The following is a 61141-nucleotide window of genomic DNA, read 5'->3' as shown; positions in this document are numbered from 1 at the left end:
TTCAAGGGACATCATCTGTGGACATCTCCCCGGCCGCTGCTGGTGCTACAACCCCCAAAGGATCGTCTGCGGTGGAGGAAGATAAAGGACAGACGTTTGATCATTGGATTTCTCTGCTTTTCACCATTTAACCTTTTATCTCCCTGCAAGGAGTTTATCTTCTTTAATTAAATTGTTAAACTTGTTAACCCTTGCTCTGCCTCCTTTGCATCACTGCATCCCGCAACCTGCTTACCTTTGGCGTAGTCGACAGGATGCAGTCTACAGGCGCAGAGTCAGCAGACCAAGTGGTCATGGGTGCCCCACAAGGGCCAGCTTGCCACTGGGGGCCATGCTCAGCAATCTCCCAAAGTTTACAGGGAGCAAACCACTGCTGTGGGACTGGACTGAGCAAGTCAAGGGAATGCTGAGAATTCCCCGCAACGACCCCCGCTATGCAAGCAGAGATTGCCGTGATGGCACTGGAAGGGGAAGCTAGATGTTCTGTGATGTTCCGGCCCCCACATGAGCAGAAGACCTTCACTAAGGTGCTGCAGATTCTAGGGGAGCTGCATGGAGACCCCACTGATGTTGGAGAATTGTGGATGCGATTGATTAGCCGCGTTGAAAGGGAAGGGGGGATCTGTGACCCAGTATATGAATGCGCTATAAGAGGTGCATGCAGCGATCACTGACCGGGATGATGTGGGCGTGTAATTCTGAGGGATCGACTTGTAGCAGGCCTCAGAGATGCGCCACTTAAGCAAGCTTTGCGGGAGCGCCTGCGTGTTTATCCACGTGCGACTTTCCTAGAGATTGGGGCGGAAGCACGCGCGAGAGCAGGAGCAGGGAACGGCAGCCTTAGCATGGACGGTGAGGAGCAGGGAGGTACCCACTTCGCCCGCAACTGAACCAGAATGGGCCAGTGAGATTCTGAAGGAAATGTGGAGAGAGGTCTGGCCTCAGAAGGCCCACCCCTGTGGCTCCGACTCCGTCCAGAGACGAGATTAACCCTGGGCCTCACTTGCCTGTGGCACATCGTCAGGAAATGGGGCCATCCTGAGTAGAGAGAAAACCGACATGCTAGAAGTGTGGAGGTGTTGGACTCTATGCCCGAGGGTGTGCAAGATGGGGAGGGTCGCTTACCCGGCAGCCGTTAAACTAGTGGGCTCCGTGGCTGGGGGGACGCCACCTGAGCAGCCAAGGAGGAGAGAAGGCAGTCCCACAAGTTTAATCTCCCCGAGTCCCCTCCTGTGGGCTGAAATGGATGGACGAGCCGTCCACTGTTTAGTTGACAGCGGCTCCCAGGTGACCACCAGAAACGTATTTCAGACATCATTTTTCTGAGGCGACAGGGCTGTGATCAAGTTAACGGCAGCCAACCAGTTGCCCATCCCGGTCGCAGGGGTGGTCTGGATGTAAATCACTGTATGCGGTAATCTGTAGCTATGAAAGTCTTCGAAAGAATTATGATGTCCCACCTGATAAAATTCACGCAGAAGCTATGGGACCCGCTTCAGTTTGCCTATAAGGAGAATCGTTCGGCAAACGACACTGTCAATCTGGCACTGAAGTACATTTTGGATCATACAGATGAACGGCACTCATATGTCCGGATTCTTTTCATGGACTTTAGCTCAGCGTTCAATACCATTGATCCGAATTTACTTCATAAGAAAATGGTAGCTCTTGGAGTCCCTCTCAACTTATGCTTGTGGATTTGTAACTTCCTGACAGCCAGGATACAGAGTGTAAAAGTTGGACCATTCACTTCGGACACCTTGGTCACAAACATCGGGGCACTTCAGGGGTGTGTTTTGTCCCCGTTACTGTTTTCTCTCTATACGAATGAATGCATCTCCTCAGCAGACTCCGTAAAAATCTTGAAATTTGCCGATGATATGACACTGATTGGTCTCATCTGGGGAAATGCTGAAGACTTGTATCGGAGTGAGGTGAAAAGAATATGTGACTGGTGTAAAGCCAATAATCTTGTACTCAACACTAAAAAAACTACTGAGATGGTTGTGGATTTTAGGAAAGATCAACATGAGATACTTCCAATCTACATCCATGATGAAGTGGTTCTTAGGGTCACAGAGACCAAATTCCTTGGTGTTATCATCTCTCATGATCTTAAATGGGGGAAAAACGTGGATGCTGTTATAAGAAAAGCACAACAGAGGATGTTCTTCCTGCGTCAGCTGAAAAGATATGGTTTGTCTAAGAATCTGCTGATCTTATTCTTTAATGCTGTCATCAGATCTGTGATTTGTTCCTCTCTGATAGTCTGGTATGGGGGAGCCACTGCGCATGACAAACTCCGCTTACAAAGGACTTTCAGAACAGCAGAGAGAATTATAGGTTCCCCCCTGCCTAAAATCCAGGATCTTTATGATAAGAGTATTCGATCCCACGCATTGAAAATTTCATCCGATCCCTCTCACCCGGGATACTCCTCATTCCAACTACTCCCTTCAGGACGTCGCTTCAGAGTCCCCAAATGCAGCACCAACCGCCATATGAACAGCTTCTATCCACTCTCTGTTCAACAATTAAATCGTCATGTGTAGACTATATACTGTATCTGTCATAGAATCATAGAATCGTAGAGTTGGAAGGGACCTCCTGGGCCATCTGGTCCAACCCCCTGTCTTGTTAGATGTTACTTGTTGTATCTGTTGTTATATATTATGTTGCCTCTTTGCCACAAAGAATTCCTTGTATATATGTAATATGTACTTGGCGATAATAAATTTGATTGATTGATTGAAAAGATGTGGGCAGGAAGGGAATCATGTTGACCGCCAGGGGCCCTGCAGTGACTTTGGGGATGAGTGTGTTGAAGGAACTTGGGACTCTGTTGATCAGCAAGCAGTCAGATGCCTTTCTGGACCAATGAAGCCCACAAACCCCTCAGAGGAAGGTCTTCCAACAATTGATCCAGGTTGCTCAGGCCCAAGAAACGTCGAGTGGAGGGAAAGATTTGGGAAAAGTGATAGTCCCTGCCGCTGCTAAACTTGTCCTCCCGCCAGGGCAGGCTGTTCTCACTCTGCCTGTACGAACCTGCACACTGCTCTCCAGAGAGAAGTGGCACAGGTGATGGGCATGCCGGAAGAGCAGATGAGACCGGAGGCCGTCCAGTTGGTGGTGAAACAAGGCGACCCGTGGACTGTGGCCGTCACCATGACCCCTGGCTGGAAGAATGAAGGAGGGGCGACAAATCTATGAATACGGGCCGATCTGACAGGGCTCACACCACAACAGGTGCAGCAGTTGGAAGCTGTGCTGGAGCGTTACCAGGATATCTTTGGCCGGCATAAGGACGACTTCAGATGAAGCACAGCCATAACCCATGAGATTGCCACTGGAAGTGCTGCACCGATTCGGGAGAGATCATAGAATCTTAGAGTTGGAAGGGACCTCCTGGGCCATCTGGTCCAACCCCCTGCTCAAAGCAGGATTCACTAAATCATCCCAGTCCGATGTCTGTCCAGACTCTGTTTGGAGGCTTCTACTGAAGAACTCACCACCTCTCGTGGCAGCCTGTTCCACTCATTGATCACTCTGTCAAAAAGTTTTTTTCTAATATCTAATGTGTGTCTCCTCCTATTCAGTTTCATCCCATTGCTTCTAGTCTTTCCTTGTGCAAATGAGAATAAAGTTGATCCTTCTACAATGTGACAGCCCTTGAGATATTTGTAGACAGCTATTAAGTCTCCTCTCAGTCTTCTCTTTTGCAAACTAAACATTCCCAAATCCTGCAACCTTTCCTCATAAGACAGGGTTTGCAGACCGGTCACCATTCTGGTCGCTCTTTTCTGAACTTGCTCCAGTTTGTTGATGTCTTTTTTAAAATGTGGTGCCCAAAACTGGACACAATATTCCAGATGAGGTCTGACCAAAGAGGAGTAGAGGGCAATAATGACTTCACGTGATCTAGACTGTATGCTTCTGTTAATACATCCTAGAATTGCATTTGCCTTTTTTGCTGCTGCATCACACTGTTGACTCATATTCAGTCTGATCTAGTATCAGATCTCACCGCAAATATACCAAGAAGTCAAAATGCTGGCCCATATATTACAGAGTGGAGTCATACGAGAGCTAGAGCCCGTGGGCAGCTCCCATCGTCTTAGTAAGGAAAAAGGACGGGACTCTACGATTTTGTGTTGACTATAGGCTGCTGAATTCCTGCAGTGAGGGATTCCTACCCAGAATTGAGGAGTCATTGCCCCTTTGTTATGATGAATCACCGAAGGAGGAAAAAACAAAATACTAGCTAAGTCCAGAAAAACCAGAGAGGTTGGCAGCTATCGGATTGCAGACCCCTGAACCTATCCACAACAACTAGCAGTAGCCGTGGGGGGTTCCCACGGTGCCCTAGACCCCTCGATCACAGCCGGAGAACTACATAGCCTAAAGACAGAAAGGGGAAAAACTAAACTGCCCCAGAGCAGACCCCAAAGCAATAGGCAGCCCCCAACATATAATGACGGTGAAGCAAGATGAAAACACTAACAGATAGAAAGATAGGTTGAGCAAACGATCGGGCGCAAGCTAACTAAAATAGGACAGGATAGGAAAGCTGCTGTCTGCCATCCGCAAAAACCCTAACTAAAATGTGCCAACCGACTGATAGGAAAAACAGGCCCTGAAGTCGCTAGGCTTCAAAAGACTAAATCAGCACTCCGGTATATTCTGAAGACAGAACAAAAGACCAACAGATCAGAGACAAAAATGGAATTCTGCTCACCCCCAGCCGGGGATGGCAGAACTCCCAAAAATCAAGGCAAAGCAAAAACAAAACTGAAGTGTACAAAGCAGAGCAGAAAAACTTAGCTTTGAGACGCAGGAATCAGACTGGTCTCCAAGAATCCAGCAGGATCACCAGCGAGGCAGAAGGGAATCGGCAGGCTTATATCCAGTCCTCAATTCCAGCCACCCAGTCATCATCTAGCTGGCCAGGTGTTTGGTAATCAGCCACACTACCTTCCTTCACCAGAGGAGGGAGTTCATCAGACCTCAACGGTGAAGGGAAAAATGAACTCACAACACCCTTAGTCTTTCTTCTAGACTAAGTAATCCTAATTTTGCTAATCTCTCTGGGTATTGTAGTTATTTTTCCCCTTTATTTTTGTTGCCCTCCTTTGTACTCCCTCTAGTTCCATTATATCCTTCTTGAGCACCGGTGCCCAAAATTGTACTCAGTACTCCATGTGTGGTCTAACCAGCGATTTGTACAGAGGCAGTATAATGCTCTCATCATGTGTATCCAGACCTCTTTTAATGCACCCCATGATCCTGTTTGCCTTGGCAGCCGCTGCCTGGCACTGGCTGCTCCTGGTAAGTTTATCATTAACTAGGATCCCCAAGTCCTTCTCCATGTCAGATTTACCCAGAGGTTTCCTGTTCAGTGTGTAATGGTAATATTGATTCCTTCTTCCCATGTGTATAACCTTACATTTATCATTGTTACACCGCATCTGCTACCTTTCGGCCCAAGTTCCAAACTTATCTAGCTCCATCTGTAGCAGAATTCTATCTTCTCTTGTATTGACTGCTTTACATAGTTTTGTATCATCTGCAAATACCGATATTTTACTGTGTAAACCTTCTATCAGATCGTTAATAAATATGTTGAAGAGGTCCCAACACCGACCCCTGCGGTCCCCACTGGTCACAGCGACCCAGTTAGAGAATATACCATTTATAACCCCCCTCTGCTTTCTATCACTCAGCCAGTTACTTACCCATTTACACACATTTCCCTCAGACCTGGCATTCTCATTTTGTGTACCAACCTCTTGTGTGGCTCGGTATCAAAAGCTTTGGAAAAATCAAAGATCTACCACATCCAATGACTCACCTTGGTACAGTCTATAGCTTACCTCTCCATAAAAACTGACTAGATTGGTTTAACAGGAGCGATTCCTCATAAACCCATGCTGATATGGAGTTACACAGTTATTCTCAGTGAGATTATCCAGAATAACGTCCCTCAGAAACCCCTCACATATCTCACCAACAATAGAGGTTAGACTTACTGGCCTATAATTTCCAGGGTCACTTTTAGAGCCCTTTTTTGAATATTGGTACCACATTTGCTATGCGCCAGTCCTGTGGAACAGACCCCGTCGCCATAGAGTCCCTAAATATAAGAAATAATGGTTTGCCTATTACATTCCTTAGTTCTCTTAGTACTCGTGGGTGTATGCCATCCGGACCCGGGGATTTCTCTATTGTAATCTTATGTAGCCGGTTTCGCCCCTCTTCTTGGGTTAGATTGGTGACCCTTAATATCGGGTTTTCTTTGTCTCTCGGCATTTCATTTTCCACCGTGAATACCATGGAGGTGTTTAACCCCTTTCTGACACCTGATGTACTATCCAGTCCAGGTGACCTGGGCCCAAATTCCCATGGACGGTATAGTATGTCATCGCGATTAGCTGTGCTCACGGGGGGGGGAGTGCAGGTGATCGCAGATGGGTGTCAGCTGATTATCACAGCTGACACCTGGCACTATGTGCCAGGAGCGGTCACGGACGGCTCCTGGCACATTAACCCCAGCATACTGCGATCAAACATGATCGCAGTTTTCTGGGGCATAGGGAAGCTTCGGGTAGGGAGGGGGCTTCCTGGGTGCTTCCCTGAGACCCTCAGAACGTGATGTGATTGCGCTGTTCCGAGGGCCTTCTCCAAGCAGGCCCCCAGATCCAAGATGGCCGCCGGGGCCTTCCGGATCCCACAGGGAGGAGACTTCTCAGTGCCTACTGCGAGCAGGCACTGAGAAGCCTCCTACTCTGCCTGCCAGATTGCTGATCTGACTCAGTGCAGTACAAAGAGTCAGACCAGCGATCTGACACTATATAGTGATGTCCCACACTGGGATAATGTAAAAAAAAAGTATATATATATAAAAAAAAAAAAAAATTCCCAAAATTGTGCTGATGTAAACATGTGGGAAATGTTACTTATTAAGTACTTTGTGCGCCATATCTCTGTGCTTTTAAAAGCAGGAAAATTAAAAGTTGGAAAATTGTGAAATTTATAAAATTATCACCAAATTTACTTTTTTTCACAAATAAACGTAAGTTATATGAAATGTTCCACGAGAAAACAATGTCAGAATCACCGGGATCCATGGAAGCTCCAGAGCTATAACCTCATAAAGGGACGGGGGTCAGAAGTGTAAGAATTGGCCCGGGCATGAACGTGCAGACCACCATTGGGGGTGAAGGGGTGTAATATATTCGCTTTTTCCTCGTCTTCTACAATCATTCTTTCCCCACAATTCTTTGAGGCTCCTACACTGTCACTTATGATTCTCTTACTGCTGATATAGTGGAGGATCAGTTTGGGATTAGTGTTACTCTCCGTAGTATCGCGCTTCTCTGTTTCCGTGAGTCATCACCATTTTTCTTCCCTTATTTTCACACACAAGATGGACACAGAACAGGTCAAGTTAATTTATTACGAACAACCCATAATAGGGCTGAAGAAAAGGGGAGAAAACTCTACAACCCCGAGATAAGGAGCCCGAAGGGGCAAATAAACCAAGATTACAGGATTAAAGAAGAAAACTGAAGCGAGCAGAGAAGGGCGGAAGAAAAACCATCAACAGGGCAGAGGGGTAACGATTACTGCCCGTACACACTCTCATCACTGTATGCAATGTACAGGAAGCAGTCCTCCTCATGGTGTTCCTACAAGGAAGGAGAAGAGACGTCACGTCACTACTACAAGCTCTGCCATTCCTGTACTGTACACACAGCTCTACACTACACCTCCATCCTGTATCTACTATTCCTGTACTGTACACACAGCTCTACACTACACCTCCATCCTGTATCTACTATTCCTGTACTGTACACAGCTCTACACTACACCTCCATCCTGTCCTGTATCTACTATTCCTGTACTGTACACACAGCTCTGCACTACACCTCCATCCTGTCCTGTATCTACTATTCCTGTACTGTACACAGCTCTACACTACACCTCCATCCTGTATCTACTATTCCTGTACTGTACACAGCTCTACACTACACCTCCATCCTGTATCTACTATTCCTGTACTGTACACACAGCTCTACACTACACCTCCATCCTGTATCTACTATTCCTGTACTGTACACAGCTCTACACTACACCTCCATCCTGTCCTGTATCTACTATTCCTGTACTGTACACAGCTCTACACTACACCTCCATCCTGTCCTGTATCTACTATTCCTGTACTGTACACACAGCTCTACACTACACCTCCATCTTGTATCTACTATTCCTGTACTGTACACAGCTCTACACTACACCTCCATCCTGTCCTGTATCTACTATTCCTGTACTGTACACAGCTCTACACTACACCTCCATCCTGTCCTGTATCTACTATTCCTGTACTGTACACACAGCTCTACACTACACCTCCATCTTGTATCTACTATTCCTGTACTGTACACACAGCTCTACACTACACCTCCATCCTGTCCTGTATCTACTATTCCTGTACTGTACACACAGCTCTACACTACACCTCCATCCTGTATCTACTATTCCTGTACTGTACACAGCTCTACACTACACCTCCATCCTGTATCTACTATTCCTGTACTGTACACACAGCTCTACACTACACCTCCATCCTGTATCTACTATTCCTGTACTGTACACAGCTCTACACTACACCTCCATCCTGTCCTGTATCTACTATTCCTGTACTGTACACACAGCTCTACACTACACCTCCATCTTGTATCTACTATTCCTGTACTGTACACACAGCTCTACACTACACCTCCATCCTGTATCTACTATTCCTGTACTGTACACACAGCTCTACACTACACCTCCATCCTGTATCTACTATTCCTGTACTGTACACAGCTCTACACTACACCTCCATCCTGTCCTGTATCTACTATTCCTGTACTGTACACACAGCTCTACACTACACCTCCATCCTGTATCTACTATTCCTGTACTGTACACAGCTCTACACTACACCTCCATCCTGTCCTGTATCTACTATTCCTGCACTGTACACACAGCTCTACACTACACCTCCATCCTGTCCTGTATCTACTATTCCTGTACTGTACACAGCTCTACACTACACCTCCATCCTGTCCTGTATCTACTATTCCTGTACTGTACACAGCTCTACACTACACTTCCATCCTGTCCTGTATCTACTATTCCTGTACTGTATACACAGCTCTACACTACACTTCCATCCTGTCCTGTATCTACTATTCCTGTACTGTACACACAGCTCTACACTACACCTCCATCCTGTATCTACTATTCCTGTACTGTACACAGCTCTACACTACACCTCCATCCTGTCCTGTATCTACTATTCCTGCACTGTACACACAGCTCTACACTACACCTCCATCCTGTCCTGTATCTACTATTCCTGTACTGTACACAGCTCTACACTACACCTCCATCCTGTCCTGTATCTACTATTCCTGTACTGTACACACAGCTCTACACTACACCTCCATCCTGTATCTACTATTCCTGCACTGTACACACAGCTCTACACTACACCTCCATCCTGTCCTGTATCTACTATTCCTGCACTGTACACACAGCTCTACACTACACCTCCATCCTGTCCTGTATCTACTATTCCTGTACTGTATACACAGCTCTACACTACACTTCCATCCTGTCCTGTATCTACTATTCCTGTACTGTACACACAGCTCTACACTACACCTCCATCCTGTATCTACCATTCCTGCACTGTACACACAGCTCTACACTACACCTCCATCCTGTCCTGTATCTACTATTCCTGTACTGTATACACAGCTCTACACTACACTTCCATCCTGTCCTGTATCTACTATTCCTGTACTGTATACACAGCTCTACACTACACTTCCATCCTGTCCTGTATCTACTATTCCTGCACTGTATACACAGCTCTACACTACACTTCCATCCTGTCCTGTATCTACTATTCCTGTACTGTACACACAGCTCTACACTACACCTCCATCCTGTATCTACTATTCCTGCACTGTACACACAGCTCTACACTACACCTCCATCCTGTCCTGTATCTACTATTCCTGTACTGTATACACAGCTCTACACTACACTTCCATCCTGTCCTGTATCTACTATTCCTGTACTGTATACACAGCTCTACACTACACTTCCATCCTGTATCTACTATTCCTGTACTGTATACACAGCTCTACACTACACTTCCATCCTGTCCTGTATCTACTATTCCTGTACTGTACACACAGCTCTACACTACACCTCCATCCTGTATCTACTATTCCTGCACTGTACACACAGCTCTACACTACACCTCCATCCTGTCCTGTATCTACTATTCCTGCACTGTACACACAGCTCTACACTACACTTCCATCCTGTCCTGTATCTACTATTCCTGTACTGTATACACAGCTCTACACTACACTTCCATCCTGTCCTGTATCTACTATTCCTGTACTGTACACACAGCTCTACACTACACCTCCATCCTGTATCTACTATTCCTGCACTGTACACACAGCTCTACACTACACCTCCATCCTGTCCTGTATCTACTATTCCTGCACTGTACACACAGCTCTACACTACACCTCCATCCTGTCCTGTATCTACTATTCCTGTACTGTACACAGCTCTACACTACACCTCCATCCTGTCCCGTATCTACTATTCCTGTACTGTACACAGCTCTACACTACACCTCCATCCTGTCCTGTATCTACTATTCCTGTACTGTACACAGCTCTACACTACACCTCCATCCTGTCCTGTATCTACTATTCATGTACTGTATACACAGCTCTACACTACACTTCCATCCTGTCCCGTATCTACTATTCCTGTACTGTACACAGCTCTACACTACACCTCCATCCTGTCCTGTATCTACTATTCCTGTACTGTACACAGCTCTACACTACACCTCCATCCTGTCCTGTATCTACTATTCCTGTACTGTACACAGCTCTACACTACACCTCCATCCTGTCCTGTATCTACTATTCATGTACTGTATACACAGCTCTACACTACACCTCCATCCTGTCCTGTATCTACTATTCCTGTACTGTACACAGCTCTACACTACACCTCCATCCTGTATCTACTATTCCTGTACAGTACACAGCTCTACACTACACCTCCATCCTGTCCCGTATCTACTATTCCTGTACTGTACACACAGCTCTACACTACACCTCCATCCTGTCCTGTATCTACTATTCCTGTACTGTACACAGCTCTACACTACACCTCCATCCTGTATCTACTATTCCTGTACAGTACACAGCTCTACACTACACCTCCATCCTGTCCCGTATCTACTATTCCTGTACTGTACACACAGCTCTACACTACACCTCCATCCTGTCCTGTATCTACTATTCCTGTACAGTACACAGCTCTACACTACACCTCCATCCTGTCCTGTATCTACTATTCCTGTACTGTACACAGCTCTACACTACACCTCCATCCTGTCCTGTAACTAGTATTCCTGTACTGTACACACAGCTCTACACTACACCTCCATCCTGTCCTGTATCTACTATTCATGTACTGTATACACAGCTCTACACTACACTTCCATCCTGTCCTGTATCTACTATTCCTGTACTGTACACACAGCTCTACACTACACCTCCATCCTGTATCTACTATTCCTGTACTGTACACACAGCTCTACACTACACCTCCATCCTGTATCTACTATTCCTGTACTGTACACAGCTCTACACTACACCTCCATCCTGTATCTACTATTCCTTTACTGTACACAGCTCTACACTACACCTCCATCCTGTCCTGTATCTACTATTCCTGTACTGTACACACAGCTCTACACTACACCTCCATCCTGTATCTACTATTCCTGTACTGTACACACAGTTCTACACTACACCTCCATCCTGTATCTACTATTCCTTTACTGTACACAGCTCTACACTACACCTCCATCCTGTCCTGTATCTACTATTCCTGTACTGTACACAGCTCTACACTACACCTCCATCCTGTCCTGTATCTACTATTCCTGTACAGTACACAGCTCTACACTACACCTCCATCCTGTCCCGTATCTACTATTCCTGTACTGTACACACAGCTCTACACTACACCTCCATCCTGTCCTGTATCTACTATTCCTGTACAGTACACAGCTCTACACTACACCTCCATCCTGTCCTGTATCTACTATTCCTGTACTGTACACAGCTCTACACTACACCTCCATCCTGTCCTGTATCTACTATTCCTGTACTGTACACAGCTCTACACTACACCTCCATCCTGTCCTGTATCTACTATTCCTGTACTGTACACAGCTCTACACTACACCTCCATCCTGTCCTGTATCTACTATTCCTGTACTGTACACACAGCTCTACACTACACCTCCATCCTGTCCTGTATCTACTATTCCTGTACTGTACACAGCTCTACACCTCCACCCTGTCCCGTATCTACTATTCCTGTACTGTACACAGCTCTACACTACACCTCCATCCTGTCCTGTATCTACTATTCCTGTACTGTACACAGCTCTACACCTCCACCCTGTCCCGTATCTACTATTCCTGTACTGTACACAGCTCCACACTACACCTCCATCCTGTCCCGTATCTACTATTCCTGTACAGTACACACAGCTCTACACTACACCTCCATCCTGTCCCGTATCTACTATTCCTGTACTGTACACACAGCTCTACACTACACCTCCATCCTGTCCTGTATCTACTATTCCTGTACTGTACACACAGCTCTACACTACTCCTCCATCCTGTCCTGTATCTACTATTCCTGTACTGTACACAGCTCTACACTACACCTCCATCCTGTCCTGTATCTACTATTCCTGTACTGGACACACAGCTCTACACTACACCTCCATCCTGTATCTACTATTCCTGTACTGTACACAGCTCTACACTACACCTCCATCCTGTATCTACTATTCCTGTACTGGACACACAGCTCTACACTACACCTCCATCCTGTATCTACTATTCCTGTACTGTACACAGCTCTACACTACACCTCCACCCTGTCCTGTATCTACTATTCCTGTACTGTACACACAGCTCTACACTACACCTCCATCCTGTCCTGTATCTACTATTCCTGTACTGTACACACAGATTCACACTACACCTCCATCCTGTCCTGTATCTACAATTCCTGTACTGTCTTAAAAAGGAGAAAACGGAGTAACGGATACAAAATATATGCAAAAGTATAAATTTTATTAATACTCACATCAAGTGCTGACAAGTATACAAGTTGACTAAAATAGGGGGGATAAGCCCCAATGATACAACAATCAGGACAGACAAGGACAGGGTAAATAAAATGATACCAGTGCTCGAAATCTACATGGCACAACGTTCAGTCAGCCCATGGGCATTGCACATAACAGACATGTGTCTAATGGTAAAAGATAGTCAAATATGGCATACTCAATTAAATGTGTATTGTACATAGTTGTACATGTCTAGAGCGCCAAAAAAAAAAAAAAAAAAAAAAAAACCATCCAGAGGGGTCAATGTGCAAGAGGATAAGGGTGATAAAGCGCCTGTGGCGGGCGCGAAACGTACGTCGGGTGTCGTTGCATGGGCCTTCACCTCCTCTGCTCCCCGGTAAGCAGCCTGCCTTTACTTGTTTCCACACTTCGGTCATTTGGACCGCTGGGCGGGTCGTCTCCCGGGTTCTCTCTGGCACAATTGTGCAGTTTTGATATGCTGATACATATGTTATTTACTATGTAAGAATCCTTCCACATGTCATTGATTCATTTATGTTCAGTGTCCATTGGACTTGCACATTGACCCCTCTGGATGTTTTTTTTTTTTTTTTTTTTGGCGCTCTAGACATGTACAACTATGTACAATACACATTTAATTGAGTATGCCATATTTGACTATCTTTTACCATTAGACACATGTCTGTTATGTGCAATGCCCATGGGCTGACTGAACGTTGTGCCATGTAGATTTCGAGCACTGGTATCATTTTATTTACCCTGTCCTTGTCTGTCCTGATTGTTGTATCATTGGGGCTTATCCCCCCTATTTTAGTCAACTTGTATACTTGTCAGCACTTGATGTGAGTATTAATAAAATTTATACTTTTGCATATATTTTGTATCCGTTACTCCGTTTTCTCCTTTTTAAGATTAGCATATGGAGTGGTAATCCATGCACAAGGCGTTTTTGGACCATGGTCACCGCCTTGTCTCGTTCTCTGATACTGGGCATTATCATATATGAATTCCTGTACTGTACACAGCTCTACACTACACCTCCATCCTGTCCTGTATCTACTATTCCTGTACAGTACACAGCTCTACACTACACCTCCATCCTGACCTGTATCTACTATTCCTGTACTGTACACACAGCTCTACACTACACCTCCATCCTGTCCTGTATCTACTATTCCTGTACTGTACACAGCTCTACACTACACCTCCATCCTGTCCTGTATCTACTATTCCTGTACTGTACACAGCTCTACACTACACCTCCATCCTGTCCCGTATCTACTATTCCTGTACTGTACACAGCTCTACACTACACCTCCATCCTGTCCTGTATCTACTATTCCTGTACTGTACACAGCTCTACACTACACCTCCATCCTGTCCTGTATCTACTATTCCTGTACTGTACACACAGCTCTACACTACACCTCCATCCTGTCCTGTATCTACTATTCCTGTACTGTACACACAGCTCTACACTACACCTCCATCCTGTCCTGTATCTACTATTCCTGTACTGTACACACAGCTCTACACTACACCTCCATCCTGTCCTGTATCTACTATTCCTGTACTGTACACAGATCTAAACTACACCTCCATCCTGTCTCTACTATTCCTGTACTGTACACACAGCTCTACACTACACCTCCATCCTGTCCTGTATCTACTATTCCTGTACTGTACACAGCTCTACACTACACCTCCATCCTGTATCTACTATTCCTGTACTGTACACAGCTCTACACTACACCTCCATCCTGTCCTGTATCTACTATTACTGTACACAGCTCTACACTACACCTCCATCCTGTCCTGTATCTACTATTCCTGTACTGTACACACAGCTCTACACTACACCTCCATCCTGTCCCCTATCTACTATTCCTGTACTGTACACACAGCTCTACACTACACCTCCATCCTGTCCTGTATCTACTATTCCTGTACTGTACACAGCTCTACACTACACCTCCATCCTGTCCTGTATCTACTATTCCTGTACTGTACACACAGCTCTACACTACACCTCCATCCAGTCCCCTATCTACTATTCCTGTACTGTACACACAGCTCTACACTACACCTCCATCCTGTCCTGTATCTACTATTCCTGTACTGTACACAGCTCTACACTACACCTCCATCCTGTCCTGTATCTACTATTCCTGTACTGTACACACAGCTCTACACTACACCTCCATCCTGTCCTGTATCTACTATTCCTGTACTGTACACACAGATCTACACTACACCTCCATCCTGTATCTACTATTCCTGTGCTGTACACACAGCTCTACACTACACCTCCATCCTGTCCTGTATCAACTATTCCTGTACTGTACACAGCTCTACACTACACCTCCATCCTGTCCCCTATCTACTATTCCTGTACTGTACACAGCTCTACACTACACCTCCATCCTGTCCTGTATCAACTATTCCTGTACTGTACACAGCTCTACACTACACCTCCATCCTGTCCTGTATCAACTATTCCTGTACTGTACACAGCTCTACACTACACCTCCATCCTGTCCCCTATCTACTATTCCTGTACTGTACACAGCTCTACACTACACCTCCATCCTGTCCCCTATCTACTATTCCTGTACTGTACACAGCTCTACACTACACCTCCATCCTGTCCTGTATCTACTATTCCTGTCCTGTACACACAACTCTACACTACACCTCCATCCTGTCCTGTATCTACTATTCCTGTTCTGTACACACAGCTCTACACTACACCTCCATCCTGTACTGTATCTACTATTCCTGTACTGTACACACAGCTCTACACTACACCTCCATCCTGTCCTGTATCTACTATTCCTGTTCTGTACACACAGCTCTACACTACACCTCCATCCTGTACTGTATCTACTATTCCTGTACTGTATACACAGCTCTACACTACACCTCCATCCTGTCCTGTATCTACTATTCCTGTTCTGTACACACAGCTCTACACTACACCTCCATCCTGTCCTGTATCTACTATTCCTGTACTGTACACAGCTCTACACTACACCTCCATCCTGTCCTGTATCTACTATTCCTGTACTGTACACAGCTCTACACTACACCTCCATCCTGTCCTGTATCTACTATTCCTGTACACACAGCTCTACACTACACCTCCATCCTGTCCTGTATCTACTATTCCTGTACTCTACACACAGCTCTACACTACACCTCCATCCTGTCCAGTATCTACTATTCCTGTACTGTACACAGCTCTACACTACACCTCCATCCTGTCCTGTATCTACTATTTCTGTACTGTACACACAGCTCTACACTACACCTCCATCCTGTCCTGTATCTACTATTCCTGCACTGTACACACAGCTCTACACTACACCTCCATCCTGTCCTGTATCTACTATTCCTGTACTGTACACAGCTCTACACTACACCTCCATCCTGTCCCGTATCTACTATTCCTGTACTGTACACACAGTTCTACACTACACCTCCATCCTGTCCTGTATCTACTATTCCTGTACACACAGCTCTACACTACACCTCCATCCTGTCCTGTATCTACTATTCCTGTACTGTACACACAGCTCTACACTACACCTCCATCCTGTCCTGTATCTACTATTCCTGTACTGTACACAGCTCTACACTACACCTCCATCCTGTCCTGTATCTACTATTTCTGTACTGTACACACAGCTCTACACTACACCTCCATCCTGTCCTGTATCTACTATTTCTGTACTGTACACAGCTCTACACTACACCTCCATCCTGTACTGTATCTACTATTCCTGTACTGTACACAGCTCTACACTACACCTCCATCCTGTCCTGTATCTACTATTCCTGTACTGTACACAGCTCTACACTTCACCTCCATCCTGTCCTGTATCTACTATTCCTGTACTGTACACAGCTCTACACTACACCTCCATCCTGTCCCGTATCTACTATTCCTGTACTGTACACAGCTCTACACTACACCTCCATCCTGTCCTGTATCTACTATTACTGTACACAGCTCTACACTACACCTCCATCCTGTCCAGTATCTACTATTCCTGTACTGTACACACAGCTCTACACTACACCTCCATCCTGTCCCCTATCTACTATTCCTGTACTGTACACACAGCTCTACACTACACCTCCATCCAGTCCTGTATCTACTATTCCTGTACTGTACACAGCTCTACACTACACCTCCATCCTGTCCTGTATCTACTATTCCTGTACTGTACACACAGCTCTACACTACACCTCCATCCAGTCCCCTATCTACTATTCCTGTACTGTACACACAGCTCTACACTACACCTCCATCCTGTCCTGTATCTACTATTCCTGTACTGTACACACAGCTCTACACTACACCTCCATTATGTCCTGTATCTACTATTCCTGTACTGTACACACAGCTCTACACTACACCTCCATCCTGTCCCCTACTATTCCTGTACTGTACACACAGCTCTACACTACACCTCCATCCTGTCCTGTATCTACTATTCCTGTACTGTACACACAGCTCTACACTACACCTCCATCCTGTCCTGTATCTACTATTCCTGTACTGTACACACAGCTCTACAATACACCTCCATCCTGTATCTACTATTCCTGTGCTGTACACACAGCTCTACACTATACCTCCATCCTGTCCTGTATCAACTATTCCTGTACTGTACACAGCTCTACACTACACCTCCATCCTGTCCCCTATCTACTATTCCTGTACTGTACACAGCTCTACACTACACCTCCATCCTGTCCTGTATCTACTATTCCTGTCCTGTACACACAACTCTACACTACACCTCCATCCTGTATCTATTCCTGTTCTGTACACACAGCTCTACACTACACCTCCATCCTGTCCTGTATCTACTATTCCTGTACTGTACACACAGCTCTACACTACACCTCCATCCTGTCCTGTATCTACTATTCCTGTACACACAGCTCTACACTACACCTCCATCCTGTCCTGTATCTACTATTCCTGTACTGTACACACAGCTCTACACTACACCTCCATCCTGTCCTGTATCTACTATTCCTGTACTGTACACAGCTCTACACTACACCTCCATCCTGTCCTGTATCTACTATTTCTGTACTGTACACACAGCTCTACACTACACCTCCATCCTGTCCTGTATCTACTATTTCTGTACTGTACACAGCTCTACACTACACCTCCATCCTGTACTGTATCTACTATTCCTGTACTGTACACAGCTCTACACTACACCTCCATCCTGTCCTGTATCTACTATTCCTGTACTGTACACAGCTCTACACTTCACCTCCATCCTGTCCTGTATCTACTATTCCTGTACTGTACACAGCTCTACACTACACCTCCATCCTGTCCCGTATCTACTATTCCTGTACTGTACACAGCTCTACACTACACCTCCATCCTGTCCTGTATCTACTATTACTGTACACAGCTCTACACTACACCTCCATCCTGTCCAGTATCTACTATTCCTGTACTGTACACACAGCTCTACACTACACCTCCATCCTGTCCCCTATCTACTATTCCTGTACTGTACACACAGCTCTACACTACACCTCCATCCAGTCCTGTATCTACTATTCCTGTACTGTACACAGCTCTACACTACACCTCCATCCTGTCCTGTATCTACTATTCCTGTACTGTACACACAGCTCTACACTACACCTCCATCCAGTCCCCTATCTACTATTCCTGTACTGTACACACAGCTCTACACTACACCTCCATCCTGTCCTGTATCTACTATTCCTGTACTGTACACACAGCTCTACACTACACCTCCATTATGTCCTGTATCTACTATTCCTGTACTGTACACACAGCTCTACACTACACCTCCATCCTGTCCCCTACTATTCCTGTACTGTACACACAGCTCTACACTACACCTCCATCCTGTCCTGTATCTACTATTCCTGTACTGTACACACAGCTCTACACTACACCTCCATCCTGTCCTGTATCTACTATTCCTGTACTGTACACACAGCTCTACAATACACCTCCATCCTGTATCTACTATTCCTGTGCTGTACACACAGCTCTACACTATACCTCCATCCTGTCCTGTATCAACTATTCCTGTACTGTACACAGCTCTACACTACACCTCCATCCTGTCCCCTATCTACTATTCCTGTACTGTACACAGCTCTACACTACACCTCCATCCTGTCCTGTATCTACTATTCCTGTCCTGTACACACAACTCTACACTACACCTCCATCCTGTATCTATTCCTGTTCTGTACACACAGCTCTACACTACACCTCCATCCTGTCCTGTATCTACTATTCCTGTACTGTACACACAGCTCTACACTACACCTCCATCCTGTCCTGTATCTACTATTCCTGTACTGTACACACAGCTCTACAATACACCTCCATCCTGTATCTACTATTCCTGTGCTGTACACACAGCTCTACACTACACCTCCATCCTGTCCTGTATCAACTATTCCTGTACTGTACACAGCTCTATACTACACCTCCATCCTGTCCCCTATCTACTATTCCTGTACTGTACACAGCTCTACACTACACCTCCATCCTGTCCTGTATCTACTATTCCTGTCCTGTACACACAACTCTACACTACACCTCCATCCTGTCCTGTATCTACTATTCCTGTTCTGTACACACAGCTCTACACTACACCTCCATCCTGTCCCCTACTATTCCTGTACTGTACACACAGCTCTACACTACACCTCCATCCTGTCCTGTATCAACTATTCCTGTACTGTACACAGCTCTACACTACACCTCCATCCTGTCCCCTATCTACTATTCCTGTACTGTACACAGCTCTACACTACACCTCCATCCTGTCCTGTATCTACTATTCCTGTCCTGTACACACAACTCTACACTACACCTCCATCCTGTCCTGTATCTACTATTCCTGTTCTGTACACACAGCTCTACACTACACCTCCATCCTGTACTGTATCTACTATTCCTGTACTGTACACACAGCTCTACACTACACCTCCATCATGTCCTGTATCTACTATTCCTGTTCTGTACACACAGCTCTACACTACACCTCCATCCTGTCCTGTATCTACTATTCCTGTTCTGTACACACAGCTCTACACTACACCTCCATCCTGTACTGTATCTACTATTCCTGTACTGTACACACAGCTCTACACTACACCTCCATCATGTCCTGTATCTACTATTCCTGTTCTGTACACACAGCTCTACACTACACCTCCATCCTGTCCTGTATCTACTATTCCTGTACTGTACACAGCTCTACACTACACCTCCATCCTGTCCTGTATCTACTATTCCTGTACTGTACACAGCTCTACACTACACCTCCATCCTGTCCTGTATCTACTATTCCTGTACACACAGCTCTACACTACACCTCCATCCTGTCCTGTATCTACTATTCCTGTACTCTACACACAGCTCTACACTACACCTCCATCCTGTCCAGTATCTACTATTCCTGTACTGTACACAGCTCTACACTACACCTCCATCCTGTCCTGTATCTACTATTTCTGTACTATACACACAGCTCTACACTACACCTCCATCCTGTCCTGTATCTACTATTCCTGCACTGTACGCACAGCTCTACACAACACCTCCATCCTGTCCTGTATCTACTATTCCTGTACTGGACACACAGCTCTACACTACACCTCCATCCTGTCCTGTATCTACTATTCCTGTACTGTACACAGCTCTACACTACACCTCCATCCTGTCCCATATCTACTATTCCTGTACTGTACACAGCTCTACACTACACCTCCATCCTGTCCCGTATCTACTATTCCTGTGCTGTACACAGCTCTACACTACACCTCCATCCTGTCCTGTATCTACTATTCCTGCACTGTATACACAGCTCTACACTACACCTCCATCCTGTCCCATATCAACTATTCCTGTACTGTACACACAGCTCTACACTACACCTCCATCCTGTCCTGTATCTACTATTCCTGTACTGGACACACAGCTCTACACTACACCTCCATCCTGTCCTGTATCTACTATTCCTGTACTGTACACAGCTCTACACTACACCTCCATCCTGTCCTGTATCTACTATTCCTGTACTGTACACAGCTCTACACTACACCTCCATCCTGTCCCGTATCTACTATTCCTGTACTGTACACACAGCTCTACACTACACCTCCATCCTGTCCTGTATCTACTATTCCTGTACTGGACACACAGCTCTACACTACACCTCCATCCTGTCCTGTATCTACTATTCCTGTACTGTACACAGCTCTACACTACACCTCCATCCTGTCCCATATCTACTATTCCTGTACTGTACACAGCTCTACACTACACCTCCATCCTGTCCCGTATCTACTATTCCTGTACTGTACACAGCTCTACACTACACCTCCATCCTGTCCTGTATCTACTATTCCTGCACTGTATACACAGCTCTACACTACACCTCCATCCTGTCCCATAGCTACTATTCCTGTACTGTACACAGCTCTACACTACACCTCCATCCTGTCCTGTATCTACTATTCCTGTACTGTACACAGCTCTACACTACACCTCCATCCTGTCCTGTATCTACTATTCCTGTTCTGTACACACAGCTCTACACTACACCTCCATCCTGTCCTGTATCTACTATTCCTGTACTGTACACAGCTCTACACTACACCTCCATCTTGTCCTGTATCTACTATTCCTGTACTGTACACAGCTATACACTACACCTCCATCCTGTCCCATATCTACTATTCCTGTACTGGACACAGCTCTACACTACACCTCCATCCTGTCCTGTATCTACTATTCCTGTACTGTACACAGCTCTACACTACACCTCCATCCTGTCCCGTATCTACTATTCCTGTACTGTACACAGCTCTACACTACACCTCCATCCTGTCCTGTATCTACTATTCCTGTACTGGACACACAGCTCTACACTACACCTCCATCCTGTCCTGTATCTACTATTCCTGCACTGTACACACAGCTCTACACTACACCTCCATCCTGTCCTGTATCTACTATTCCTGCACTGTACACACAGCTGTACACTACACCTCCATCCTGTCCTGTATCTACTATTCCTGTACTGTACACAGCTCTACACTACACCACCATCCTGTCCCGTATCTACTATTCCTGCACTGTATACACAGCTCTACACTACACCTCCATCCTGTCCTGTATTTACTATTCCTGTAGTGTACACACAGCTCTACACTACACATCCATCCTGTCCCGTATCTACTATTCATGCACTGTATACACAGCTCTACACTACACCTCCATCCTGTCCTGTATTTACTATTCCTGTAGTGTACACACAGCTCTACACTATACCTCCATCCTGTCCTGTATCTACTATTCCTGTACTGGACACACAGCTCTACACCTCCATCCTGTCCTGTATCTACTATTCCTGTACTGTACACAGCTCTACACTACACCTCCATCCTGTCCTGTATCTACTATTCCTGTACTGTACACACAGCTCTACACTACACCTCCATCCTGTCCCGTATCTACTATTCCTGCACTGTACACACAGCTCTACACTACACCTCCATCCTGTATCTACTATTCCTGTACTGTACACAGCTCTACACTACACCTCCATCCTGTCCCGTATCTACTATTCCTGTACTGTACACAGCTCTACACTACACCTCCATCCTGTCCCGTATCTACTATTCCTGAACTGTACACACAGATCTACACTACACCTCCATCCTGTCCCATATCTACTATTCCTGTACTGTACTCACAGCTCTACACTACACCTCCATCCTGTCCTGTATCTACTATTCCTGTACTGTACACAGCTCTACACTACACCTCCATCCTGTCCTGTATCTACTATTCCTGTACTGTAAACAGCTCTACACTACACCTCCATCCTGTCCCATATCTACTATTCCTGTACTGTACACACAGCTCTACACTACACCTCCATCCTGTCCCGTATCTACTATTCCTGTACTGTACACACAGCTCTACACTACACCTCCATCCTGTCCTGTATCTACTATTCCTGTACTGTACACAGCTCTACACTACACCTCCATCCTGTCCTGTATCTACTATTCCTGTACTGTACACACAGCTCTACACTACACCTCCGTCCTGTATCTACTATTCCTGTACTGTACACAGCTCTACACTACACCTCCATCCTGTCCCGTATCTACTATTCCTGTACTGTACACAGCTCTACACTACACCTCCATCCTGTCCTGTAAATACTATTCCTGTACTGTACACAGCTCTACACTACACCTCCATCCTGTCCCGTATCTATTCCTGTACTGTAAACAGCTCTACATTACACCTCCATCCTGTCCCGTATCCACTATTCCTGTACTGTACACACAGCTCTACACTACACCTCCATCCTGTCCTCTATCTACTATTCCTGTACTGTACACAGCTCTACACTACACCTCCATCCTGTCCTGTATCTACTATTCCTGTACTGTATACACAGCTCTACACTACACCTCCATCCTGTCCCGTATCTAATATTCCTGTACTGTACACAGCTCTACACTACACCTCCATCCTGTCCTGTATCTACTATTTCTGTACTGTACACAGCTCTACACTACACCTCCATCCTGTCCTGTATCTACTATTCCTGTACTGTACACAGCTCTACACTACACCTCCATCCTGTCCTGTATCTACTATTCCTGTACTGTACACAGCTCTACACTACACCTCCATCCTGTCCCGTATCTACTATTCCTGTACTGTACACAGCTCTACACTACACCTCCATCCTGTCCTGTATCTACTATTACTGTACACAGCTCTACACTACACCTCCATCCTGTCCTGTATCTACTATTCCTGTACTGTACACACAGCTCTACACTACACCTCCATCCTGTCCCCTATCTACTATTCCTGTACTGTACACACAGCTCTACACTACACCTCCATCCTGTCCTGTATCTACTATTCCTGTACTGTACACAGCTCTACACTACACCTCCATCCTGTCCTGTATCTACTATTCCTGTACTGTACACAGCTCTACACTACACCTCCATCCTGTCCTGTATCTACTATTCCTGTACTGTACACAGCTCTACACTACACCTCCATCCAGTCCCCTATCTACTATTCCTGTACTGTACACACAGCTCTACACTACACCTCCATCCTGTCCTGTATCTACTATTCCTGTACTGTACACACAGCTCTACACTACACCTCCATCCTGTCCTGTATCTACTATTCCTGTACTGTACACAGCTCTACACTACACCTCCATTATGTCCTGTATCTACTATTCCTGTACTGTACACAGCTCTACACTACACCTCCATCCTGTCCCCTACTATTCCTGTACTGTACACACAGCTCTACACTACACCTCCATCCTGTCCTGTATCTACTATTCCTGCACTGTACACAGCTCTACACTACACCTCCATCCTGTCCTGTATCTACTATTCCTGTACTGTACACACAGCTCTACACTACACCTCCATCCTGTCCTGTATCTACTATTCCTGTACTGTACACACAGCTCTACAATACACCTCCATCCTGTATCTACTATTCCTGCGCTGTACACACAGCTCTACACTACACCTCCATCCTGTCCTGTATCAACTATTCCTGTACTGTACACAGCTCTACACTACACCTCCATCCTGTCCCCTATCTACTATTCCTGTACTGTACACAGCTCTACACTACACCTCCATCCTGTCCCCTATCTACTATTCCTGTACTGTACACAGCTCTACACTACACCTCCATCCTGTCCTGTATCTACTATTCCTGTCCTGTACACACAGCTCTACACTACACCTCCATCCTGTCCTGTATCTACTATTCCTGTCCTGTACACACAGCTCTACACTACACCTCCATCCTGTACTGTATCTACTATTCCTGTACTGTACACACAGCTCTACACTACACCTCCATCCTGTCCTGTATCTACTATTCCTGTTCTGTACACACAGCTCTACACTACACCTCCATCCTGTCCTGTATCTACTATTCCTGTTCTGTACACAGCTCTACACTACACCTCCATCCTGTCCTGTATCTACTATTCCTGTACTGTACACAGCTCTACACTACACCTCCATCCTGTCCTGTATCTACTATTCCTGTACACACAGCTCTACACTACACCTCCATCCTGTCCTGTATCTACTATTCCTGTACTCTACACACAGCTCTACACTACACCTCCATCCTGTCCAGTATCTACTATTCCTGTACTGTACACAGCTCTACACTACACCTCCATCCTGTCCTGTATCTACTATTTCTGTACTGTACACACAGCTCTACACTACACCTCCATCCTGTCCTGTATCTACTATTCCTGCACTGTACACACAGCTCTACACTACACCTCCATCCTGTCCTGTATCTACTATTCCTGTACTGTACACAGCTCTACACTACACCTCCATCCTGTCCTGTATCTACTATTCCTGTACTGTAAACAGCTCTACACTACACCTCCATCCTGTCCCATATCTACTATTCCTGTACTGTACACACAGCTCTACACTACACCTCCATCCTGTCCCGTATCTACTATTCCTGTACTGTACACACAGCTCTACACTACACCTCCATCCTGTCCTGTATCTACTATTCCTGTACTGTACACAGCTCTACACTACACCTCCATCCTGTATCTACTATTCCTGTACTGTACACACAGCTCTACACTACACCTCCGTCCTGTATCTACTATTCCTGTACTGTACACAGCTCTACACTACACCTCCATCCTGTCCCGTATCTACTATTCCTGTACTGTACACACAGCTCTACACTACACCTCCATCCTGTCCTGTAAATACTATTCCTGTACTGTACACAGCTCTACACTACACCTCCATCCTGTCCCGTATCTATTCCTGTACTGTAAACAGCTCTACATTACACCTCCATCCTGTCCCGTATCCACTATTCCTGTACTGTACACACAGCTCTACACTACACCTCCATCCTGTCCTCTATCTACTATTCCTGTACTGTACACAGCTCTACACTACACCTCCATCCTGTCCTGTATCTACTATTCCTGTACTGTATACACAGCTCTACACTACACCTCCATCCTGTCCTGTATCTACTATTCCTGTACTGTATACACAGCTCTACACTACACCTCCATCCTGTCCTGTATCTACTATTTCTGTACTGTACACAGCTCTACACTACACCTCCATCCTGTCCTGTATCTACTATTCCTGTACTGTACACAGCTCTACACTACACCTCCATCCTGTCCTGTATCTACTATTCCTGTACTGTACACAGCTCTACACTACACCTCCATCCTGTCCCGTATCTACTATTCCTGTACTGTACACAGCTCTACACTACACCTCCATCCTGTCCTGTATCTACTATTACTGTACACAGCTCTACACTACACCTCCATCCTGTCCTGTATCTACTATTCCTGTACTGTACACACAGCTCTACACTACACCTCCATCCTGTCCTGTATCTACTATTCCTGTACTGTACACAGCTCTACACTACACCTCCATTATGTCCTGTATCTACTATTCCTGTACTGTACACAGCTCTACACTACACCTCCATCCTGTCCCCTACTATTCCTGTACTGTACACACAGCTCTACACTACACCTCCATCCTGTCCTGTATCTACTATTCCTGCACTGTACACAGCTCTACACTACACCTCCATCCTGTCCTGTATCTACTATTCCTGTACTGTACACACAGCTCTACACTACACCTCCATCCTGTCCTGTATCTACTATTCCTGTACTGTACACACAGCTCTACAATACACCTCCATCCTGTATCTACTATTCCTGCGCTGTACACACAGCTCTACACTACACCTCCATCCTGTCCTGTATCAACTATTCCTGTACTGTACACAGCTCTACACTACACCTCCATCCTGTCCCCTATCTACTATTCCTGTACTGTACACAGCTCTACACTACACCTCCATCCTGTCCCCTATCTACTATTCCTGTACTGTACACAGCTCTACACTACACCTCCATCCTGTCCTGTATCTACTATTCCTGTTCTGTACACACAGCTCTACACTACACCTCCATCCTGTCCTGTATCTACTATTCCTGTTCTGTACACAGCTCTACACTACACCTCCATCCTGTCCTGTATCTACTATTCCTGTACTGTACACAGCTCTACACTACACCTCCATCCTGTCCTGTATCTACTATTCCTGTACACACAGCTCTACACTACACCTCCATCCTGTCCTGTATCTACTATTCCTGTACTCTACACACAGCTCTACACTACACCTCCATCCTGTCCAGTATCTACTATTCCTGTACTGTACACAGCTCTACACTACACCTCCATCCTGTCCTGTATCTACTATTTCTGTACTGTACACACAGCTCTACACTACACCTCCATCCTGTCCTGTATCTACTATTCCTGCACTGTACACACAGCTCTACACTACACCTCCATCCTGTCCTGTATCTACTATTCCTGTACTGTACACAGCTCTACACTACACCTCCATCCTGTCCCGTATCTACTATTCCTGTACTGTACACACAGCTCTACACTACACCTCCATCCTGTCCTGTATCTACTATTCCTGTACTGTACACACAGTTCTACACTACACCTCCATCCTGTCCTGTATCTACTATTCCTGTACACACAGCTCTACACTACACCTCCATCCTGTCCTGTATCTACTATTCCTGTACTGTACACACAGCTCTACACTACACCTCCATCCTGTCCTGTATCTACTATTCCTGTACTGTACACAGCTCTACACTACACCTCCATCCTGTCCTGTATCTACTATTTCTGTACTGTACACAGCTCTACACTACACCTCCATCCTGTCCTGTATCTACTATTCCTGTACTGTACACACAGCTCTACACTACACATCCATCCTGTCCTGTATCTACTATTCCTGCACTGTACACACAGCTCTACACTACACCTCCATCCTGTCCCGTATCTACTATTCCTGTACTGTACACACAGCTCTACACTACACCTCCATCCTGTCCCGTATCTACTATTCCTGTACTGTACACAGCTCTACACTACACCTCCATCCTGTCCCATATCTACTATTCCTGTACTGTACACAGCTCTACACTACACCTCCATCCTGTCCCGTATCTACTATTCCTGTACTGTACACAGCTCTACACTACACCTCCATCCTTTCCTGTATCTACTATTCCTGCACTGTACACAGCTCTACACTACACCTCCATCCTGTTCCATATCTACTATTCCTGTACTGTACACAAAGCTCTACACTACACCTCCATCCTGTCCTGTATCTACTATTCCTGTACTGTACACAGCTCTACACTACACCTCCATCCTGTCCCATATCTACTATTCCTGTACTGTACACAGCTCTACACTACACCTCCATCCTGTCCTGTATCTACTATTCCTGTACTGTACACAGCTCTACACTACACCTCCATCCTGTCCTGTATCTACTATTCCTGTACTGGACACAGCTCTACACTACACCTCCATCCTGTCCTGTATCTACTATTCCTGTACTGTACACAGCTCTATACTACACCTCCATCCTGTCCTGTATCTACTATTCCTGTACTGTACACAGCTCTATACTACACCTCCATCCTGTCCTGTATCTACTATTCCTGTACTGTACACAGCTCTACACTACACCTTCATCCTGTCCTGTTTCTACTATTCCTGTTCTGTACACACAGCTCTACACTACACCTCCATCCTGTCCTGTATCTACTATTCCTGTACTGTACACAGCTCTACACTACACCTCCATCTTGTCCTGTATCGACTATTCCTGTACTGTACACAGCTCTACACTACACCTCCATCCTGTCCTGTATCTACTATTTCTGTACTGTACACACAGCTCTACACTACACCTCCATCCTGTCCTGTATCTACTATTCCTGCACTGTACACACAGCTCTACACTACACCTCCATCCTGTCCCGTATCTACTATTCCTGTACTGGACACAGCTCTACACTACACCTCCATCCTGTCCTGTATCTACTATTCCTGTACTGTACACAGCTCTACACTACACCTCCATCCTGTCCCGTATCTACTATTCCTGTACTGTACACAGCTCTACACTACACCTCCATCCTGTCCTGTATCTACTATTCCTGTACTGGACACAGCTCTACACTACACCTCCATCCTGTCCTGTATCTACTATTCCTGCACTGTACACACAGCTCTACACTACACCTCCATCCTGTCCTGTATCTACTATTCCTGCACTGTACACACAGCTGTACACTACACCTCCATCCTGTCCTGTATCTACTATTCCTGTACTGTACACAGCTCTACACTACACCTTCATCCTGTCCCGTATCTACTATTCCTGCACTGTATACACAGCTCTACACTACACCCCCATCCTGTCCTGTATTTACTATTCCTGTAGTGTACACACAGCTCTACACTACACCTCCATCCTGTCCCATATCTCCTGTACTGTACACAGCTCTACACTACACCTCCATCCTGTCCTGTATCTACTATTCCTGTACTGGACACACAGCTCTACACTACACATCCATCCTGTCCTGTATCTACTATTCCTGTACTGTACACAGCTCTACACTACACATCCATCCTGTCCCGTATCTACTATTCATGCACTGTATACACAGCTCTACACTACACCCCCATCCTGTCCTGTATTTACTATTCCTGTAGTGTACACACCTCTACTCTACACCTCCATCCTGTCCTGTATCTACTATTCCTGTACTGTACACAGCTCTACACTACACCTCCATCCTGTCCCGTATCTACTATTCCTGTACTGTACACAGCTCTACACTACACCTCCATCCTGTCCTGTATCTACTATTCCTGTACTGTACACACCTCTACTCTACACCTCCATCCTGTCCCGTATCTACTATTCCTGTACTGTACACACAGCTCTACTCTACACCTCCATCCTGTCCCGTATCTTCTATTCCTGTACTGTACACACAGCTCTACACTACACCTCCATCCTGTCCCATATCTACTACTCCTGTACTGTACACACAGCTCTACACTACACCTCCATCCTGTCCCGTATCTACTATTCCTGTACTGTACACACAGCTCTACACTACACCTCCATCCTGTCCCGTATCTACTATTCCTGTACTGTACACACAGCTCTACACTACACCTCCATCCTGTCCTGTATCTACTATTCCTGTACTGTACACAGCTCTACACTACACCTCCATCCTGTCCTGTATCTACTATTCCTGTACTGTACACACAGCTCTACACTACACCTCCATCCTGTCCTGTATCTACTATTCCTGTACACACAGCTCTACACTACACCTCCATCCTGTCCCATATCTACTATTCCTGTACTGTACACACAGCTCTACACTACACCTTCATCCTGTCCCGCATCTACTATTCCTGTACTGTACACAGCTCTACACTACACCTTCATCCTGTCCCGTATCTACTATTCCTGTACTGTACACAGCTCTACACTACACCTCCATCCTGTCCAGTATCTACTATTCCTGTACTGTACACAGCTCTACACTACACCTCCATCCTGTCCTGTATCTACTATCCCTGTACTGTACACACAGCTCTACACTACACCTCCATCCTGTCCCGTATCTACTATTCCTGTAGTGTACACACAGCTCTACACTACACCTCCATCCTGTCCCGTATCTACTATTCCTGTACTGTACACACAGCTCTACACTACACCTCCATCCTGTCCTGTATCTACTATTCCTGTACTGTACACACAGCTCTACACTACACCTCCATCCTGTCCCGTATCTACTATTCCAGTACTGGACACACAGCTCTACACTACACCTCCATCCTGTCCCGTATCTACTATTCCTGTAATGGACACACAGCTCTACACTACACCTCCATCCTGTCCCGTATCTACTATTCCTGTACTGTACACACAGCTCTACACTACACCTCCATCCTGTCCTGTATCTACTATTCCTGTACTGTACACACAGCTCTACACTACACCTCCATCCTGTCCTGTATCTACTATTCCTGCACTGTACACAGCTCTACACTACACCTCCATCCTGTCCTGTATCTACTATTCGTGTACTGTACACAGCTCTACACTACACCTCCATCCTGTATCTACTATTCCTGTAGTGTACACACAGCTCTACACTACACCTCCATCCTGTCCCGTATCTACTATTCCTGTACTGTATACACAGCTCTACACTACACCTCCATCCTGTCCCGTATCTACTATTCCTGTAGTGTACACACAGCTCTTCACCTCCATCCTGTCCCGTATCTACTATTCCTGCACTGTACACACAGCTCTACACTACACCTCCATCCTGTCCCGTATCTACTATTCCTGTAATGTACACAGCTCTACACTACACCTCCATCCTGTATCTACTATTCCTGTACTGTACACACAGCTCTACACTACACCTCCATCCTGTATCTACTATTCCTGTACTGTACACAGCTCTACACTACACCTCCATCCTGTCCCGTATCTACTATTCCTGTACTGTACACAGCTCTACACTACACCTCCATCCTGTCCTGTATCTACTATTCCTGTACTGTACACACAGCTCTACACTACACCTCCATCCTGTCCTGTATCTACTATTCCTGCACTGTACACAGCTCTACACTACACCTCCATCCTGTCCTGTATCTACTATTCCTGTACTGTACACAGCTCTACACTACACCTCCATCCTGTATCTACTATTCCTGTAGTGTACACACAGCTCTACACTACACCTCCATCCTGTCCCGTATCTACTATTCCTGCACTGTACACACAGCTCTACACTACACCTCCATCCTGTCCCGTATCTACTATTCCTGTACTGTACACAGCTCTACACTACACCTCCATCCTGTCCTGTATCTACTATTCCTGTACTGTACACACAGCTCTACACTACACCTCCATCCTGTCCTGTATCTACTATTCCTGTACTGTACACACAGCTCTACATTACACCTCCATCCTGTCCTGTATCTACTATTCCTGTACTGTACACACAGCTCTACACTACACCTCCATCCTGTCCTGTATCTACTATTCCTGTACTGTACACACAGCTCTACACTACACCTCCATCCTGTCCTGTATCTACTATTCCTGTACTGTACACAGCTCTACACTACACCTCCATCCTGTCCCGTATCTACTATTCCTGTACTGTACACACAGCTCTACACTACACCTACATCTTGTGCTGTACACTTTCAGCTCTGCTATTCCTCCTCACCTGGTACAGTTGACCCATGGTGGCGCTTGTTGGGGGAATCACGTTGTTGACGAAGAAGAACAGGGCGTCCTCTGCACGTAAGTGAATCCTTTTCCTGATGAGAAAGTAGAACTGGCCGACTGACCAGAAGGGGTTGCTCAGTCAGCAGTGGTGACAGTGGGTGGGCTGTAGGGGGCAGCACTGTTACCTGTGAGGTCGGAGGGCACCAGGTATTTCTTCTTGTCCAGATCTCCGATCCTCGCCTTAGGAGCCTTCTCTACAATCACCTGAGAACGAAGCATCAATGTTCAACTCCGTTCCTAGCCACATTCTTGGGAGCCCCATGCCTCTCCGTGGCGGTAGGGGGTGTCACTCTCTCTCGGGGGACCCGTCTCTCTCTCTCTCTCTCGGGGGACCCGTCTCTCTCTCTCTCTCTCTCGGGGGACCCGTCTCTCTCTCTCTCTCTCGGGGGACCCGTCTCTCTCTCTCTCTCTCGGGGGACCCGTCTCTCTCTCTCTCTCTCGGGGGACCCGTCTCTCTCTCTCTCTCGGGGGTCCCGTCTCTCTCTCTCTCTCTCTCTCTCGGGGGACCCGTCTCTCTCCCTCTCTCTCTCTCTCGGGGGACCCGTCTCTCTCCCTCTCTCTCTCTCTCGGGGGACCCGTCTCTCTCCCTCTCTCTCTCTCGGGGGACCCGTCTCTCTCTCTCTCTCGAGGGCCCCGTCTCTCTCTCTCTCGAGGGCCCCGTCTCTCTCTCTCTCTCTCTCTCGAGGGCCCCGTCTCTCTCTCTCTCTCTCTCTCGAGGGCCCCGTCTCTCTCCCTCTCTCTCTCTCGGGGGACCCGTCTCTCTCTCTCTCTCTCGGGGGACCCGTCTCTCTCTCTCTCTCTCTCTCTCTCTCTCTCTCTCTCTCTCTCTCTCTCGGGGGACCCGTCTCTCTCTCTCTGTCTCTCTCGGGGGACCCGTCTCTCTCGGGGGACCCGTCTCTCTCTCTCTCTCGGGGGACCCGTCTCTCCGTCTCTCTCTCTCTCTCGGGGGACCCGTCTCTCTCTCTCTCTCGGGGGACCCGTCTCTCTCTCTCTCTCGGGGGACCCGTCTCCCTCTCTCTCTCGGGGGACCCGTCTCCCTCCCTCTCTCTCTCGGGGGACCCGTCTCTCTCTCTCTCTCTCGGGGGACCCGTCTCTCTCTCTCTCTCTCTCTCGGGGGACCCGTCTCTCCGTCTCTCTCTCTCTCTCTCTCGGGGGACCCGTCTCTCTCTCCCTCTCTCTCTCTCGGGGGACCCGTCTCTCTCTCCCTCTCTCTCTCTCGGGGGACCCGTCTCCCTCTCTCTCTCGGGGGACCCGTCTCTCTCTCTCTCTCGGGGGACCCGTCTCTCTCTCTCTCTCTCGGGGGACCCGTCTCTCTCTCTCTCTCTCGGGGGACCCGTCTCTCTCTCTCTCTCTCGGGGGACCCGTCTCTCTCTCTCGGGGGACCCGTCTCTCTCTCTCTCTCGGGGGACCCGTCTCTCTCTCTCGGGGGACCCGTCTCTCTCTCTCTCTCTCGGGGGACCCGTCTCTCTCTCTCTCTCTCGGGGGACCCGTCTCTCTCTCTCTCGGGGGACCCGTCTCTCTCTCTCTCGGGGGACCCGTCTCTCTCTCTCTCGGGGGACCCGTCTCTCTCTCTCTCGGGGGACCCGTCTCTCTCTCTCTCGGGGGACCCGTCTCTCTCTCTCTCGGGGGACCCGTCTCTCTCTCTCGGGGGACCCGTCTCTCTCTCTCGGGGGACCCGTCTCTCTCTCTCTCTCTCGGGGGACCCGTCTCTCTCTCTCTCTCTCGGGGGACCCGTCTCTCTCTCTCTCTCGGGGGACCCGTCTCTCCCTCTCTCTCTCTCTCGGGGGACCCGTCTCTCCCTCTCTCTCTCTCTCGGGGGACCCGTCTCTCCCTCTCTCTCTCGGGGGACCCGTCTCTCCCTCTCTCCCTCTCGGGGGACCCGTCTCTCCCTCTCTCCCTCTCGGGGGACCCGTCTCTCCCTCTCTCCCTCTCGGGGGACCCGTCTCTCCCTCTCTCCCTCTCGGGGGACCCGTCTCTCCCTCTCTCGGGACCCGTCTCTCCCTCTCTCCCTCTCGGGGGACCCGTCTCTCTCTCCCTCTCGGGGGCCCCCGTCTCTCTCTCTCCCTCTCTCTCGGGGGACCCGTCTCTCTCTCTCCCTCTCTCTCGGGGGACCCGTCTCTCTCTCTCCCTCTCTCTCGGGGGACCCGTCTCTCTCTCTCCCTCTCTCTCGGGGGACCCGTCTCTCTCTCTCCCTCTCTCTCTCTCTCGGGGGACCCGTCTCTCTCTCTCTCGGGGGACCCGTCTCTCTCTCTCTCTCTCTCTCGGGGGCCCCGTCTCTCCCTCTCTCTCGGGGGCCCCGTCTCTCCCTCTCTCTCGGGGGCCCCGTCTCTCCCTCTCTCTCTCTCGGGGGACCCGTCTCTCCCTCTCTCTCGGGGGCCCCGTCTCTCCCTCTCTCTCGGGGGCCCCGTCTCTCCCTCTCTCTTGGGGGCCCCGTCTCTCTCTCTCTCTCTCTCGGGGGCCCCGTCTCTCCCTCTCTCTTGGGGGCCCCGTCTCTCTCTCTCTCTCTCTCTCGGGGGACCCGTCTCTCCCTCTCTCTTGGGGGCCCCGTCTCTCCCTCTCTCTCGGGGGCCCCGTCTCTCCCTCTCTCTCGGGGGCCCCGTCTCTCCCTCTCTCTCGGGGGCCCCGTCTCTCCCTCTCTCTCGGGGGCCCCGTCTCTCTCGGGGGCCCCGTCTCTCTCTCTCTCTCTCTCTCTCTCTCGGGGGCCCCGTCTCTCCCTCTCTCTTGGGGGCCCCGTCTCTCCCTCTCTCTCGGGGGCCCCGTCTCTCCCTCTCTCTCGGGGGCCCCGTCTCTCTCTCTCTCTCTCGGGGGCCCCGTCTCTCTCTCTCTCTCTCTCGGGCCCCGTCTCTCTCTCTCTCTCTCTCGGGGGACCCGTCTCTCCCTCTCTCTCGGGGGCCCCGTCTCTCTCTCCCTCTCTCTCGGGGGCCCCGTCTCTCTCTCTCTCTCGGGGGCCCCGTCTCTCTCTCTCTCTCGGGGGCCCCGTCTCTCTCTCTCTCTCGGGGGCCCCGTCTCTCCCTCTCTCTCTCGGGGGACCCGTCTCTCCCTCTCGGGGGACCCGTCTCTCCCTCTCGGGGGACCCGTCTCTCTCTCTCTCTCTCTCTCTCTCTCCCTCTCTCTCGGGGGTCCCGTCTCTCCCTCTCGGGGGACCCGTCTCTCCCTCTCGGGGGACCCGTCTCTCTCTCTCTCTCTCTCTCTCTCTCCCTCTCTCTCTCTCGGGGGCCCCGTCTCTCCCTCTCGGGGGACCCGTCTCTCTCTCTCTCTCTCTCCCTCTCTCTCGGGGGTCCCGTCTCTCTCTCTCTCTCTCTCTCCCTCTCTCTCTCTCGGGGGACCCGTCTCTCTCTCTCTCTCGGGGGACCCGTCTCTCTCTCTCGGGGGACCCGTCTCTCTCTCTCTCTCTCGGGGGACCCGTCTCTCTCTCTCTCTCTCGGGGGACCCGTCTCTCTCTCTCTCGGGGGACCCGTCTCTCTCTCTCTCGGGGGACCCGTCTCTCTCTCTCTCGGGGGACCCGTCTCTCTCTCTCTCGGGGGACCCGTCTCTCTCTCTCGGGGGACCCGTCTCTCTCTCTCGGGGGCCCCGTCTCTCTCTCTCTCTCTCGGGGGCCCCGTCTCTCTCTCTCTCTCTCTCTCGGGGGCCCCGTCTCTCTCTCTCCCTCTCTCGGGGGGGGGCCCAGTCCCCCTCCGCGGCCCCCCTTCCCCCTCCGCGGCCCCCCTTCCCCCTCCGCGGCCCCCCTTCCCCCTCCGCGGCCCCGCCCCTCGCCCCGCCCCCGCTCACCGGCACGCGGTCCGGGTACTTCTTCCGGATCTTCTCGCCCTCTGACCGCCGCTTCTCGAACGCGTGCTCCTCCTTATACACGAACTTCATGTCGGCGGCCGCAGCGGAGACTGAGACGGAGGAAGATAAACAGCCCCGCCCCTCCGCTTCCGCACTACGCCACGCCCACTTAACAGCATAGCCACGCCTCTATAGCGCAAACTGCCCAACAACAGCCGCCCACGTCACTGGGGACTCCAACAACATGGCGGCAAGCACAAGAGCGACGGCAAATTGTAACCAATCACATTGTAAGATCAACAGCGCTGTCAAAGACGTAAAATCCAGCCAATCCTGGCGCTGCTACAGCAAAGACAACACGGATCAGACAACGCCTCCTGTCACATGAGTGGTAACAGACTCATCACTGCCGCCTGCTGGACAACAAAACCGGGACCGCCTTATTACTGTCATCTAGTGGAGGAGAGAGGAAGAACAGGCTCATTACTGTCATCTAGTGGAGGAGAGAGGAAGAACAGGCTCATTACTGTCATCTAGTGGAGGAGAGAGGAAGAACAGGCTCATTACCGTCATCTAGTGGAGGAGAGAGGAAGAACAGGCTTATTACTGTCATCTAGTGGAGGAGAGAGGAAGAACAGGCTCATTACCGTCATCTAGTGGAGGAGAGAGGAAGAACAGGCTCATTACCGTCATCTAGTGGAGGAGAGAGGAAGAACAGGCTCATTACCGTCATCTAGTGGAGGAGAGAGGAAGAACAGGCTCATTACTGTCATCTAGTGGAGGAGAGAGGAAGAACAGGCTCATTACCGTCATCTAGTGGAGGAGAGAGGAAGAACAGGCTTATTACTGTCATCTAGTGGAGGAGGGAGGAAGAACAGGCTCATTACTGTCATCTAGTGGAGGAGAGAGGAAGAACAGGCTCATTACCGTCATCTAGTGGAGGAGAGAGGAAGAACAGGCTCATTACCGTCATCTAGTGGAGGAGAGAGGAAGAACAGGCTCATTACTGTCATCTAGTGGAGGAGAGAGGAAGAACAGGCTCATTACTGTCATCTAGTGGAGGAGAGAGGAAGAACAGGCTCATTACCGTCATCTAGTGGAGGAGGGAGGAAGAACAGGCTCATTACCGTCATCTAGTGGAGGAGAGAGGAAGAACAGGCTCATTACTGTCATCTAGTGGAGGAGAGAGGAAGAACAGGCTCATTACCGTCATCTAGTGGAGGAGAGAGGAAGAACAGGCTCATTACCGTCATCTAGTGGAGGAGAGAGGAAGAACAGGCTCATTACCGTCATCTAGTGGAGGAGAGAGGAAGAACAGGCTCATTACTGTCATCTAGTGGAGGAGAGAGGAAGAACAGGCTCATTACTGTCATCTAGTGGAGGAGAGAGGAAGAACAGGCTCATTACCGTCATCTAGTGGAGGAGGGAGGAAGAACAGGCTCATTACCGTCATCTAGTGGAGGAGAGAGGAAGAACAGGCTCATTACCGTCATCTAGTGGAGGAGAGAGGAAGAACAGGCTCATTACCGTCATCTAGTGGAGGAGAGAGGAAGAACAGGCTCATTACCGTCATCTAGTGGAGGAGAGAGGAAGAACAGGCTCATTACCGTCATCTAGTGGAGGAGAGAGGAAGAACAGGCTCATTACCGTCATCTAGTGGAGGAGAGAGGAAGAACAGGCTCATTACTGTCATGTAGTGGAGGAGAGAGGAAGAACAGGCTCATTACTGTCATCTAGTGGAGGAGAGAGGAAGAACAGGCTCATTACCGTCATCTAGTGGAGGAGGGAGGAAGAACAGGCTCATTACCGTCATCTAGTGGAGGAGAGAGGAAGAACAGGCTCATTACCGTCATCTAGTGGAGGAGAGAGGAAGAACAGGCTCATTACCGTCATCTAGTGGAGGAGAGAGGAAGAACAGGCTCATTACCGTCATCTAGTGGAGGAGAGAGGAAGAACAGGCTCATTACCGTCATCTAGTGGAGGAGAGAGGAAGAACAGGCTCATTACCGTCATCTAGTGGAGGAGAGAGGAAGAACAGGCTCATTACTGTCATCTAGTGGAGGAGAGAGGAAGAACAGGCTCATTACCGTCATCTAGTGGAGGAGAGAGGAAGAACAGGCTCATTACTATCATGTAGTGGAGGAGAGAGGAAGAACAGGCTCATTACTATCATGTAGTGGAGGAGAGAGGAAGAACAGGCTCAGACAAATGGAGCTGAGATGTCCAGTCCAATTGAAGGAATAACAATTGCGAGGGTCTGATGTAGGCCTTGTATTGGCAAAGGGGACGAGGCCTCCGGTGGGTCGGCTGACAGGGGTACTGGGGTTGGTTGTCGGCTTACCCCCTCTCCTGCTGGCAGTGACTGGCTTCCGCACCTCCGGTTTACAGTTGGCCTCTTAGGTGTCGGCGATCTGCGCTGCTTTGTCTGCATCTATTGGTTCCCGGTCCATCACAAACTGTCGTACCTCAGCCGAACAAAGATGTAGGAACTGGTCTTTTATCATCAGGCATACCTACCAACTTTTGAAGAAAGGAAAGAGGGAGAAAGGCTGCAGCATGCGCAGCGCGCCACTGCAAATTTTAGGCCACGCCCTGACCACACCCATTTCACTACAAGTCGCACCCATGTCCATGCCCAACCACACCCATTTAGCACTGCTGATCACACTGACTGGTACTGAGGGCACACTGACTGGTACTGTGGAAAAGAAAGAAAGAAAACAGAGAGAGAAAAAAAAGAAAACAGAGAGAAAGAAAGAAAGAAAGGAGAGCAAGAGAGAAAGAAAGAACAGAGAAAGAAAGAACAGAGAGAGAAAGAAGAAAGAGAGAGAAAGAAAGAGGGGAATGAAAGAACAGAGAGAGAAAGAGGGGACAGAAAAAACAAACAAAGGGAGAGCGAAAGAAAGAGGGGAAAGAATGAACAGAGAGAGAAAGAAAGAGGTGAAAGAAAGAACAGAGAGAGAAAGAAGTAAAGAAAGAAAAAGAACAGAGAGAAAGAAAGAAATAGAAAGAAAGAGGGGAAAGAAAGAACAGAGAGAATAAGATCAGAGAGAGAAAGAAAAAAAGAAATATTAGAGAGAGAAAGAAAGGGGAAAGAAAGAAAGAACAGAGAAAAAGAAAGAGGGGAAAGAAAGAAAGAAAGAACATAGAAAAAGAAAGAAAGAACAGAGAGAGAAAGAAATAGGGGACAGAAAAAAGAACAGAGCGAGAGAAAGAAATAACAGAGAGAGAAAGAAAGAACAGAGAAAACAGACAGAAAGAAAGAACAGAAAGAGAAAGGAAGAACAGAGAGAGAAAGAAAGGGGAAAGAAAGGAAGAACAGAGAGAGAAAGAAAGGGGAAAGAAAGAACAGAGAGAAAGAAAGAAAGAGGAGAAAGAAAAAAAGAAAGAACAAAGCGAGAGAAAGAGGGGAAAGAAAGAACAGAGAGAGAAAGAAAGGGGACAGAAAAAAAGAACAGAGGGAGAGTGAAAGAAAGAGGGGAAAGAAAGAAAGAACAGAGAAAGAAAGAGGGGAAAGAAAGAGTATAGAGAGAAAGAAAGAGAAAGAAAGAGAAAAAAAGAAAGAAAGCACAGAGAGAGAAAGAAAGAGGGGAAAGAAAGAACAGAGCGATAGAGAGAAAGTAAAGAGAGGAAAGAAAGAACAGAGAGAGAAAGAAAAATAAAGGAAAAAAAGAAAGAAAGGAGACAGAGAGAAAGAAAGAGGGGAAAGAAAGAAAGAACAGAGAGATAGAGAGAAAGAACAGAGAGAGAGAAAGAAAGAGAAAGAACAGAGAGAAAGAAAGAGCGGAAAGAGAAAGAAAGAAAGAAAGAAAGAGGGGAAAGAAAGAACAGAGAGAGAAAGAAAAAAATAAAGATTAGCGAGAGAAAGAAAGAAAGAGGGGAAAGAAAGAAAGAAGAGAGAGAAACATAGATGGCAAAGAAAGAAAGAACAGAGAGAGATAAAGAAAAAGAGAGGGAAAGAAAGAACAGCAAAAGAAAGAAACAGAGAAAGAAAGAAATAAGGAAAGATTTTCTATAGATACTATAGCAGCTCGGCTCCCATTGTAATGACCACCTGAGCCTCCTGATGCAGGAAATATCATGATCCGCTCACATGGCTGCCATCCCCGATTCCAAGGCGATCACACTGTCTGCGTTGTCAAAGGAAGACACATTGATGGATCTGAAGCATTCCTGGTTCCGTCACAATCTTCTCATGAAGTTACCTCATTTCCGGTCAGCTTCCAGCACATCACTTCCAGTGCACCATCATGTGCGAGTTTTAAAATGCTCCTCGGGGCTCTGCCGTGTACTCCTGTGTCTGTGGGAAAAGCCTGCTTTGTATACCTCGTACACACTTGGCTCCGCTCTGTACATCCCGTACACACATGGCTCCACTCCGTACACGCACGGCTCCGCTCCGTACACCTCGTACATGCGCGGCTCCACCTCTGTACGCCCTATACACACGTGGCTCCGCTCCGTACACACGCGGCCCCGCTCCGTATGCCCTGTACACATGCGGCTCCGCTCTGTACGCCCAGTACACACGGCTCCGCTCCGTACACCTCATACACACATGGCTCTGCTCCATACACCTCGCACACACGCGTCTCTGCTCCGTACACCTTGTACACGTGCGGCTCCGCTCTGTAAACCTCATTCACACATCTCCGCTTCGTACACCTCGTACACGCTCGGCTCCGCTCCGTACACCTCGTACATGCACGGCTCTGCTCCGTACACCTCGTACACACGCGGCTCCGCTCCGTACATCTCGTACATGCACGGCTCTGCTCCGTACACCTCTTACACGCACGGTTCTGCTCCGTACATCTCGTACATGCACGGCTCTGCTCCGTACACCTCGTACACATGTGGCTCCTCTCCGTACACCTCGTACACACACGGCTCCTCTCCGCACACCTCGTACAAGCACAGCTCCGCTCCGTACACCTCGTACACGCATGGCTCTGCTCCGTACACCTCGTACACACGCGGCTCTTCTCCGTACACCCGCTGCTCCACTCCGTACACCTTGTACACACACGGCTCCGCTCCGTACACCTCATACACGCACGGCTCTGCTCCGTACACCTCGTACACATGCGGCTCCTCTCCGTACACCCGCTGCTCCGCTCCGTACACCTTGTACACACACAGCTCCTCTCCGTACACCTCGTACACACGCAGCTCCGCTCTGTAAACCTCATTCACACATCTCCGCTTCGTATACCTCGTACATGCACGGTTCTGCTCCGTACACCTCGTACACACACGCGGCTCCGCTCCGTACACCTCGTACACACGCGGCTCCTCTCCGTACACCCGCTGCTCCGCTCCGTACACCTTGTACACAGGCGGCTCCTCTCCGTACACACGCGGCTCCGCTCCGTACACCTTGTACACATGCGGCTCCTCTCCGTACACCTCGTACACACGCGGCTCCGCTCCGTACATCTCGTACACACACGGCTCCTCTCCGTACACCTCGTACTCACATCTCCGCTTTGTACACCTCATACTCACACGGCTCCGTTCCTTACACCTTATACACTCACGGCTCCTCTCCGTACACCTCGTACACAAATGGTTCCGCTCCGTACACCTCGTACACACACGGCTCCGCTCCGTACACCTCGTACACACACGGCTCCGCTCCGTACACCTCGTACACACAGGGCTCCGCTCCGTACACCTCGTACACACACGGCTCCGCTCCGTACACCTCGCACACACGCGGCTCCGCTCCGTACACCTCGTACACACACGGCTCCTCTCCGTACACCTCGTACACACAGGGCTCCGCTCCGTACACCTCGCACACACGCGGCTCCGCTCCGTACACCTCGTACACACATGGCTCCTCTCCGTACACCTCGTACACACACGGCTCCGCTCCGTACACCTCGTACACACACGGCTCCGCTTCGTACTGTGACGGGAGTATTCTCCAGAGCAAGGAGGGACAACAGGCCTGGGAACGATCCAACAGATTTATTGACCAGAAAACAGGAACAACACGAAGGTAATTTGCAGAGTCCCAAAATAAGTCCACAGGAGACTGATTCGGGGGCACCTCCCGACAATCCTTGTGCCAGATCACAAAACCATAGTCCTTTAAGAGTCCCAGAAATCCACCACGATCACACAGAGGCTGAGGCTTCCTCAGACGGCCTCATCCTTCTCTTTTAGCATCCAACTCACATCTGCTGGGTCACACATAAGTCCATTGTCTTGGGCTCCTGGGATCAGCCCAAGTGTAGGGGAGTAGAAGTTCCCACCTCCTAGTCAATGGTTTGGTCCATGGCATGGCTCCGAGGTGTCTACAAGGATGTGTATTGTGAGTCCTCCCCCTGCTGAGGAGAACAATGGTGATTCCCCTAGCTGTGTTGACCCAAGCCTGAATTCAATTATGGTCTAGATACACAAGACATTGCAAAGTATTGGGGAAAAATACATATCATGACACGTACACCTCGCACACACGCGGCTCCTCTCCGTACACCTCGTACACACAGGGCTCCGCTCCGTACACCTCGCACACACGCGGCTCCGCTCCGTACACCTCGTACACACACGGCTCCTCTCCGTACACCTCGTACACACGCGGCTCCGCTCCGTACACCTCGTACACACGCGGCTCCGCTCCGTACACCTCGTACACACGCGGCTCCGCTCCGTACACCTCGTACACACGCGGCTCCGCTCCGTACACCTCGTACACACGCGGCTCCGCTCCTTACACGTCGTACACACGCGGCTCCGCTCCGTACACGTCGTACACACACGGCTCCGCTCCGTACACCTCGTACACACACGGCTCCGCTCCGTTCACCTCGTACACACGCGGCTCCGCTCCGTACACCTCGTACACACACGGCTCCGCTCCGTACACCTCGTACACACACGGCTCCGCTCCGTACACCTCGTACACACCCGGCTCCGCTCCGTACACCTCGTACACACGCGGCTCCGCTCCGTACACCTCGTACACACGCGGCTCCGCTCCGTACACGTCGTACACACGCGGCTCCGCTCTGTACACGTCGTACACACACGGCTCCGCTCCGTACACGTCGTACACACACGGCTCCGCTCCGTACACCTCGTACACACGCGGCTCTGCTCCGTTCACCTCGTACACACGCGGCTCCGCTCCGTACACCTCGTACACGCACGGCTCCGCTCCGTACACCTCGTACACGCACGGCTCCGCTCCGTACACTCCGTACACACACGGCTCCGCTCCTTACACCTCGTACACACGCGGCTCCGCTCCGTACACCTCGTACACACGCGGCTCCGCTCCGTACACCTCGTACACACGTGGCTCCGCTCCGTACACCTCGTACACACACGGCTCCGCTCCGTACACCTCGTACACACGCGGCTCCGCTCCGTACATGTCGTACACACGCGACTCCGCTCCGTACACGTCGTACACACACGGCTCCGCTCCGTACACCTCGTACACACACGGCTCTGCTCCGTTCACCTCGTACACACGCGGCTCCGCTCCGTACACCTCGTACACACACGGCTCCGCTCCGTACACCTCGTACACACACGGCTCTGCTCCGTACACCTCGTACACACCCGGCTCCGCTCCGTACACCTCGTACACACGCGGCTCCGCTCCGTACACCTCGTACACACACGGCTCCGCTCCGTACACCTCGTACACACACGGCTCCGCTCCGTACACGTCGTACACACACGGCTCCGCTCCGTACACCTCGTACACACACGGCTCCGCTACGTACACCTCGTACACACACGGCTCCGCTCCGTACATGTCGTACACACGTGGCTCCGCTCCGTACACCTCGTACACACACGGCTCCGCTCCGTACACCTCGTACACACACGGCTCCGCTCCGTACACCTCGTACACACGCGGCTCCGCACACCTCGTACACACACGGCTCCGCTCCGTACACCTCGTACACACGCGGCTCCTGTGATGTACAATGTCTGCAAGATATGTTTTCTGTTGGAATGTGCTACAAATCCTCCATCCTAGGACATTGTAAACTGTCAGTAGTAGGAATTCCTTCCCCCCAGGTTTTATCAACCCTGCCACTTCCTCTGGAAGAGCAGGAATGTTAATTAGCTAGACCATCTTCCTCACACCATTTGCCTTCTCTCCTCTTCAGAGCGGGAAAAACTTCTTTATTTGAAACGAATAAAACTATGAGAGACTATACCATAAGAACCAAATACCCTAGAGATATGAAAATCATATTTTTGTAACCTGAGCGGTCCCAGCTTCGAGACCGCGTATGTTTCGAAGTTCTACCCTGTCCAGAACATGAGATAGGATTTGCGCCCAAATGGACGGTCATATCGCATAGATGTTTGATGTTTTCTTGATGGGCTCATTACGCTGGGAAACATGAAACCACTGATGAGTCCATACCAGCTCCGCCTCCACCCACCTTAAAGCCACATGGTCTGCCTAAGGAACAATATGGAGCTGTGAGTGTAATCTCTTTGCTTTCTCCACTTTTATTTTATACCTGTACTGTACATATTTTATGTCTCAATTTTATAGCAACTTTTATCTGTAATCACTGTCCTCTTTCGGAAAATAAATGAAATTATTTAGATCTGTCTCCATGCTCTAAGAATCGAACTATACGCCTTTGTTAGATAATCGCTACTAATTCAAAGGGTTTGCCACGGACCCTCTTAATTTAACACTGTGAATTAAGTAACCATGACTGGTGGCAGCGCGTTGTGCACGGCTATTGCGGCTTGCTGGCAGTCTAGAAGGGTCTTATATTGCTGAATAAGGGTCTGCGGCCACAGCATTGATAATTCCCTTACTGCAGAAGCCTAATTGCCGGTTCACAACAGGCAGCCCGTCCGGCGACTAATTATCCTAGGTGCAGTTCCCTGACTGATCTGAGGGTAAGGGGGGCGCCGGAGAGCTGCGAGTTCCAAAGTGGAACTGAGAAAGTGGGATATACATAAATCCTCGCAGTACTTGGAAGATTGATAGCAGTGGTGGGGCATCCAAATTAAACTCCCCCTGCGGCAAATTGTAGAGCGAGATTAGCTTGCTGGATATTTTTGTCACATGGTGCCAGTGGTGGGATAACTAAGATAAGCCCCACTGCGCCTGTGATAGCCGTGTGCCGGCATTGTGTCACGTCCCTCCGTCCGCTGATACACCGGTGTCAGTGGTGGGATTGTGACATAGTGGTGACACAGGGTCCGCTGTCCGTCGCGTTTTGGTGGCAGCGGGACCCCCGTTAGTCGTCGCCCGTAAGTGGACGAACGGCGGTGGGCTGTTCGTCACATATTGGTGGCAGCGCGGTGGGATAATCCTAGAGCATTAGTGATTTGGTTTGAGCAATCATTCCTCTCACTAAAAACCTGCACGGTTCCTGCGGGAATCCTGCATCATAGGTTTTGGAGAACAGACTCAGTGGTTACTAGTCCTGAGACATTAGTGTGTACTTGCAAGTATCCCCCTCCCGTTTCTTCGTTTTTCTTTTTCTATCTTTTATTTGGCAACCATGGCGGCAAAAGGAGAACCTTGGTACAACCGGCAGACAAAGGAAGTTCTTGCTGGGTTATGCACGTACCAAGGCCTTGACGCCACGAACAAAAACAGAGCTCAAATGATCGCGGCTCTAGTGCAGCTGGACAACGACCAGAATCCAGCGAGCGCAGAAGTTGGCCCAAGTGGCAATGGGGCTGCAGCAGAGGCTCCACTCCTGAGCGCTGGCCCCACATTCAGCCAGAACGGGGTGGACCCCTATCTGCAAATGGCCTTGGACGAACTCCCCGCCGAAGACAGTGATGGGCGGGTGAGGCTGATCCAGCAATATCGGCAGGAGGCCCAAGCCGAACGTGAGCGCCAAGCTGAGGCTGAGAGGGCCGAGCGTCAAGCCCAGGCTGAGAGAGCTGAGCGCCGAGCAGAGGCTGAGAGAGCCGAGCGCCAGGAGCAGAGGGCCCATGAACTGGAGGTACTCCAGCGGGGTGGGAATGCCCCCACAGCCCGAAGCGGTGAGCCCAGCAGCATCCAGACTCCTAAACCCCGGCCAGAGCATTTTCCTGTGATGGAAAAGGACGGGGACTTGGACACGTTTCTGCGAGCCTTTGAGAAAGCCTGCAGACAGTACCAGCTGCCCAGAGACCAATGGGCAAGGTACTTGACCCCAGGGCTAAAGGGCAAAGCCCTGGAGGCATTTGCTTCTCTTCCGCCAGAAGCCGATGATGACTATGACGCCATAAAGCAGGCGCTGATCGCCAAATACCGGCTGACACCTGAGGTATACCGAAAGAAGTTCCGGCACCTCCAACGTGGCCCACATGATAGCTACAGTGATGTGGTGCAAGGACTCAGGACCCACTTTGACCAGTGGATCCATGGACTGTCCGTTGAAACCTTTGAGCAGCTACGGGACCTGATGATCAAAGACCAGTTCCTGCATCTCTGCCCAGCTGAGGTCCGACAGTTCATCCTGGACCGCGAACCAACGAACGCGGACAAAGCGGCGCAGATCGCCGACAACCACGAGGCCAACCGGAAGCCCGAGACGCGGAGGCCAGTCGCCACCAGCTGGAAAGGGGGTAAGCCAGCAACCAACCCCAGTGCCCCAGCTAGCCGTCCCTCCGGACGCCCAGTCCCTGTTGCCAACAGCAGGCCGGCTACTGACAGTCGCCTGTGTCACCACTGCCAGCGGCCTGGTCACTTCTTTTACACCTGTCCGAATAGGCCGAAGAACCCCCCAGCCAAGGCCCCCGGGCCCAACGCCTCTGTTCTTTTGGTGGGAGGTGTGGTTGGGAGGGCTGACGACAACGTTCAACCTGTTCAGGTGGGGGCCCGTCTTGCTACAGGCCTCAAGGACACCGGGGCTGAACGAACCCTCATCCGTCCTGGACTGGCGGCCCCTGAAGAGTTTGTTGAGGGGAAAACCCTGACTGTCACCGGGATTGGAGGCACCCGTTGTCCCTTGCCAGTGGCACGAGTTTTTCTTGACTGGGGTGCCGGGAGCGGGTTGAGGGAGGTGGGAGTGTCTGAAAACCTGCCCACTGATGTTTTATTGGGGACTGACTTGGGGCGGATGGTTGCATACTACGTCCCTGACACCCTTCCCCAAACTGATAATAAGGGTAACGTTAACCCTGATGATGATGATGATGACGGGAAACTGAATGTGTTACCTGCTAATGCCTTGATGAGTAATGATGCAACTAACAACCATTCTTTCCCCAGGTACGATGCTGATGCTGATGTGAATGTACCAAAGCAAACTGATAACCATTCTTCTCCTAGGAAGGATGATGATGATGTTGATGTATCTGTGCCGACTGAACCCGTTAACCCTTTCTTTGAAGCGGTAGATGTGTCCACAGGTACCGAAGTGCTCAGCCCCATCCCTCTGCGGAGTGAGACGGCTGAGGAACCCCTGGCAGGAGTAAGCAACGGTGCTCAAGGAAATGGGGAGGTGCATGGGGATCATGAGGAAGGTAATGCCATGCAGCTGACCAGTGCCACCGAGGAAGGTAACTGGCCCATAAGTAGCACTGCTCCTGAAGTGTTGGGGGTGGATGTGGAGGTAGAGCCCAAGCCAGCACCGGCTGGTGGGTCTGTAGAAATCCCCAGGGAGACAGCATACATAGCAGCTGTCACACGCAGTCAGAGTGCCCAGATCGCAGGTAACGCACTGTCTTCTGGACCCTCTGCTGCTACAGGAGAGACTGAACCAGAGGTGAACCCAGAGCCGGTTCCAGAGGGTCCCAGTAAAGAGGGGACCCTGACGTCACTTCTGGCAGCCTCCAGCATGGAGTTCCAGGCTGCTCTGCACTCAGATGCCAGCCTGGAGAAATTGAGAGGTCTCGTCGAGACGCCCACCTCCAAGTCTGATAAGGAGAGGGTGTTCTGGGAACGAGGAAGGTTGTACCGGGAGACAGTACCCGGAGATCCTAAAAAGGAGTGGTTGAGGGAAAGACAGCTGGTCGTCCCCTATCAGTTCAGAACTGAGTTGTTGCGGATTGCCCATGAGATTCCACTCGCTGGACACTTGGGGATCAGCAAAACAAAGGCACGGCTGTCTCAACACTTTTATTGGCCCAAGATGGGGACAGATGTAACACACTACTGCCGCTCCTGTGCCACCTGTCAAAAAGTGGGTAAGGCGGGGCCTGCTCTTAAGGCTCCCCTTATTCCTTTGCCGGTGATAGAGGAGCCTTTCCAGAGAATCGCGGTGGACATTGTAGGACCGCTGTCCGTCCCCAGCAGCTCCGGAAAGCGATACATTCTCACCGTGGTAGACTACGCTACCCGGTACCCGGAGGCAGTAGCTCTGTCTTCAACCAGGGCAGATAAGGTGGCTGACGCACTGGTGACCATCTTTTCAAGAGTAGGATTTCCCAGGGAGATGCTTACCGATCAAGGGCCCCAATTCATGTCTCGCCTAATGGAGGCTCTCTGTGAGAAAATGCAGGTGACGCAGCTGGTATCGAGTCCGTATCACCCACAGACTAATGGTTTGTGTGAACGCTTCAACGGTACCCTCAAACAGATGCTCCGCATACTGGTTGAGACCCAAGGGCGCGACTGGGAGCGGTACCTCCCACACCTGCTGTTCGCTTACAGAGAAGTTCCGCAGGCCTCGACCGGGTTCTCCCCCTTCGAGCTCCTGTATGGCAGGCGAGTCCGGGGACCCCTTGGGTTGATAAGAGAATCCTGGGAAGATGAGCCAAACCCCACAGACGTGTCCATCGTGGATTATGTCATGCGCTTCCGTGACAAGATGCAGACCTTGACGCAGTTGGTGCATGACAACATGACGCAGGCTCAGGCTGACCAGAAGCACTGGTATGACCAGAACGCCCGGGAGCGGACCTACCAGGTGGGTCAAAAGGTGTGGGCGCTGGTCCCTGTACCAACGGATAAGCTTCAGGCAGCCTGGGAAGGCCCGTACGTCGTCCACCAACAGCTCAACCCGGTCACCTACGTGGTCACGCTTGACCATGCTCGGGGTAGGCGCAAGGCCTTTCACGTCAACATGCTGAAGGCGCACTACGAACGTGAAGCTTGCGTCCTACCGGTCTGCAATCTGCCAGAGGATGGGGAGGAAGATTCCCTCCTGGACATGCTGGCCCAGGCCAAGGCCAATGGGTCCATTGAGGACATGGAGATAAGTGGTTCGCTCACCGTGTCCCAGCGGTTGCAGTTGATGGCCACCCTGGAACTCTTCCGGCCCGTGTTCACCAACCGTCCTGGGAGGACGGAGTTAGCGGTTCATGAGGTGGACACCGGGAATCATGCCCCATTACGGCGAACACCTTATCGGATCTCTGAAACGGTGCAACAAGTCATGCGCCAAGAGGTCGATGAGATGTTAAGGCTGGGAGTGATTCGACGGTCAAAAGGTGCGTGGGCTTCACCTGTAGTCCTCGTGCCTAAAAAGGATCGAACCACCCGGTTCTGCGTGGACTACAGGGGGCTCAACGCCATCACAACCTCTGATGCCCACCCGATGCCGCGCATCGAGGATCTGCTCGAGCGGTTGACAAACGCCAACTACATATCCATCATGGATTTGAGTCGGGGATACTGGCAGATTCCCCTGAGCCCTGAGGCGCAGGAGAAATCCGCCTTTATCACCCCCTTTGGACTGTACGAGTCCACGGTCATGCCCTTCGGCATGAAGAATGCCCCTGCCACTTTCCAGCGGATGGTCAACCACCTGCTTCGGGGACTGGAGGAGTACGCAGTGGCGTACTTAGACGATATTGCCGTCTTCAGTTCCACCTGGGAGGAACACCTTCAGCACCTCCAGGAGGTGCTCAAGCGTCTTCACAAGGCAGGCCTGACCATCAAGCCGGGGAAGTGCCAGATAGGCATGCACAAGGTCCACTACCTGGGGCACTGGGTAGGCGGGGGTTCCATGAGTCCGGAGCCAGAAAAAGTGGACGCAATCGTGTCCTGGCCCACCCCCAGGACCAAGAAACAGGTGAAGTCCTTCTTGGGCACTGCAGGGTACTATAGGCGGTTTGTACAGGACTATAGCGCCCATGCCAAACCCTTGACTGACCTCACCAAGCAGAGGCTACCCCAAACAGTCAACTGGACAGATGACTGTGAGGCGGCTTTCCAAGCTTTGAAAGCAGCCCTGTGCAACTCTCCAGTGTTGAGAGCAGTCGACAGCAGTCGCCCGTTTCTGGTACAGACCGACGCCAGCGAGTTTGGCCTCGGTGCTGTGCTTAGCCAGGTCGACTCGGGAGACCAAGAACACCCCGTGCTGTACCTAAGCCGAAAACTTTTGCCGAGGGAAGTGGCATACTCGACCATCGAGAAGGAGTGTCTGGCCATGGTGTGGGCACTGCAACGTTTGCAGCCCTACCTGTACGGGCGCGCCTTCACGGTGGTAACTGACCACAACCCTCTGAGCTGGTTGCACACAGTGTCGGGAACCAATGGAAGATTGCTCCGCTGGAGCCTTGCCCTTCAGCAGTATGACTTCACTGTAAAACACAGGAAGGGCAGTGAAAACGGCAATGCCGATGGGTTGTCCCGCCGGGGCGAACCCGCTGAGGTGCGCATGGCCGATTACCGAGAGGTAATGCCTCCTTAGCGCCCTCTTAAGGGGGGAGGTGTGATGTACAATGTCTGCAAGATATGTTTTCTGTTGCAATGTGCTAACAAATCCTCCATCCTAGGACATTGTAAACTGTCAGTAGTAGGAATTCCTTCCCCCCCCAGGTTTTATCAACCCTGCCACTTCCTCTGGAAGAGCAGGAATGTTAATTAGCTAGACCATCTTCCTCACACCATTTGCCTTCTCTCCTCTTCAGAGCGGGAAAAACTTCTTTGTTTGAAACGAATAAAACTATGAGAGACTATACCATAAGAACCAAATACCCTAGAGATATGAAAATCATATTTTTGTAACCTGAGCGGTCCCAGCTTCGAGACCGCGTATGTTTCGAAGTTCTACCCTGTCCAGAACATGAGATAGGATTTGCGCCCAAATGGACGGTCATATCGCATAGATGTTTGATGTTTTCTTGATGGGCTCATTACGCTGGGAAACATGATACCACTGATGAGTCCATACCAGCTTCTCCCATAAAGTTATAGCTAATCTAAGTTTTGTAGCCAAAACATAACTTGGATAAGAGGGGTGGGATCAACCCAGAATGCACCTCTCTGTGATGTCACATAGGAAAGTCTATAAGGCATTCCCTGGCAGAACCAGCACAGAACAGCTGCAGAGTCCGTGCTGACAAGAACTCAGATGAGCGGAGAAGTGCAGCTCCGCCTCCACCCACCTTAAAGCCACATGGTCTGCCTAAGGAACAATATGGAACTGTGAGTGTAATCTCTTTGCTTTCTCCACTTTTATTTTATACCTGTACTGTACATATTTTATGTCTCAATTTCATAGCAACTTTTATCTGTAATCACTGTCCTCTTTCGGAAAATAAATGAAATTATTTAGATCTGTCTCCATGCTCTAAGAATCGAACTATACGCCTTTGTTAGATAATCGCTACTAATTCAAAGGGTTTGCCACGGACCCTCTTAATTTAACACTGTGAATTAAGTAACCGTGACTGGTGGCAGCGCGTTGTGCACGGCTATTGCGGCTTGCTGGCAGTCTAGAAGGGTCTTATATTGCTGAATAAGGGTCTGCGGCCACAGCATTGATAATTCCCTTACTGCAGAAGCCTAATTGCCGGTTCACAACAGGCAGCCCGTCCGGCGACTAATTATCCTAGGTGCAGTTCCCTGACTGACCTAAGGGTAAGGGGGGCGCCGGAGAGCTGCGAGTTCCAAAGTGGAACTGAGAAAGTGGGATGTACATAAATCCCCGCAGTACTTGGAAGATTGATAGCAGTGGTGGGGCATCCAAATTAAACTCCCCCTGCGGCAAATTGTAGAGCGAGATTAGCTTGCTGGATATTTTTGTCACATGGTGCCAGTGGTGGGATAACTAAGATAAGCCCCACTGCGCCTGTGATAGCCGTGTGCCGGCATTGTGTCACGTCCCTCCATCCGCTGATACACCGGTGTCAGTGGTGGGATTGTGACATAGTGGTGACACAGGGTCCGCTGTCCGTCGCGTTTTGGTGGCAGCGGGACCCCCGTTAGTCGTCGCCCGTAAGTGGACGAACGGCGGTGGGCTGTTCGTCACAGCTCCGCTTCGTACACCTCGTACACACGCGTCTCCGCTCCGTACACGTCGTACACACACGGCTCCGCTCCGTACACCTCATACACACACGGCTCCGCTCCGTACACCTCATACACACACGGCTCCGCTCCGCACACCTCGTACACACACGGCTCCGCTCCGTACACCTCATACACACACGGCTCCGCTCCGTACACCTCGTACACGCACGGCTCAGCTCCGTACACTCCGTACACACAGCTCCGCTCCTTACACCTCGTACACACACGGCTCCGCTCCGTACACCTCGTACACACAGGGCTCCGCTCCGTACACCTCGTACACACACGGCTCCGCTCCGTACACCTCGTACACACACGGCTCTGTTCCGTACACCTCGCACACACACGGCTCCGCTCCGTACACCTCATACACACACGGCTCCGCTCCGTACACCTCGTACACACGTACGGCTCCGCTCTGTACACCTCGTACACGCACGGCTCCGCTCCGTACACTCCGTACACACAGCTCCGCTCCTTACACCTCGTACACACACGGCTCTGTTCCGTACACCTCGTACACACGTGGCTCCGCTCCGTACACCTCGTACACACGCGGCTCCGCTCCGTACACCTCGTACACGCGCAAGGCTCCGCTCCGTACACCTTGTACACGCACGGCTCCGCTCCGTACACTCCGTACACACAGCTCCGCTCCTTACACCTCGTACACACACGGCTCTGTTCCGTACACCTCGCACACACACGGCTCCGCTCCTTACACCTCGTACACACACGGCTCTGCTCCGTACACCTCGTACACACGCGGCTCCGCTCCGTACACCTCGTACACACACGGCTCTGCTCCGTACACCTCGTACACGCGCGGCTCCGCTCCGTACACTCCGTACACACACGGCTCCGCTCCTTACACCTCGTACACACACGGCTCTGTTCCGTACACCTCGTACACACGCGGCTCCGCTCCGTACACCTCGTACACACGCGGCTCCGCTCCGTACACCTCATACACACACGGCTCCGCTCCGTACACCTCGTACACACACGGCTCCGCTCCGCAAACCTCGTACACACACGTCTCCGCTCCGTACACGTCGTACACACACGGCTCCGCTCCGTACACCTCATACACACACGGCTCCGCTCCGCACACCTCGTACACACACGGCTCCGCTCCGTACACCTCATACACACACGGCTCCGCTCCGTACACCTCGTACACGCACGGCTCAGCTCCGTACACTCCGTACACACAGCTCCGCTCCTTACACCTCGTACACACACGGCTCCGCTCCGTACACCTCGTACACACAGGGCTCCGCTCCGTACACCTCGTACACACACGGCTCCGCTCCGTACACCTCGTACACACACGGCTCTGTTCCGTACACCTCGCACACACACGGCTCTGCTCCGTACACCTCGTACACACACGGCTCCGCTCCGTACACCTCGTACACATGCGGCTACGCTCCGTACACCTCGTACACACGTACGGCTCCGCTCTGTACACCTCGTACACGCACGGCTCCGCTCCGTACACCTCGTACACACACGGCTCTGTTCCGTACACCTCGTACACACGTGGCTCCGCTCCGTACACCTCGTACACACGCGGCTCCGCTCCGTACACCTCGTACACACGCAAGGCTCCGCTCCGTACACCTCGTACACGCACGGCTCCGCTCCGTACACTCCGTACACACAGCTCCGCTCCTTACACCTCGTACACACACGGCTCTGTTCCGTACACCTCGCACACACACGGCTCCGCTCCGTACACCTCGTACACACACGGCTCTGCTCCGTACACCTCGTACACACGCGGCTCCGCTCCGTACACCTCGTACACACACGGCTCTGCTCCGTACACCTCGTACACGCGCGGCTCCGCTCCGTACACTCCGTACACACACGGCTCCGCTCCTTACACCTCGTACACACACGGCTCTGTTCCGTACACCTCGTACACACGCGGCTCCGCTCCGTACACCTCGTACACACGCGGCTCCGCTCCGTACACCTCGTACACACGCGGCTCCGCTCCGTACACCTCGTACACACACGGCTCCGCTCCGTACACCTCATACACACCCGGCTCCGCTCCGTACACCTCGTACACACGCGGCTCCGCTCCGTACACCTCGTACACACACGGCTCCGCTCCGTACACCTCGTACACACGCGGCTCCGCTCCGTACACGTCGTACACACACGGCTCCGCTCCGTACACGTCGTACACACACGGCTCCGTACACCTCGTACACACGCGGCTCCGCTCAGTACACCTCGTACACACGCGGCTCCGCTCCGTACACCTCGTACACACACGGCTCCGCTCCGTACACGTCGTACACACACGGCTCCGCTCCGTACACCTCGTACACACACGGCTCCGCTCCGTACACCTCGTACACACGCGGCTCCGCTCCGTACACCTCGTACACACGCGGCTCCGCTCCGCACACCTCGTACACACACGGCTCCGCTCCGTACACCTCATACACACGCGGCTCCGCTCCGTACACGTCGTACACACACGGCTCCGCTCCGTACACCTCATACACACACGGCTCCGCTCCGTACACCTCGTACACACACGGCTCCGCTCCGTACACCTCGTACACACACGTCTCCGCTCCGTACACGTCGTACACACACGGCTCCGCTCCGTACACCTCATACACACACGGCTCCGCTCCGCACACCTCGTACACACCCGGCTCCGCTCCGTACACCTCGTACACACACGGCTCCGCTCCGTACACCTCGTACACACACGTCTCCGTTCCGTACACGTCGTACACACACGGCTCCGCTCCGTACACCTCGTACACACACGGCTCCGCTCCGTACACCTTGTACACACGCGGCTCCGCTCCGTACACGTCGTACACACACGGCTCCGCTCCGTACACCTCGTACACACGCGGCTCCGCTCCGTACACCTCGTACACACACGGCTCTGCTCCGCACACCTCGTACACACACGGCTCCGCTCCGCACACCTCGTACACACACGGCTCCGCTCCGCACACCTCATACACACACGGCTCCGCTCCGTACACCTCGTACACACACGGCTCCGCTCCGTACACCTCGTACACACACGGCTCCGCTCCGTACACCTCGTACACACACGGCTCCGCTCCGTACACCTCGTACACACACGGCTCCGCTCCGCACACCTCGTACACACACGGCTCCGCTCCGTACACCTCGTACACACACGGCTCCGCTCCGCACACCTCGTACACACACGGCTCCGCTCCGTACACCTCATACACACACGGCTCCGCTCCGTACACCTCATACACACACGGCTCCGCTCCGCACACCTCGTACACACACGGCTCCGCTCCGTACACCTCATACACACACGGCTCCGCTCCGTACACCTCATACACACACGGCTCCGCTCCATAAACACACAGCTCTGCTACATCCACCCTGTAAACCCCTCCTGACCCCACCCCCTGAAACTTCACCTCATCCAGCACCATGACAACCAGCACAGCAGAGTCCTGCATAGACAGAGGCCCCTGATCATGTGACCCCGGACTCCTCCCCTCCTGTGACCTCATCACAGGTCCTGTGCCCACAGCCACAGGACAGCCCAGCCACATCATTGCAGGCAGCGGTGGGTGCATGGGGGGGTGTGGCGGCTCAGTGCAATGCGGGAAAAATATCATCCCGTGTGGGATGCGGGGGGGGGGTGTCAAAAACGAGACTGTCCCGCGAGAATCGGGACGGTTGGGAGCTATGCATTAGGTCCTTCAGCTGCTCAAAGGTGGTCACTGACAGTCCTTGGATCCACTGATCAAAGTGGGTGCGGGATCCATGCACCACATCGCTGTAACTGTTGTGTGGGCCACATTGGAGGTTCCGAAACTTTTTACGGTAAACGTCAGGAGTCAATTATTACTTCTTTATTGGGCCCTGCTTGATGGCCTCATAGTCTCCAGATTGGTCTTGAAGGAGAGAAGCAAACACCTCTACAGCTTTTCCTTTGAGCCCTGGGGTTAGATATCGGGCCCATTGACTCTCAGGCAGCTGGCACTGTCTGCAGGTTTTTCAAATTCCCGAAGAAAAATGTTCACGTCCCTGTCCTTTTCCATCAGGAAAGTGCTCTGGCCGGGGTTTAAGGCTGCGTTCACACGTTGCGTTTTTTTGCGTTTTCGCAGTGTTTTTTAATGCGCGATTTTGCCACGAAAACAAAAAAAAATCAGCATCCCATGCAATCCTACGCAGCATGCTCATTATTTTGCGGAATCGCGGCGATCCCGCTGTGACGGGAGTATTCTCCAGAGCAAGGAGGGACAACAGGCCTGGGAATAATTCGGGGGCACCTACATCACAAGACATTGCAAAGTATTGGGGGAAGGAGACATATTATACAAAATACAGGACAGGGCAAAACTACAAATCATGACAATCCCTTCCCCTCCTAATTTGTGTACGTACTAGGGACCTCTACAGGTCACTGGTTAAGTACACACAGGCATGGCTGACAGGACTCAGGGCTCCTCTTGCCTGGACAGTCCATCTGCATTTTGGTGTTGGCTGCCTCTTCTATACTGTATGGTAAAGTTATAGGGCTGCAGTGCCAGGCTCCATCGTAGTAAGCGTCCATTGTCCCCAGAGACTCTGTTCAGCCAGGTGAGGGGATTGTGATCAGTAACCACAGTGAATTCTCGTCCATACAGATACGGCCTTAGTTTCCTAAGGGCCCACACTACAGCCAGACATTCTTTTTCAACAGTTGCATAGGCCACTTCTCGGTCCAGCAGTTTCCGGCTGAGGTAGGCAATGGGGTGCTCGTCCCCAGCTGCATTCACCTGGCTGAGGACAGCTCCCAGTCCATAAGCAGAGGCGTCCGTCTGCACAATGAATCTCCTCTTGTAGTCTGGAGCAGCCAGAACAGGGTCACAGACCAGAGCGTCCTTCAGATGGTTAAAAGCCTCATCACAGGCTGGAGTCCAGATCACCAGCCGGGGCATCGTTTTCTTGGTCAGGTCGGTAAGAGGCTTGGCCACAGTGCTGAAATGAGAAACAAATTTTCGGTAATAACTGGCAGTGCCCAAAAAAGCCATAACTTGTTTCTTAGTTTGGGGTACAGGCCAGTCTCTAATAGCCTGGATTTTGGCAGGTTCGGGACGGAGCTTCCCTCCTCCTACTCTATGCCCTAGGTACTGGACTTCACCCATCCCCAATTGGCGTTTATCTGGTCGAATGGTTAGGCCTGCTGCAAGAAGCAGGTCAAGAATAACGGCTACTTGGTTCAGATGTTCCTCCCACGTCTGGCTGAAGATGGCGATATCATCCAAGTAGGCACAAGCAAAGTCACCACATCCCCGGAGGATCTGGTCCACCATTCTCTGGAAGGTGGCCGGGGCATTCTTCATTCCAAAGGGCATATTTAGGAATTCATACAGACCAAAGGGGGTTATAAAAGCGGACTGTTCTCTCCCCTCCTCCGTCAGAGGGATTTGCCAGTATCCCTTACTGAGATCAAAGATAGTGACATATCGGGATCCAGCCAGTCGGTCTAGAAGTTCGTCAATACGAGGCATTGGGTAAGGATCACTGACGGTATGGTCGTTTAGTCGTCGATAGTCCACACAAAATCGAGTACTCCCATCCTTCTTGGGTACTAACACCACAGGAGAGGCCCAAGGGCTATGGGAGGCCTGGATTACCCCAAGCTGTAGCATCTCCTCCAGTTCGTGCTGCATGGTGTTTCGAACTGATTCAGGTACCGGGTAAGGAGCCTGTTGTATGGGACGGATGCCCTGAGTGTCCACATGATGTTGGGTGACGGTGGTTCGACCTGGTTGGGATGAGAAAGCAGCACATCTCTGTGGAAGCACTCCCAGCATCTGGTTTTTCTGTAAGGAATCCAGGTGATCTCCCAGAGGAACCTGTTCCACAGTGGATGGGGCTCTCGCTGCTTCCACGAGATCAGGTAGGGAGTCCTCATCCTCTTGACCGTCCTCTGAAGCTAGCCGACAGCTTGCTATCATTGGAAGGGTCCGGTCATGGTACTCCTTAATCATATTCACATGGACAGTCTTTTGTCTTAGCCCCTGATCATCTAAAGCAAGAAGGTAATTGGTGTCATTCAGTTTTCTGAGAACCCGGAAGGGACCCTCCCATGTTGTCTGCAGTTTATTCTGCCGATGGGGAACAATCATTAAGACCTGTTGTCCTTCTACAAACTCCCGGTAGCGTGCTTTACGGTCATACCATGTCTTCTGTCTGGTTTGAGCCATCCGCACATGACTCTGGGCAAAACTAGCAAGTTGGGCCAGGGTTTCTCGCAGCTTTAGGACATAAGGGACAACAGGGGCCCCTGTATCTTCAACTTGCCCCTCCCAGTATTCCTTGAGCAGGGTTAAGGGTCCTCGGACCTTTCTTCCATAGAGTAGTTCAAAGGGGGAGAACCCAGTGGACTCCTGTGGAACTTCCCGATAGGCAAACAAGAGATGGGGTAGGTACTTCTCCCAGTTTGAATCTCTGTCAGTGAAGGCCCTCAGCATATTCTTCAGAGTGCCATTAAATCGTTCACAAAGTCCATTTGTTTGGGGATGATACGGGGTCGTGCGGATCGCTCGTACTCCACAGGTGCGCCACAGACACTGGACCAGCTCTGACATGAACTGGGAGCCTTGGTCCGACAAGATCTCACTGGGAAATCCTACTCTGGTGAAAATGGTAACCAGGGCCTCGGCCACCTTGGCTGCAGAAATACTTGACAAGGCCACCGCTTCTGGATATCGGGTGGCATAGTCCACAACAGTGAGAATGTACTGCTTTCCAGATTTACTTGGTTTAGCCAGAGGTCCAATGATATCAACAGCTACTCTTTGAAAGGGTTCTTCTATTATAGGGAGCGGTTGCAGGGGTGCCTTTGGGTGATCTCCGGGTCGCCCTCTACGCTGACATATGTCGCAAGTTCGGCAGAAATGCGCCACTGCTTGGGAAATCCCAGGCCAATAGAAAGATTGAGTCAATCGCCTCTCGGTGCGGGTTTTGCCTTGATGGCCAGCAGTAGGAATATCATGAGCAAGGTGTAATAGGGGAATTCTGTATTTCTGAGGAACAATCAGCTGTTTGCTATAAGTCCAGGGCTTATCTAGGGAGTCAGCATTGGTAACCCGATACAGAAGTCCATTTTCTCTGATAATTCTTTCTCCATTCTCCCCTAGCTGCCCTATTTCAGCTCGAGCTCTAAAACTAGCTAGGGTGGGGTCAGTCTCCACTTCTTGTCTAAACTGAACTTTATCCCAGGTAACATTCATATTATCCCCACAAGAAGAATCACTCACCGGCTGTGACGGCGGTTCTGGTGGCCTCATTTCCATGGATGGGTTGTACACGTCCACATTTGCTGCTCTCTTGGCTTGACTTCGGGTTACCGCACCGACAAAGTGGCAATGAAGATTCCCCACATCATTTCCTAGAAGAACGTCTGCAGGGAGGCCGCTCATCACACCGACCATGCATTGTTTGGCCCCAAAGCCATAATCCAGGGTCACACTCGCTCTTGGAATATATCTCTGGGTACCTCCAGCCAATTCAATGGCAATTCCTGGTCCCTTTTGAATTGCTTCTGGTTGAATTACTCGGGGATCGGCTATGGTGAGAAAAGCCCCAGTGTCACGGAAGCCAACAACTTTTTGACCATCCAGCACGACCTCCTGTAGATGTTTGTGCTGAAGATCAGAAGAACAGGTGGCTGGGGCTCGCACCCCATAGACTCCTGGTAGGGAAGCCAGGATATCAGAGTCACTTGGCAAGTCATCAGGCACTGAATCCATCTCTTCTCCAGGTGAGGGGGTCTGTAGATAATGAACAGGCAAAGGCGGTCTGTAGGTGTTCTGCCTCCGTACACCTGGACATTGGAATTGCATATGCCCGGGCTGCCCACATCCATAGCATCTGCGCTCTGGGATTCTTCCTCCACGTCGTAGTCCCAAAGGTGGAGCAGGAGTAATGCGAGGCACAGTCACACGAAGGTCACCATGAGTTGATGGTCTAGTGGGATGGTGAATATTGGAGGCAGAAGGACCAGGGGCCGCCAGCGTTGGGGGGCTGGTAGTGTTTTTCTCCCTGAGTAGTAATTTTTTCCACTGAGGCTTGATGGTGAGAGCCTCATCAGCTAGAGCTGCAGCTTCCTCCACTGTTGCTGGTCTCCTTTCACGCACCCATTCCCGGATCTCAGCGGGGCACTTAAAATAAAACTGCTCTTTTAGGATGACCTGCAGGAACGTTTCCCAGGTTATGGCCTCCTCTGCCTCCAGCCAGCGATTCAATAAGGAATAAATTCTTGGACTTTGAGTGCGCTGCCAGACGAATTCAATAACCACACAAGGTTAAAAAAGTTAACCCTTTAATCCCTACGCGTTTCGAAGCGTAACGCTTCTTCTTCAGGGGTAGATACATGACTACAGAGAGCTGTCATCACATTTATACATACAGGATTCAAATTTGGCGCCCTCAGAGACACGAGGAGCGCCGCAAAAGGTCAAAGATCAAAGTGATTCAAGCATCAAAAGTTCATAAAGGTTAAACA

At 50.3% G+C, this 61141-nt stretch overlaps 1 protein-coding gene across 1 annotated transcript; it reads right to left on the bottom strand.

Moving 5' to 3' along the window:
• Positions 1-7434: 7434 nt before the first annotated feature.
• Positions 7435-36586, bottom strand: GABARAP (GABA type A receptor-associated protein). Its single transcript, XM_073564062.1, has 4 exons — positions 36423-36586; positions 32780-32858; positions 32593-32711; positions 7435-7685 (listed from the first exon to the last, which is right to left on the bottom strand). The coding sequence occupies exons 1-4, from the start codon at positions 36510-36512 to the stop codon at positions 7620-7622; spliced, it is 354 nt and encodes a 117-aa protein (XP_073420163.1). The 5' UTR covers positions 36513-36586; the 3' UTR covers positions 7435-7619.
• Between the last annotated feature and the right edge of the window lie 24555 nt (positions 36587-61141).

This window comes from Dendrobates tinctorius, unplaced genomic scaffold (genome assembly GCF_039654945.1).
Source record: "Dendrobates tinctorius isolate UK_male_01 unplaced genomic scaffold, ASM3965494v1 ptg000424l, whole genome shotgun sequence".
NCBI classification, from domain to species: domain Eukaryota; kingdom Metazoa; phylum Chordata; class Amphibia; order Anura; family Dendrobatidae; genus Dendrobates; species Dendrobates tinctorius.
Note: the sequence above shows the minus strand (reverse complement) of the source record. Positions and strands in the feature narration are given on the sequence as shown.

Coding starts and splice junctions, on each gene's coding strand:
- GABARAP (XM_073564062.1), bottom strand. CDS start 36,512: ATGAAGTTCGTGTATAAGGAGGAGCACGCGTTCGAGAAGCGGCGGTCA. Junction 32,712..32,779: donor GGTGCCCTCCGACCTCACAG/GTAACAGTGCTG, acceptor CCTTCTGGTCAG/TCGGCCAGTTCTACTTTCTC. Junction 7,686..32,592: donor CCATGGGTCAACTGTACCAG/GTGAGGAGGAAT, acceptor CCTTCCTTGTAG/GAACACCATGAGGAGGACTG.